Here is a 72,089-nt window from a genome sequence, read left to right as displayed (position 1 = left end):
CTTTCAGAGCCAAACAAGTCAAAAAGTGTTTTCCCCCCTACATTTAGCCTTCCTTTTTTCACCTCCTACTTTCTACTTACTCAGTGTACCATAATCCTTTTTGGGCCCCAATCATGATGAACACAAGTACTCTTGCTAAGGTCACTAGTTACTTATATGTTACTAAACCCTTTGGACATGGTCTTTTCTTAACTTTATTTTTCACAAGCATCTCAAATATATCCTATTATCTACTTCTTAAAATTGTCCCTTTTTGTCCTCTATAACACTGTAGCCTCCTTATCCTGCTCTGGAAGCTCTTTCTTAGTCTGTTTTGTATCATTATTCTTTTCTAAGGCACTGAATAATGGAATCTCTATGACTCATTTCTGGGATTCTCTCTCCTTTTCAGTCCCATTTTTCTCCCTAGCGTATCTTACTGATGGCCAGATCGCTCAGTGCTGATGATTTCTAAATTACCACTCCCTGCACGAACCTCTTTATGACCTAAAAAGATATGTATACAATCTGCTAAAATATTTTCACTTAGACATTTCAAGAATACTTCAAAAGGAAATTTCCCCAAACTGAATTCAGGCTTTCCCCCATGGTTTTCTCCTCCTCTCTGTCCTTCTTTGTAAATGACACCAATGTTCATCCAATTGCCCAAGTTGGAAAGCTGAATTAATCCTTGAAACTTCTTTTCTCCTCCCTGCTCACACACAACTCACAACAAAGCCCTATCAATTCTATCTCATAAGACTATTGTGAATGTGTCCACTTCTCTCTTCCTTCATTGAGACCCTTTTAGATATGGTAATAACCATATTACTACGTTCTCTTACCATCCAGTTCCAGCTCATTAAAATTTTTTGCCCATTTCATAGCAACAAAGGCCATAGAAATTTTATTATAATTATAGAAATTATATTATAGAAATCTTATTATAATTCTCCTACTTAACACTCTTAAATTATTTTCCAAACTTCTAAACAAGGCCTATAATTTTGCCCTGTGAACCTTGGTGATGATGGGGAACTTGTGAGAATTTGTAGGTTCTTGAGTTCATCACCTCTTTATTTGCTTCATTCACTCAATAAACAGTTATTGAATTCCTGAAATAGCACAGTGCTAATAGCATAGCATTAAAACACACAGTGCTATGCACTAAAAAACATTGCTGAAAAAGACAGTATGGAAAATCCCTCATAAAAATTGTGTCCTCAGGTGGGGGAGTGCTTGTGATGGAGACGTCTCATTTGCAACTGTGATAGAAGACACTGCCTAAAAAGTAAAATCACTGTACTTGCTCTCATGGGACATCAGCTCCCAGCACAAGTGTGGTTCCTCAGACGTAGGCATCAACTGTAAATGAGGCCTAGGCTCATGCGCACTTAAGTAACCTAGATAGATCCTCCATTCTGGAACCAGTTTGGCTTTTCCACATAGGAGACATTTCCCAGTGAGACTGAAGTTGCCTTGAGTCCATCTTTACATACCTCTCTCAAAGGTCAATATAAATAACGCAACATAATTTTAAAGAGTGTGAGTTCCAAAAAAATTCTAAATTAATATACGTATACCCTGTAAGCAAAACAATGTTTAAGATTTTTTCCTTTCATGGTCAAACTCTGGCTCATAATACCTAAATTTTTTCTAGTATTTGAATCATGTCAGAGCTACTTCTGGGCAAAGATTGGGTGGTGTGGAGATGTGTAAAATATCTATATTTTATATATAATATATACATTTAAATATTTATATATAGAGAGAGAAGTAAAATAGCATATATAAGAAAGATGGGAAGAGATTCGTAATCAATATGTAGGTAAGCCCACTCATTAAAAATTAAGAGCAGAAACTGAACTGATCTAACTGGAGTAGAGATGAAGAGATTTTGTTAGAAATAAAGATTGACATGTACTTAGGGACCAGTACATAATTATTCTGAGCAGCACATAAAGAAATATGGATTTTATTCAAAAGGCAATTAAGAGGTTTATAGATCTTTTACAAGAGAGTGCAATAAGATAAAACCTAGGAAAACTGTTTAAAACTCAGAAAATTAATATTTGTACTAGAAAGCCAATTGAATACTTTATATTAAAAAAAAACAAAAAACTGTTGGTCCCATTAGGGAAGTCCAGAGGCAAAGTTCCAAATTACAGGATGATTTAGTGAGCAGAATAAATGTAAATAATAATGCATCCTATTGGGCCACACTTGTCACAGTTCCTAAATTTTACAATTTGTTCCCATTTTTCCTTCCCCAAGGAGATCTTGAAATGCATCAGTCTCACCACTCTAACCTCATTTTTCTTCTCACTTTCTGGACATACTCGGGTCATCTCCTTATTTGTATTTTAATCATTGAATTTGCCTCATCCTAATTTTTACTAATCAGTGAGTTTCTTCTATGTCTTATTCAAACCACATTTTTGCACAGAACATATCGGCTAGCTTCATTTTAAATATCACCCTATGAAGTGCTTTTGTGTTTGTTCTTTTGGTTTATACTTCAATTTTATTGTACCTTCTCCTTATTTCCATCTCCCTGTTGCAACTACTATAGTGCTGGGCACAGAAGAGGCATTTGGCATCACATTAAATGAATAAACAAAGTTCTCTCGTTTCCAACTTAATCATTTACTTTAGTGGGTATGAGGTATTGTATGGTATCCAAAAGAATAGAGGTTGTTGCTAGGAACTTTGAGAATTTTAAGGTATAATTGAGTGAATAAATGAATCAGAAAGAAAGAAAAATAAAAACACTGAGGAGTTTATCTCATTGTGTAAGTCTCTTGGTGGTGGTAAATTAGATATTAAGAAATGTTCCTGAAACTATTAATTTTCTGGTTAGTACTATTAAAAAAAAAAAAAAAAAAAAAAAACAGGCTCCTAGTAGGCCTTAGAAGATTGCTGTTTTTTTTTTTTTTAACATTTTACTTTATCAAAGAGATGTTTAATTTCCAACGTATATAATCCCCCAAAAGGCATTGTCTTCTTTAGCTCTGTAAGGTATGTGCCTCCTTTCATCTCAGTTCTCACAGTAATTAATTAAAGCACTGATTTATATTTCAGAAATATATCATTTGCTTATCACCAAGGTGGCTGACTAGAGAAACCTGGCACTCATGCCCCGACCAGAAAGGACCAAGGCAACAAATAAACAGCTAATATTTGAAGAGAGTGTTGAAGGGAGAGTGCAGAGGGGGTGTGGAGACACACCTGTGGTGACTGAAGTCCAGGAGGGCAGCCTGGAGGCATCTGGCTGGTATAGTCCAGTCTCCCCTTCCTGCATCAGATTTGCCTGGAATCAGGAACGACTTCCCACTATGGGGAAAAGGTAAGCAAAAGATCCCCACTATTCTCCACATTGCCACCATAAACACCTATAGTCCTTACAAAAGGAGACTCCCACAGTCCTTGCAAGCCCTGAGCCCAGTGTGGAGTGCTACCAGGAATTCACACAGCTACATTGCCCCAGATTAGGAGCACAAGGTGTGCACTCCCCGCCCACCCCCCACCCCCTGTGAGACAAGCTGCTGCAGCACAGTGCCATCCTGAAACCAGAGCCACCTCTGGTATGTGCCTTCCAATGGGGGAGAGTAGCCACTGGACCCCTCCAGAACTGGGGCTCCATCTTTATCATGCCACGCCCACACAAATGGCTGAATGCCACAACTCCAGTAATGCAGAAAATGGGCTTAGGATGGCTGTGACTATGGTACTGTGCAAGAGGGGGAAAAAAAAAACCCACTGCACTTCCAGCCAAACAAACAGCCTGCCAGTCCTACCCAGGGTGAGCTCACTCTGGAGCCAACCAAACCACTGTGCACCATCCCCCAAATGGGAGAAGGCCCTGAGCCTCTGAGCAGCAGATATACCCCTGGGGCAGCGGAGTGGCTATGTACCCACTCTCAGGACCTGAGAAACATCCCTGAAGTGCTCTTGCTCCCCACAGACAGGCTCCTGACCTGCCCCACAGCCCTGTGCCCCACATAAGGGCCTGAGAAACAGTCCTGCAAGGCATGTCTGGCAGACACACCCCCAGGCCAGCGAAGCAGCCAATGGCCATGAGAAACAGACCTGAGAAACAGCTTCAAACCACCTCCTCCTCCTCCTCAATATTTTTCTTATTTTTATCCCCATTTAAAGCTACCTTATATCTCCTCTCCATTCTTTCTTCCTGCTTCCTTTTCATTTCTCTTTTTATTTCTTCTCTCCGTAGGAGACAGCATCTGCTGGCTACACACTTTCCAGGAACTTAATTCATTTACATATTCAATCATAGATTCAACTTGGAAAACTCACTGATTCATTAAATAAGCATTTGACAGGCATGTACCTACATTCTAGGCTCTGTGAATCAAGTTCAGTAAGAGAGGTTCCTATTAAGTCCTAAACCTTAACTTCAAATGAGAAAAACAAATTAGTAAGAAAACAATTACTTTGCTCTGGCTACATATTGCATTAATGACAAACAATCCCAAAACCTATTCATTTAAAGCAACAATTTTATTTTGTCCATATGATGTAGGTCAGAAATTTCGGAGGAGCTCAGCTGGGCAATTTGTCCCTGGTGCAAGTGGTGTCAGCTGCAGCATCTCAGCTGGAGGATCCACTTCCACAGTGTTTTTTTATTCACATGGATGTTATCTCATTGCTCCTTGGCTTCTCTCTCTCTCCACCTGGCATCTCATTCTCTATGGCCTCACCATGTGGCTTAGATGGACCAGGGCAATCACAATTCTTACATGGAGGCTGATGTCCAAGTGGCAGGAATCATAAGCTGCCACAGGCCTCTTAAAAATGATATTCTCCTAACTGACATAGTGTCAATTATGTCATTTCCTATTAGTCAAGTCAGTTACAAGGGGCATAGACGTAGACTAGGGTGTTCAAGTCACAGTGCAGAGGAGCTTATGGAGTGGGTGACATTGTGGCAGGTGTCTGGGAAGATGCAAACTACCACATACTACATTGTGGAACAAGTACCATACAGATTTTAAAATGAGGGTTTTTCGGAGAACAGAGAACCATCACCTACCCCAGAACCTTGAAGTTAAGTAAAGCCTTCCTGGAAGAGGTAAATTGAATTTACAGGAAGAATGAGTTTATCCTAATGATGAAGATAACAGAGGTGAATACATTTCAGGCCGAGAGGGTGCTGAGGTAAGACCCAGAAGTAAAAATAAACATTTCACTTCCCAAAATTCCCAGTTTCTGCAATTGTTTTTGGTGGGAGAGTAAGTTTTAGTGGCATGGTGAGAGATGAGGATGACAAGGGTAACAGTGTGTATAGTGAGCTTTCTACAAGCCCCTACCACGGGGATCTGCAACTGTGGTCTGCAAAGGGCCAGAGCATAAATATTTAGGGTTTACAGGCCAAGAGACAAGATCAAGGATATCGTGTAGGTAATTATATAACCATTTAAACTATAGCAATTTTTGTTTTTTGTTTTTTTTTTGTTTTTTTTTTTTTGTTTTTTTTTTTTTTTTTTTTTGAGACAGAGTCTCACCCTGTTGCCCAGGCTAGAGTGAGTGCCGTGGCGTCAGCCCAGCTCACAGCAACCTCAAACTCCTGAGCTCAAGCGATCCTCCTGTCTCAGCCTCCCGAGTAGCTGGGACTACAGGCATGCGCCACCATGCCCGGCTAATTTTTTCTATATATATTTTTAGCTGTCCATATAATTTCTTTCTATTTTTAGTAGAGGTGGGGTCTCGCTCTTGCTCAGGCTGGTCTCGAACTCCTGAGCTCAAACGATCCGCCCACCTCGGCCTCCCAGAGTGCTAGGATTACAGGCGTGAGCCACCGCGCCCGGCCTTATAGCAATTTTTGAAATGTAAAAATCATTCTTAGCTTCCAGAGCTTACAACAAAAAGTGGTGGGCTGGATTTGGCCGATGGATCATAATTTGCTAAGCAGAGGTTTTGAACTTTAGCCTACAGGTAAGCACAAAAAATGTTTTATTTAGTTTTTTAAAATTTATTTATTTATTTTGATACATAATAGGTGTACATATTTTCAGGGCACATGCGATAATTTGATACATTCATATAATCAATCTAGGGCATTTAGGAGAATCATATGGTCAGATGTACTCTTTGGGTACCTCACATTTTATGACAAAGTAGAGTCAGAATTACAACAAAGTTATAGTAAATACTTACCACATGATATTGTTGCCATGACTGTGAAGTAGTGCATTCTATTTGCTGTGCTTTTGATAGTCCCTCTAATCCACTTCCCCAGTACAGCGTCAAGATTACAACAGGGGCTGGATAAACTTTTGTGGGATGTGACTTCCTGCAGCCTCCTTAGCAATGGGAAGTGTAATGAAATATTTTTCATATTCACATGCTATTGAAACATAATATAAAATAAAATAGTAAATGGCGTTTCTTTTTCATGACATTTCTTCTATTTTAAATTATTTGTTTTTCTATCTGTTGGAGGTAATGAAAATGATTCTTTGAGGTTTTATCATACTGTGTTATTGTTGGTAAAAAATTATGCAAACTAAAAAAATTGCATGTGAAATTTTTTTGTAGAATTAAAGCAAAATAATTTTTATGAAGCTCACACAGAAGTTTTATGTGTATAAATAAACACTTAGTTTTGTGTATACTTTATAATAATAATTTATGCTATATTTTTGGAATCCAAATGGTTTAGGAGGCAAAAATATCATGGTTACTGCACATGTACTTCTTTAAGCAAATATTTTGACTTTGACACTTCCTCTTTGCTAAATCTGTTTCTTTTTCTGTAATACAGGCCAGAAAAGCTTTAATAATGATTTTTCTTTCCAATTTGCCATTCTCATGGTTTGCCATTCTTTGGTTACTCCAGCACTCAATGTTGTCATTGTTTTACTTGCCATATATGTTCCTGACATTAGGAATGTATTTGTTGTATTTTGTAAGTTTTCTATTTCAAAGAGTTCTTGTAATAAAATGGATAAAATTGTTATAATAAAAGAAGATCAATCTGATATCACCGTGGGAATGGAGGCAAAACTGGTGACGGCATCTAGTTTCCACTAGTGAGGAAGTTGAAGCAATCCAAGGGGACATAATAATGATCTTAACTAAAGTACGACAAACAGGACTTTGTATCTCCTTATGCTATAGGTGGAAGTATAGAAAAGAGTGATTAATTAAGGATAACTTGCCAGTTTTTACATATGAAATTGAACATTATTTATGCATTTAGTGATGCCATTTAAAAAGGAAACAGAGGAGATGTAGGTAGAGATGAAGAGTCATGTTTTAAATACAATTAGTTTGATCTGCCTGTAAATAAACCAGATATGGAGATATATTTTTAGTTGCTTGTTAGTGCATGTTTATGTTTTAGAATAGAGACTTTATGGCCGGGCGCGGTGGCTCACGCCTGTAATCCTAGCACTCTGGGAGGCCGAGGTGGGCGGATCGTTTGAGCTCAGGAGTTCGAGACCAGCCTGAGCAAGAGTGAGACCCCATCTCTACTAAAAATAGAAAGAAGTTATATGGACAGTTAAAAATATATATAGAAAAAATTAGCCGGGCATGGTGGCGCATGCCTGTAGTCCCAGCTACTCGGGAGGCTGAGACAGGAGGATCGCTTGAGCTCAGGAGTTTGAGGTTGCTGTGAGCTAGGCTAACGCCACGGCACTCACTCTAGCCTGGGCAACAGAGTGAGACTCTGTCTCAAAAAAAAAAAAAAAAAAAAAAAAAAAACAAATAGAATAGAGACTTTATTTGGTGATAAAGGTATGGGTGTCATTAACTTATTAATAATAATTGAAACCACAGATAAGACTAGACTTAACCAAACATGAAGATGCAAATTGGAATTTAAGGAGTCAATATCATTCCCGCAAATTGCTAAACTTGTACATTTGTATTTCAGAATTACTTAATTCAGAATGTCTTTTTGTAGTTTACTTGCATTTCCCTGGTGGCAGCTTTATTCTTTAATAGCATTAATTCTTAGATTTCAATTTGCCGTACTTACTTAGACAAGCCTGTCTTTCAGTGATTGATTTAAACTCTTAAAATTTGGTTAGTTGTCTGTTACATTAAGATGTCTACACCCTAGAATAATATTAATAAGAGATCTCATTGTACTTCACATATCTTTGACTTTCTGAAAAGATATTTTAGCTAAATGGTTCAAATAATGATACACAATTAGTTGCAAATTGCAAGGAATTGTCCCCAAATACATTCTAAAAATTATCATATACTCTATGTGACTGAGAATAGCAAAAATCTCAGTGTTGACAGTAGCTGTTCCTCACGGAAAAAAGACAGAAATGAGCATAAAAGAATGCCTCACTTGCCTGATCAAAAACGTCTCCTCGATCCTTACCATGTAAAATTACTCAAGGTCCGGTATCCCTAATGAGCTGCAGTGAGGTCCTATCAAATTAATCTTCTTGTATACATCCATTCTTACAACAAATATTAACAAAGTAACCGCTATATTAGTCTTATACATCTTCCTAAATAATTTCATAGGGTCAAGCTGATATGCTATATTAAGTTTTACCTAATTTGGTTTGATTTTGGCCACATTTTGTAACATGACCCTCACACCATCCTTGAAAGGTACACAAAGTAGGTAGAAATCTACAGTATAGAAGCTATAAATGACTCACCAAAGCCTGTAGGCCCTGGAAGTGTTTTCTCTTTAACCCTCAGACTTGTGTATTGCCTAGATTGAGAACCACGGGTCAGTGATTCCTCCCTTGGCACTGAAATATGTTCTGAGCCTTAAAGATGGAGATCAATACTGACTTACTTGGAAGAAAATGAACTAAATATTATGTATAGAAAATTAACTCTCATCAGGTTTCAAAGTAGATAAATGCAGCTTCCCATTATGAAGTGCTATTTTTTTGGCAACACTTGGAACAATTATTTTCCTTAATAGTTGTTGAGTGGAAGACCACATAACATTAGACCTGTTATTTGGTGCAATGCTAAATAGATTTGACTTTCTTTCTCAATGAAATGAAATGTACATCTAAAAGAGTTGAACTAATTAAACAATTGTTTGAGAACTACTGAGGAAGTAGATAATTTCTTTCTCTTCATAGTCAGGTAAAGTTACGTAGAACCCGAGTAGTATAAGAAATTTTTTTTATAATATTAAGCATACTAGTCTATTAAATTTCTGTTGTAAGAGATATTTATGTATATCAAGAATTGTATCATGTGAGGAATAATGCTTCAGCATTTCATTTATCTTTAAGTCTTCTGTATTGGTGATTCATCATTTTCTAGGTGTCACCAATATCAATATTTGTCTCTTTGTCCTTTGACCATTGCTAATTGACATTTATTGCCTCCTTTCTATCTAGTTGGGATAAAGTAACTAGTTCTTATTAATGAAATAGTCCCCTGGGATGAGAGGATTAGAGCAGATCTACCTTCTCTTCTTTTTTAATTAATTATTTTTAATTGTATATATATACAAATAAAATTGTATATATTTACTGTGTACAAGATGTTTGAAATATGTATACATTGTAGAATGGCTAAATTGAGCTAATAACATATTCATTACTTCATATACTTATTTTTTTTGTGCACTTAAAATCTCAGTGATTTTCAGAAATATAATATATTCTTTTTTTTTTTTTTCTGGAGCATATAGTTGTCACATGTTTAATTTTATAAGAAATTGCCAGAGTCTTTTCCATTTTACATTCCCACCAGCAATGTATGAGCAATTTTTTTTTTTTTTTACATATTATTTATTTCTTTTTTCTTGTTTTTTTTTTAATTTTTTATTTCAGCATATTACTGGAGTACATATGTTTAGGTTATGTATATTGCCTTCGCCCCACCCGAGTCAGAGCTTCAAGTATGTCCATCCCCCAGTTAGTGCACACCTCTCCCATTAGGTGGGCATATACCCATCCCCTCCTCCCCTGTCCCATCTGCCCGATACCCAGTGAATGTTATTACTATATGTGCACTTAAGTATTGATCTGTTGATACCAATTTGATGGTGAGTACATGTGGTGCTTGTTAACTATAGTCACCATGTTGTACATTTGATCTCTTGAAGTTATTCCTCCTATCTAACTGAAATTTTATACCCTTTGACCAACACCTCTCTAACCCCCATATCCCACCACCAGTAACTATCATTCTACTCTCTACTTCTCTGAGTTTAACTTTTTTATATTTTACATAAAAGTGAGATCGTGTGATATTTGTCTTTTTGTACTGGCTTACTTCACTTAACATAATGTCCTCCAGGTTTATTCATGTTGTCACAAATGACAGGATTTCCTTCTATTTTATGGCTTAGTAGTATTTCAGAATATATACCCCATGTCCATTGTGAATAACGTTGCAATAAACATGGGAGTGCAGATATCTCTTTGGCATACTGATTGCATTTCCTTCTAATATATACCTACTAATAGGATTGCTAGATCAATATGATAGTTCCGTTTTTAGTTTTTTGAGAAATGTCCATACTATTTTCCACAATGGCTGCATTAATTTATATTCCCACCAGCAGTGTACAAGGGTTTCCTTTTCTTCAAAATGCAAACACTTGTTATCTTTAGTCTTTTGGATAATAGCTTTCCTAACAGGTATGAGATGATATCTCATTTTGGTCTTAATTTACATTTCTCTGATGATAAGTGCTGTTGTGCATTTTTCATATAGCTGTTGGCCATTTGTATGTCTTCTTTTGATAAATATGTATGTAGTTCTTTTGATCATTTTTTAATCAGCTGATTGTTTTCTTGCTATTGCTTTGTTTGAGTTTCTATATAATTTAGATATTAACCCCTTATCAGATGTATGGTTTGCAAATATTTTCTCCCTTCCTATAGGTTGTCTCTTCACTATATTAATTGTTTGATTGTTCCTCCTGGTGCCAGACTGATGACCAGGGCACTGAGCATCAGCCTGGCCCTGAGGGGGAACCTGCATCTTCAGGGAAAGCCTGGAGTCAGAGTCCATGGTGCCTGGCCTGGTGCTAGGGTGAGCCTAAAGCCCAGGGCCACTGAGGTTGGCCAGGTACTAGGGCTGGTCCAGAGCCTGGGGCCACTGGCGGTGGCCTAACAATGGGGCAGGCCTGGAGCCTGGGGCATGGCATCTGCTCTGATATCAGAGAGGGCCTGGAGTCTGGGGTCATGAGGGCCTGCTTAGCACTGGGTTTTACTGGGGTAGGCCCAGACTTGGGATCTGAAGAGAAGTCCAGTGCTCACTTTCCTCTCCTTCTCCTACATAAGGGGTATCTCTGCATTGTGCTTCCTTTGGTTGGGGGAGGGATGTTATGGGTAATGTAAAACTGTGCCTCCTACCCTCTTCAATGCATCTTTTCTTATTTCTGTGCTACATCCAGGTACTATAATCTCTAACCTAGTTTTGATAGCTCTTGTGAGGTATTTTTGCATGTGCATAGTTGTTCAAACTGATGTTTCTATGGGTATTTAAGCACTGGAGAGTCCTATTCTACTATCTTGCTGATGACCAATCTCTCCCTTTTCTCTTAAGTCTGGATATATAGTATTTACTGAAGGACTGGAGATACTTGAAGCCACCTCGTGAAAGGATACTGTTCCTGAATGACCCATAACAGATTGTAATTTGACTAGAACTAAACTATTATTGACTAAACATTTTAGGGGATTCCTATTTCAGAATTTTCCATTGTTTGCCTAGACTAATGCAGCTTTTCCCTTGCCATTATTACAATAGAAATTGAGTAACCAACATGCTCATTTTCAGACATATATCAGATTTATCTGGAAAACTTTTGAAGAAAATGAACATGTAGCCCAGTTAAATTAGGTTGATGGTCAATGCATAATGGGCATGTGTGTGTCACAAAAAATTACATATACAGTATTCCCCCCTTATCTAAGGGGAATATGTTCCAAGACCCCCAATGGGTGCCTGAAACCTCACTGAATCCTCTATATACTATGTTTTTCCCCATATATACATGCCTATAATAAAATTTAATTTATAAATTAGATACAATAAGAGATTAATAACTGATAATAAAATAAAATGAAATGAAACAATTATAACAAAATGCCAGAATCACTACTCTTGCATTTTAAGGTTATCATTAAGTAAAATATGGGTTACTTGAACACAATGCAAAACCACAACTATCAACCTGATAACTGAGACAGCTACTAGGTAGCATATATATAGCATGGGTATGCTGGACAAAGGGATAATTCACATCCTAAGTGAGATAAAACAGAACAGCATGGAATTTCATCATGTTACCAAGAAAGGCATGTCATTTAAAACTTATGAATTGTTTATTTCTAGAATTTTCTATATAATATTTTTAGTCCATGGTTGATCATGGATAGCTAAAACCACAGAAAATAAAAATGCAAATGAGAGAGGATTACATAATTCTGATGCTTCTGGTTAAGAATCTCTCTATAAGCTTCTTATCTTACCAGAAGTGTATTATCCTTCACAAACATCAGCTTAAATCAATCATTTCAAACACATTATACATATTTCTGTAGCTACCGCTGTATAATTTGGAGATTTGGTATTTTTATAATTTAAAATAATTATGATTGACTTTTAGTTCAAAATTCTATATGACATACGCCATAAGTGTAAAATGTGTAGTATCTATCAAAATCAACCTCTGAATAAATGTTACGGAAAATGCAAGCTAGTATGGTCACCTAGCTGACCACTTTGCTGAAGGTTACTCAGTTTCCCAATATGCAGTTTAGACATATATCTTGCATTTATTTTCATGTTTCAAATGTTTTTACCAAAATTAATGAATAAATTTAATCCCACTTGGTATGACTTAAAGTAAAGCAGTTTTCTTAATCTCATATTTCTTCTCAGAAACTGGCTCTATTTGTTGAGGACACAAAAAAACAAGGCAATATTGAGATGACAAAACTACATAAAATAATTCAGGTGAGTTAGTGGATCCAAAACAATACTTAAATAATATACAAAGATATATTTTTATAAGCCGAGGGGTTAACTGCAGGTTAAATTATCAAAGACATCCTTTATTAATTTACTTGACTATTTATTTGTAATTCACCAAATATATTTTGACTAACTCCTATTTTTCAGGTCTAGAAATTGGTAGGAGAACAATAACTACAGCATCTAATGTCAAAAAACAGGCAAATTTCTTAACGGTAAGAAAAATGGTGTAGCTTCAAGTTTGAAGAAAATGAGTTGTGGCTTCTGAGACACATTTACAGTAGTCCATTCTTTGTACAAGAAAGACAGTATCAAGATAGCAAGACAGGAGCTCAAGCCAGAGAAAAATTGAAAAGAACTAAAATGCATCATATAGTTGTTTTTTTACCATTGTTTGTGCTATTGTTTCATTTCACAAATAATGAAAAGAAAATTCTGCACTAGAAGACCAATAAAAAATTTTGGAAAAGAAGAGAAGTAGTGATTCATTAGTGTAGGTAATTTGCTAAGTGGCTCTAGGGCTGGAAGACAGTGGAAAAAAAGTCTCCATCAGCACCACAACTACAATTTGGGTGCAAAAGAAAAATTAGATGAAATCAAGAAGGAGAAAATTTTATTTTATTTTTTTGTAAGTTCATCTGTATTTTTTAATAAGTCAAAGGGTAGTTTTATGCAAAGGTATATTAAACTTGAGGGGCTTTTATGGTGAGTGGCATATATCAAAGTCATCGGTAGAAACTTTGAAATTTTAAGTATATGACAGAGGACAAAAATTCTCAACCAAAGCCTTTACACAATCACATATATCAACAATAAACCTTGAACAATGCTACAGGTTCTTCACCTGTTTGTATGCAAAATCAGTAGGTATGTGTCACCTTATTATGATAAGTAAAACTTGAGCAGTAATGACAACCTGCTTTACATATTTTGAGGTTGGTCTAGAACACAGTTACTGACTCCACCTGGTTCCTCTCACAGCCCTTGTCTCTGTCAGTTCATCAGGCTGGAATATGTTATGTTCTATGACATAAGATTAAATGGGATAATTCATGTGGAAACTCTCTGAAAGTTATAGACTGAATATTAGTTTTTGTGCTGCATTATTCATGAACAAACACGATGTTTCAGACCAAACAAGCTGGGCAGTCGGTTGCTTGTTATTTTCTTGGCACTGGGAATGAATCCCTGCCTAATATTATTCCAAACAAGTTACTGTGGAAGCCTGTATTTTTAGGTTAGAGATTATTCTTCCAGGGAAAACAAATGTTCTATTTGAAAATCCTCTTGGGAATCTAACACATTATGGTACTGGTCATTTTTATATTAGAATAAAATAGCATATTTTTATTTCCCTTTTATAGGAAGATACTGAAGAATTGATGATGTTGTGGGACAAAATTGAGTAAGTAGCAGTGTAGACTTTTCTAGAGAGAGCAAAAGTACATAAAAGCTCCTAGGCAGCAAGGTAAAACTACAGTGAATGAACCCTGGCCAATGAATCGGGAGAATCCTGTCTGTAACTAGGCTTTGCCACCAACTGTTTTAACCTTAGGCATCTACCATTTATTTTATATATATATATATATATGTATATATATTAATAGCAATATTGCCAAAGTTTGAAAATTTTAGGCATTTTAGAATATATGACGACATTCTTGAGAGCATTTGCTTCCGTGCAAATAATGTGATTATAAATAGATTTAAGGACATTTTTCCCCCTGAAGTTCACATTTCACATCTACTATCTCTAATAGTATACGAATTTGCATGTTGTCTTATTTTCTTTCAAATTCATTATTAATTCTAAATCCTGAACTAGAATTTAGATTAGGCTAATTATTAACATTTCATTGCTTCATATGAAATATAATTTAACCTTATACAGAAAAAAATTCTAGGTAATTAATTGTATTTTTTAAAAAAGTTTCAGACAAACCTTAGTAAATATTATTTCCATGATTAAATATCAATGAGTGGGCTGGGAGCAATGGCTCACACCTGTGATCCTAGCACTCTGGGAGGTCAAGGTGGGTGGATTGCTTGAGGTTAGGAGTTCGAGACGAGCCTGAACAAGAGCAAGACTCCGTCTCTACTAAAAACAGAAAAAGTTAGCCAGGCATGGTAGTGTGCGCCTGTGGTCCCAGCTACTTGGGAGGCTGAGGCAGGAGGATCAGTTGAGTCCAGGAGTTTGAGGTTGCAGTGAGCTATGATAATGCCACTGCACTCTACTTGGGGCAACAGAGCAAGACCTTGTCTCAAAAAAAAAAAAAAAAAGTCAATGAGATGAGTAAGAAATATATAGATTAGGTGACTTTGAAGTGAAATAAATTAAATGAAGTATTGCAAGCAAAAGACTTTTTGGTTGTGCCAAATTTGTATGTAGTTTAAGATGTAGATGACAGTAGATTTGTTCTGGTTAACACATACTTTTCACACTGCTACAAAGAATTTTTTTAGGAAGTGTCCTTTATATGTATCTGTGATGTAAATTATTAGATTACATTAAATCATATTAAATGAATCATTAAATAGTAAATCATAGAAATGTTTTATTAGTAACTACCATCTAATCAAATTATATATCGTATCTTTAATATTTAGTATATTTCTTAAAGTTAATGGCCTGGTAGAGGTAGGAGGCAAGCAGAATCAATTAGAAAATGAAATCTAGAATTGAGAGAGAAATATATGTTTTAAAGTAATTCTTTCGGAAGAAACTCAGCTTATTTTTTTCCTCACAATATCTCCCTGTCTTCTGATGCTCACTTTCTTATGTTTCAGTGTTTCCCACTATACCTCCTTATATTATGCTTATAAGGCAAAAATCAAGTAGTCCAAATTGAATCAAATAGTTAATTGAAACTATTATTTTTTAAAAAGGAAAATAACAAGTGTTGGTGAGAATGTAGAGAAATTAGAATTTCTGTACATTGCTGTGGAGAATGTAAAATGGTTTAGCCTTATGGGGAACAGTTTGGCTGTTCATTAAAAAGTTAAGGAGTTACCATGTGGCCCAGCAATTTCACCCGTAGGTATATGCACAAGAAAATTTAAAGCATATAACTTCAAAACACTTGAATGTTTATAACAGCATTTTTTGTAATAGCCAAAAGTGGCAACAACTAAAATGTCCATGAACTGATAAACAGATAAACAAAATGTGATATATCCATGGAATGAAATGGTATAGTATTAATACTGTTCAGCTATAAAAAGGAATGAAGTACTGGTATGGGCTAAAACATGGCTGAACTTTGAAAATATTATGCTAAGTGAAGGAAGCCAGACACAAAAGACCACATATTGTGCAATTCCATTTATATAAGTTGTCCAGAATAGGCAAATTCACAGAAACAAAAAGTAGATTAGTGGTGTTTCTTGTGACCTGAGAAAAGGGTTGGAAATGACTGCTAACAGTTATTGGGAGGTTTTTATGGAGATTATAAAAATGTCTGATGTTACATAGTGGTAATGGTTGCACAACTGTTTGAATAAACAAAAAAAAAAAAACCAAATTCTATAGTTTATAAGTTGAACTTTATGGCATATGAATTATATTTCAATAAACCTGTTAAGAAAATAATAGTCCGAAAAGAAAATAAAAAGAACAACAATATCACCAATGAAAAAAATTCTTACACTCAACTTCCCCTCACTCCCAACATCACTCTTTTTTCATCTTTATTGAAATATAATTTATATATACAAAATTGCATATATTTAATATCTAAATTTTGATATATGGACATATGTATAGACATGTGTATAAGCACAACTACAATCAAGATACTAAATATGTCCATCAGCTCCAAAAATGTCCTTATGTTCCTTTTCTTTTTCCTGTAGTAAGAGCATTTTAAATAAGATCTATCCTCTTAACATACCTTAAAGTGTACAATGCCATATTATTAACTATAGGCACAATGTTGTTTAGAAAATCTCCAAAACATATTCATCTTGCATAACTACAACTTTATACCCAATGAGCAACCATTTTCCATTTTTCTCTCCCCCAACTTCTGGCAGCAATTTTCTGCTTCTATGAATTTGATTATTTTAGATATCTTGTGTAAGTGGAACCATGCAATATTTGTCCTTCTGTGATTGGTTTATATCACATAACATAGTATCCTCTATATTCATCCATGTTCTCTCACAAATGGTAGGATTTCCTTTATTTTTAAGGCTGAATACTAGGCCATTGTATGCATATACCCCATTTTTTTCCTGTTCATCTTCTGATGGGTATTTGACTGTTTCCATATCTTGGATATTGTGAATAATGTTGCAGTGTACGTGGAGGTGCTGATATTTCTTCAAGATCCTGATTTCAATTATTTGGATATGCACCCAGAAATGAGGTTGTTCATCAAACAACAATAACAACAACAGCAATTTAGGAATAAACTTAGCCAAGGAGTTGAAAAACTTGTTCACTGAAAACTTTAAAACATAGATGACAAAAATTAAAGTAGACACAAATAAATGGGAAGACACTCCATGTTCATGGATTAGAATTAATCTTGTTAAAATGTCCATATGACCCAAAGCAATCTACAGATTCAATGCAATCCAATAAAAATTCCAATAACATTTTTCACAGAAATAGAAAAAAAAAATCCTAAAATTTAAATAGAATTACAAAAGACTCCATATACCAAAGTGATCTTGTGAAAGAAGGACAAAGTTGGGAGCATGACCCTACCTGTTTTCAAAATATTACAAAGGTGTGATAATTAAAACATTATGATATTGGTATAAAGACCAGCATATAGACCAATGAGATGTAATAGAGAACCTAGAAATAAACCCACACACGTATGATCAATTGATCTTTGAGAAGGGTTCCAAGAAAACACAATGAGGAAAGGATATTTTCTCCAACAAGTGGTGTTGAAAAAACTGGATATGCACATGTAAAAGAATGAAATTGGACCCTTATACTACACACAAAAATAAACTCAAAATAGATTGAATACTTAAATATAATAAGAATGGCTAACAAACATATGAAAAAATGCTCAACATCCCTAATCATCAGAGAAATGCAAATCAAAACCACAATGAGATATCACTTAACCCCAGTGAGAATGGCCTTTATCAAAAAAACCCAAAACAACACATGTTGGCGTGGATGTGGAGAGACAGGAACACTCATACACTGCTGGTGGGACTGCAAACTAGTGCAACCCTTGTGGAAAGCATTATGGAGGTATCTTAAACAGATTCAAGTAGACCTGCCATTCGATCCAGCAATCCCATTATTGGGCATATACCCAAAGGAAAAAAGGTCATTCTGTAATAAAGACACATGTACCCGAATGTTTATAGCAGCACAATTCACAATAGCAAAGATGTGGAAACAACCCAAATGCCCATCAATACATGATTGGATTAGTAAGCTGTGGTATATGTATGCCATGGAGTATTACTCAGCTATAAGAAATAATGAAGATACGACATCTCTATGGTTCTCCTGGAGAGAGTTGGAACCCATTATATTAAGTGAAGTATCCCAAGAATGGAAAAACAAGCATCACATGTACTCACCAGAAAATTGGTTTCCCTGATCATCACCTAAATACACATCTGGGAACGACACCAATTGGATATCAGACTGAGGTGGGGGGTGGGGGAGGGGATGGGTGTATGCCTACACAATGAGTGCATTGCGCACCGTTTGGGGAATGGTAACGCTTGAAGGTGCTGACTCGGGAAGGAGGGTGTGGGGAAGGGAGGGATATATACCTACATGATGGGTGCAACGCGCACTATCTGGGGAACAGACACGCCTGGAGCTCTGACTTGGGGGAAAAGGCGGTACATGGGCAACGTATGTAACCTGCAATTCTGTATCCCCCATAACAATAAGATGAAATAAAAAAAAAAAAAAAGATCTGAAACCACAAAACTCTTAGAAAAAAATAAAAACTAGGAAAAAGCTCCTTGACATGGGTTTTGGTAATGATTATTTTTGGATATGACACTAAAATCACAGGGAATGAATGTTAAGCCTAAGAATACTGAGTTATAGAAATGCCCCCTGTATTTCTGGAGACAGGATTTGATTTCAGAAGTCAAATAAGGCTTTGCCTTAAAGAAAAAATCAATGTGTTAGTTCAAAAGCTGCCTCGCCTCAGGAGGGCAGTCTAGTTGGTCAGTAATAGCTGCACTTCAAAGAGACAGCTGTAAACTGGGCCTATGGTTCTCACCTGTTTTGAAAGACAAGGCAGGCCTTTCTTAGAACCAAAAGGTTGCTGGAGCTGACGGCATAGACCCCCAGAGGTGAGAGCTGATCAGATAGATATGCTAATGCCCAAGCCGGGCCCAGAGGGAACCACGCGGTTAAAGTAATTAACACAAAGCACAGCCCATGTAGACTTCTGAGATCATCTCTGTCTCCAAGAACACAATTACCAAAGCCAAGATGTCTCTGTTTTTTGCTAAACTAATAGCCTTATCATAAAACTTAGAAATTTGCCCCAAGAAGATTTTATAACTCATTGTTCCCCTAGTAAGAGTTAGTTAAAGAATCTGTAGTAGCCTTTTAGAAGACTTTGACTCTAAAGCAAACTGCCTGTTAGGCAATGGGAGCCTGTATCTACCTGATAAAATACCTGTGTGGAGTTTCAGTCTGGGATATATTTTATGCTGGAAGAAATATATCCATCCGAATACCCTCCTTATATCTATTTTCATAAACCTTTACTTTATAAACTATATCTTTGACTCTGTGTATTATTATTATCATTATTTTACTTTTATTTCTGTTTCCTACTATTTTTTCATCCTTTGCGATGACCCCTGCCTGAGAGACCTGATTGGAAGAAATAAAACCTCTTTGCAGGGAGCATAGCTAGCTCCCTGCAAACTGGCGTAGTCAACTTAGAGACCTAATCGGAACAAAGAGAAAAAAACCTCTTTGCAGGGAGCGTAGCTAACTCCCCGCAAATAAAAGCAAATATTAACAAGTGGGACTATATCAAATGAAAAATCTTCTGCACAGCAAAAGAAACAATCAACAGAGTAAAAAGGCAACCTATGGAATGGGAGAAAATATTTACAAACCATCCATCTGGTAAGGAGTTAATATGCAAAATACAAAATAATCTCTTACAACTCAATAGCAAAGCAAACAAACAAATACAAATAACTCAATTTAAAAATGGACAAAGACTTGAGTAAGCATTTCTCCAAAGACATACAAATGGCCACCAGGTTTAGGAAAAGGTGTTCAACATTACTAATTATCAGGGAAATGTATATCAAAACTAAAATAAGATATCATTTCATGCCTGTTAAAATGGATATTATCTGCCCCCCCAAAGAAAAAGAAACTAATAAAAATTGGCACAGATGTGAAGAAAAATTATTAATAGAACCCATATACACTGTAGGTGGGAATGAAGAATGCTACAGCCATTATGGAAAACATTATGAAGGTTCCTAAAAAAATAAAAAATAAAACTAATAGCATCACTCTTAAGAAATAGATTTCCTGGTGTTTTCTTATTTATCAACGTATTTCCTTAGCTATAAATGAAAATGTATTTGTTACTTTTCACTTCTGTTGCTTTTCAATCTGCTATTCTTTTCCTAAATGATATCTCCCAAACATATTTTCCTTTCTTTAAATTTAGATCACCTTCTCTGTAATCCTAGGGCCTATTAGGGGCTTTGCAGATAATCAATATTTTGCAAATGTTGAAGTGAATGAATGCAACATGCTTTAGTCCCAACTTGTGTTAACTCATTGATGACCTTGAATGAGCTACATCACCCTGCTCAGACACAGCGTTCACACCTTCAAAATGTGGGTAGCAACAAATCTTTTTCATAGTTTTTTTCTGTTTAGATGAAATGAAATAATGATTAGGGATTTCTATTCTGAATTGTATTTTTTTCTTCTGTGGTATTTCTAAAATATATCCAAATATCAATAATGTGTGGTTAAATCTCATTGCTAATTGTCTCGTTTACATTATTACCTTAATTTTTTTAATTATTTTACACTTATATTGTGCTTATGGTGGGTAGGTGTGATTCTGGGCATTTTATACATTGTAACAAACTTAATCTGCCTAATTGCCTTATGAGTTGGGTCCTATTATCCCTGTTTTATAGATGACAAAATTGAGGCGCAGATAAGTTGCCTAGGTTCATACCATGATTCATAGAGTTTGGATTTAAATGCATCCATGGTTTGTAAATACTCCACTATGCTGCCTCTTGGCTGGAAACTAAATATATTTTCCCAGGATATCCAGCAAATGCTTTCCTAAAAAGTTAAAATGCAAGGGAAAAATAAAGTTGGTATATGCATTTTGAATACATGTTCAAAATCTGTGCCCCCAAAATGTTGCCCAGCCCTACTGTAGACAACTGGACGTCCAGAGCTCTGCTTCTCAACCTGTAATGTGTATGTAAATCATCTGGGGTCTTGTTAAAATGCAGGCACTGCTGCAATAGGTTTAAAGTAGCTTAAATGTCTGCATTTTAATAAGTTTTCAGGTGCTGTTGGTGCTATTGCTGGATGGGCCATACTTTGAACAACAACAAGATTATAAACCCATGGAGGTTACAGGCAAGAAGTATAGTAATGGCAATAGAGTTTTAGGATGATTCTGGTCATAAGTATGCAAGATGGCATGTTCAGGAGAAGATGAGGCTAGAGGAATCTGAACACCCCTAGATCTCTTTTACTTTTTCTCTTAAGGCTCTTATTTCACATTGCCTTGCAGTATCATTACTCTAAGCTTTTCAAGTTTTCTTTGATATAAGACAGAAAAATCAAATTCTTATCTATGTTCAAATTAATTGTCACAGTTTGTAGACATCTTTCAGTCAGAATATGAATTATGTACCTTAGTAGCACACAGGACAACATAAATTCTAATACGCATAGTAAGACAGCAATTATCCCTAGAAAGAATGGAGGGCCAAGGCTCAAGTGATTGGAATTCTACCACAGTGGTAGCGGTGGAAACTGAGGAAATAAGGTATGCAAAAGACTCAGGGAGAGAAGGGAAAATTCAGTGTGGATAATTGTGTATGACTCAGTGAAGGGATCTGGCCAAGATCATTTTGGGCAGTTCCAAGACCCACTTACTGATCCAAAGTATGTGACTTCCTGACAGCAGACAGCTGCTTGAGATGGGACACCTTCAGGAGTGAGTCTGATTGCAGAAGAGGGACATCTGGAAGAAGGGACTCTGGGGTGCGACACCTCCCTTGTGGCATCCAGCATATGTTTCAGAAAACGCAATGTCTCCAGAACTTTTAATACTTCCAAAAATGTATGACTCACGGCTATAGAATGGGGAGAATTTGTCAGTATCACTTTACAACCTCGATTGCCTCATCGATTATAAAGTTCAAGCAATATTTCTCTCTCGATTAATATACACCAGACATGGGAGGAAAAATGGAAAGTGAGGGAGAAAGAAACAAGACACTGTCCCAAACATCAATGTGCTCATTGTCTAGAGGGACTAACAGGCAAGCAATCATGATTCAGCAGGATTACTGCCATAATCAATGTGCTTCCAGAGACAAGGGGACCAAATGCTGGGAAAGTCACTCTGCCTGAATCAACTGAGAAAAAGGACAGTTTGTAGATTATGTGATCTAGGGAGCAACAAGAACTCTATTTCTCCAAATCTTTCACAATAATCTGATAAAAAGCACCTGCTTTACAGTTGTAGATGGGCAAGGTGAAGTCAGTAGCAGAAACAGCCTTTGTTAAAATTTGGCTTGCTTGGGGTGCAATGCCAAAGGTCCTTGAACTAATCTTGTTTAGAATAGCATATTAATGACTTTATAAGAATCAGATTTCATTAAATTTGACAATGCTTGTTTCATTAATTAACACAGTATTCCATCAATATTCATGCATTCATTCTTTTTCCAATTTAAAAAAAAAATTATTCAATAATTTCTATGGGTATGCCAACCTATAATCAAGATTCTACACACCTGAAACTCATCTCAAGTCAAAGCCTGTTACTATATGACTACCTTTAGTTATTTATTTGAAGATGATGAAATATTTATAACAAATAATTTCATAAACTGCTAACACTGCCACCTTTCCTGTTAAATGCTAAAAGTCAAATGCCTTTGTTCAAATCATAAAAAAAAAAAAAAAATCACAGGGCCAATCTTAGAGCCAGTAGAAAAGCAAAACTGAGACCTGTAGAGGGAGAGTGACGTGGTAAAGGTCACACTGCTAATTGGCAGCCATGACATTTAGAATTTAAGTTTTGCTTCAGTGAGTTTCTTTTTCAGAAAATAGATTTTTGCAGAAATCAAGCAAATAACCTGACAGGGTAGAGCTTTCACTGATGGGGAAAAAAGGCTTCATGAAGGAAAGTAGGAGATGCCCTGAGAGAGGCAATAGAAAAAGGAATGGGTGGTATGTGTCACGTTCCCATTAGAGGTTATTTGCACAGAACCTCAGCCCATCAGTGGGGCAGCCGAGCATGGTGCTTGGAAGGACAGATACCCAAGTTGCTTGGCTTTGGATCCCAGCTCAGCCTCTTACAAGCTGTGTGACCTTTACCTGTGTATTTAAAATCTGTGTCTCAGATACTCTATCTGAAAAATGTAGGAAAATACTAGACTATCTTATAAATTATTGTGCAGATTAAATATGGACACATATTTTAGAGGGAGAGCACAGCATACTATAATCCCTGAGTTCTGTTAACTCATTAATTGCAGATGTGGCCTCCAGGAGGATTGTGCCTGTCCTGAACTTTCTGCTCCGATGGAGAATTAGAGTTGTTGAGGAGGAAAGCTTGAATGATGAAGACCTTAGAGACTCACTACTCAACATATAAATTTGGATTTCCGAGGTGAGGGATGAAGTTGTGGAATACATGTTCTTCTGTGTCACTAGAAAATCAGTCTCCTAGATGTGAGTGGGTACAGCAATACAATCTGGAGCTGCAAGGATAAACATTTAAAAAGCATTTATAGCACAACTGGAAGAAAGGTGTAAACACATATTCTCATTTTCTGTGGTAAAATAGTGAAACCTTAAAATATTGGACATGTTAATGATCAGTGTATTAAAAATCCTCTAGTGTAGCAGACTGATTTTACAGATATGGAACCTAATATTCAGGAAAGTAATTTTATCTAGAGATTGGGAAGAGAAACCACACGTCCAGGCTCCCAGTATAATGAACCCAGGCAAACAGAGCTGGCCTTACCCCAAATAGCATGGGCAACATTAGCTTATTTTACTTGTGAATTTCCTATTTCTTTGATATCCACATCCGGACACACAGTCTGAATTTCAGTTTTATAGAATGGATCAAACCAGAAGGCATAAGACACTAGTGACTAGGCGGTGTACGGGAGGCAAAACTCCACCTCTAACTTCCTAGTGTCCCTAGCTGGGCCTGCGAAGTATTACAAATTGACATGTAATAGATAAACAAGAGATAGTCATACAAATTTAATTAAAGTTTTACATGTCTTGGGAGCCCTCATAAGCAAATGAAGACCCAAAGAAGTGACAAAACCTAAATGCTTTTAGATTAGTTGAACACAGGGAGGCAATTGTGAAAAAGTAACTAAATTATGTTGCAATATTAAAGGAAGATAGGAATTTATTTTAACAAGGTCTGTTTGTTCAGAATTGTCTCTGCTGTGACATCCCATTGAAGAATGTTTCCTTTCTCCTGGTACAGAGATGGCATCTTTTACATGAGAGCTTTTAGCTGTTTTCAGGAAGAAAGGGGAGATTAGAATGTCCTTATATTTACTGTTGAAAAACAGTAGTTCTTTAAGCTCAAAATAATCCTCACGCCAAGGTGGCATATTTTGAGGTGACACATTCTACGACCCTTCGGCACTATCCAGCAAAAGGACAGCAGGCAGGAGTCCCAGGAGTTGAGTCTTCTACTTGGAGCAGCAAGTCCATCAAGTACACGAGTTATTGGTACAGCCACTGCAGCCCAGCGTGAGTCTACCAGAGCCCACACTCCAAAGTGACATTGTAGAGGTCTCAAGCACAGCCCCAGAAAAATGTCTGTATTGAACTCTGAGTAAACAGCAAGAGGATTACCTCTTCCTAGAACAGTAGAGTCATGTGAAGTTGAGGAAACAAGAACCCAGTCATTAGAATCAGGCCATGGGATCCTAGTGGGACTAGATAACAGACTGACTTAATATTGAGCTTCAAAGACAGCCTCAGGCTCTTTACATTTCTGCTCACTTTAAGGGCAGATTGCTAAACCTGGGGCATATATGAACTTGCAGTCGGCTTAAGAATCCTCAGCAATGTCAATTTAAGAGTGAGTGGGCAAAAAGTCAGAAGAGTCATTAAAGGTGACCAGCTCCTCTGGTTGGATGTCTTGTGAGTTTATAATCGAGTGCAAGTTAGCTAGTGGTTTGCAAACTGAGTTGCATAATGCTAGAGTTAGAGGTACACCTGGCTCCTCATGTAAAGGCAAAGGGGTCAGGTAGCTGGGGATCCCCTTCCTCATTCTCCTTTCATCTATTTCATATATAGGGTTTCATATAAATTTTATTTACGGGAACATAGTGCTGCCAAACTATAAAAATAAAGCTAGAAAACTATTATTGACTATCATGAGCTTACCCTCTCCTTTCACATCTTTCCTGTTCTGAGTCTCGTTCCTTCAGGATCTTGTTCAAAAAGGAGCGAATTTTATAAACTTACTTGAACTCAGATATTTGCATGTGCTGATAGCTTTAGTCATTCATCTATTTATCCATTATCCACCTATTCACCTTCTCAGAAAACACTGAGAGGATATAAAGCACATCATAGTGGCAATCCTGTGTGGAAACAGACATCCCAATAGAGCATTGTACGAGAAAGTACAGATACAGATTTCTCACTAAAAACAAAAATAATCATGCCCCGCCGGGGTCGGGTAGGATTGAGGGCAGTTAGGGGCTCCTGCATATATATCATTGAAAATAAAAAGATGTTGATATCAATCACACAAGGGTAAGTAGCTTATAGTCTAGGAGAGCAACATCTTCAAGGACACATTGGAATTTAATAGCAATCAATATATGATCTCTGCTGGTTACCATGTTAACATTGTAACAGGCTCCTTCTGACTCAAAGGTACGTTTTGAGAGTCTTTGTGGCAGACAGGTTGGGAGCCTGTCTTGGGTGTGGCTCTCAGCCCACCTCCTTTGTCTATGTTATAGCTACCCCTGCACAGTACAAACTCTTGGCTTTCTGGTACTGGTGGATTTTTTTCCTTATTTTTACCTTAATCATATGAACTATCACCTAATGAAATTGTTACAAAACAATTTGTTAGTAAACTATCAGCCCAAGTGAATAGGAATCTTCATGGAAAAGGCAAGAGAATATGATCCTTTAACAATGGAACAAGGGAATTCTTATGAGAATATTTGATATATTCTGACATTGGTGTGACCATATCCCTAACTCAGATCATTGTTGGGGCATTATTTTCTTGGCAATATTCTTGGGTCCCAGCCTCAGGGGGGACTCATTTGACAAGTTCATATCCCTTATCACTCACACTTGGAGATATTGTGATATTTTAATCTTTTCCGAAAATAACAGGAATGTCCATTAAAAGCTTAACTCAGGAAAGGATGACTCCATTTATAGATACAAAATAAAGATTGAAGAAGTTCCTAACTAGGGACTTCCAGGACGAGGAAGAAAATCAAAAGTATTGGGAGGAAAATGGATTTTAACACATTAATTGCCATGTGAGTTGTATTTAACTCATGCCAATTCTGAGTCCTGGGCCTCATGAACCATATGCAACTCGCACATCTCTTCATCACCTGGGAGCTGAGAGTATTTTTCAAATTGCATATAACTCATACACAGAAAACAATAAAAAATAACAAATTTTTCATTAAATTAGAAAGGATTGTTTTTTATTCTATTTTCATAATAAAATTCTGTGGCCCCCAGGAAATTTTTTTTTTCTAGTGTGGCAGTCAATGTGTTAAGAAACAAAAATATGGAGTCTAGCTTTTATAAACAAAATGGTAAAGGAAAAAAATAAAAATACAGAGCAGTTTTGTGCCTTGGGACCATCCTGTCACAAACAAGTTAAGTGATCCGGAGTGCGTGTACCTGTCCCTTTAGCTTCTCCTTCTCTCAGGAGCCTACCTAGCATTTGTAAGAGAAATCCATGGATGGGCTTCACTTTATCATCTATACAGCGACTTGGGTTTCTGATGAACACCATGAGCAAAGGGATCTCAGCAGAAGGACACAATATGCCAGCGGTGACAGCCACGGAGTAAGATGAGAGAAGTGCACACCTGTGATTTATGACTCAGAGGCTTTAGGGATAGGCGGTTTTCTGAGTGTTGCTTTGTTTTTGCGTTTTGGTTTATTTTTTCCTTATTCCCTCCCCTGTAGTCTAAATCATATTCAGGGTACAATCAATGCCTTTTTAGTCTATGACTGCTAAGCTCAGATAACTAAAGCAATTCTTAAGTTCTAATGGTACTCATTTCATGGGGTCAGGCCTCTATTAAATGGGCTCTGTTGCATTATACTATTTCCCTGGTCCTTGCCCCTGTTTTTATATAGTCAGGAAGGTGACTAGTCTAGGTGACAAAAAAATAAAATAAAAAATAAAAACAAAAGTAACTACCAGAAGACATACACTAAGATAACTTCATTTTTCTTTCCTTTTTTGGTAAACAAATGAGTTTATGAATGACATCTGTGGCAAGAGCAATGCAATGAATATCTTTAGCCTACCTGGTGCTGTAAAGAGGCAACAGACATCTAGCAAGAGGCTTGTCTACTAAGTTCTCAACTGTTCTGTGCTTTACCCTCAGTGACTGGAAGTCAACGAAAAATTCAACATTGATTTTTTTTTTTATTTTATTCTCAAAAAATTCAATCAGATTATGGAAAGAGACCCAAATAAACGGCAACAGCAATAACTAAAAAAATGAAAATTTAAAACAAGACTTACTGTGACACTACTGAATATAAACAAGTCACAACAGTGGTTTGGACATCAAAATAACATCGGATTTCTAACTATACCTCAGAATGGGTGTGATGCCTTCAACATGGTAGAAAATTATACTGGATCCTAAAATTTATATCCAGTTAAGCAATAAAACACGAGGGAAAAGAAAGATGTTAGTAAACATGCAAATACTAAACAAAAACAAAACAGACCTTGAACTTTTTTTCTCAGCAACCTAGGAAGCTAGGATATAGTCCTTCAAAATCAAGGAAATAACCTAAAGAACAAAGAACTTGTGTGATCTACAAAACAGAGACCCAAATGCAGAAATGAAGTCAGCTGAATTTTCAGGCCCACTGCTCTAGAAAGGCCACCAGTATGAACTGGTGCTGGAAAACTTGGGGTCCACAACAAAGAACAATAGCAAAATGGAGATGATTAGCCAACTTATGTGTTTGTACATGTGGATAGTTAACTTAGAATGCTGTCAAAGAGGGTGGGCATGCAGTAGTGAAAAATATATAGCAATTTCATAAAGAAAGTAAGTGACAATTATTAATTACACATGAAACATTCTTTAAAAAAGTAAGCTTATTTCATAACATAATTCAGCAGGGAATAGCAGTTCACACTTATGGCAGACTGTTGATTTAATCAAACGTGAAACTCATTCAAGGATGAAAAGAGGGCAGTGCATTTACATGAATGCAGTGTGTTTGTGTGTGTGTGTTATTTTTGGGGTGAGCTGTATTTGGGCTTAGAGTGGACCTTGTGAAAGAATTAATATGCTTCATTTTAAGCCTTATTCTAAGATTTTATGTTATAAATTATACAGTACATCTACTTTGATTGAAACATAGAGTAAGATATTGAATATTTTTTTTCAGAAGTTGTTGATTCAAACTTTGGTGTGCTGCAGTTGAGGTTTGGAGGGAGTTATATGCTCTTTCTCATGATGCTAATGTTGCTAAAGAAACCTAAGAAAAGTTGTGGAAATACCAGAGATGGGAAAAAGGGGAAAGAGAACACTGATTTTACGTCTCTCTTCATAATCAGTCTGTGTATCATTCTAGCATGCATGCTACAAATTGATCATCACAAATTCTCAAGTATGGTGCAATTCAATTGGGTCATTTTCCTTCTCTCTCTCTCTCTCTGTTGCTGCCCAATAATTTACCATTTCACAAGTGATTTTTAGAAAACTGTTCATCTACTTGAAGGACAGTTTTGGTGTATTATGTAATAATTTCTTTTCTATATAATTTCATTTTATTTCAATATGAGTATATTGATAACTTTTTTATAAAACAAATTCCAACAGTTTTGGCAGGGTTTTGTCACTTGGGATTTGTAGCTGAATGGGCTTTGTGCTTCACAACAAACAGTTTTCCTCTTGGGAAATAAATTGTGCTAGCAGAATTAGGATTAGCCTGTGTGTTTGAGGCTATTTCTGCCCCACAGGTAGACTTTTCAAATTGCATTCTTTTCCTCTGAGAAATAATAATGTTAAAAATTTGGCCATGTATCTCTTTTGAATGTTAAAAAACCCAGACAGACCAAGCTGTGATTTACCAGTTGATTCCTATAGACTGTTTTCAGGGCTTTATTTTAGGCATCTAGCTTCACTGATTCACTGGCTTTACATTCACTGAATGTGTCACTATAGTAACAATTCATCTGATTTGTTACAGAAGTGTGTGACCCTCATTGTCATTAACTCAATTTGCAATACACGGATTTGTGAGGATTCAATATATTGAGGAATTAATGTCTGTGGCACAATCTATTGTAAGAAAATTTGATGAACAGCTCCATTTGTAAATGAGATTCTGTAGAGAATGTTTAGCTTACTTAAGAGAACAAAAATATATAATGGCTCTAACATATTAACTATCTCTATGCAGATAGATTCTGTTACTGATGTAGCTAGTAGATACATTAAAAGGCTCATTCCTTGAAAACAGCTCCTAAACAATATATTCTGATTACCATGTGATTTTGAAAGTAGAGTTGTCTTTTATCTACAAAGACTTTTCCTTTAGCTGGAAATGATCTGCTCTTCTTTTATCTGTCAATTTATTCATGTATTTATCCAACACAAATTTATTTAGTGTTAGGGTTTCAAAGATGAATGAGACATGCTCTGTTCTCAAAGTTTATATAGTTCATTAGAAAACAGATATGTCAGGATAAATGTTTTAACCTTGAGTGGCTAGTGCCTGCAAGGTGAGATGAGGAATTTTTGAATGGTAGTCATATTCTGTTTCTTAATGTAGGTGCTAGTCATATCTGTGTTCACTGAAATTCATCAAAGCTGTACACTTATAATTTTTACACTTTTCTTCATAGAGTTTTGCAGTAGGAAAAGAAGGAAAATAGAAAAATAAAACAATAGATTTCTATTTGATAAGTTTCTTTTTGTGTGTGTTTTTTGGAATTAAACTACATTAATTCAAATCTTGGCCCAGCCCGGTAACAGCCATAGGACATGGACATCACATGTCAAATATCAGTGCCTCAGTTGCTGGAACTGTAAGGCTGAAGAATATGTATTTCTATAAAGCCTGCTTCACTAATTAAAATAGACAATGCATGTATTTTCTGCCACATAATAAACACCTAGTAAATGTTGCTTCCCTTTTTCTCTATCTACCATATTTATGGTAATGTAAGGCTGAAGTTATCATTTTTGGCAGTTAAAGATGATGAAATTAATCTGGCATGGTGGCTCATGCTTGTAATCCCAACAACTCAGGATGCTGAGCCAGGGGAATTGCTTGAGGCCAGGAGTTTGAGACCAGCCCAGGAAATATAGCTAGACCCCATCTCTTAAAAAAAAAAAAAAAAAAAAAAGGAAAAAATATGTTAGCAGTAAATTCAGGTAATCCATCTTTCTTGAATTTTCTCCTGTCAGAATAGCTAAAAATAGTAAATATTAATTTTTAATTGAGATATTTATATGGGTCTGTTAATTATCATAAACTATAACTTAAGGAAGAAAAGATATTTCTGAGCATTTATTGGTGGTCAGCCCTAGTTATGGGTTTCCCATTTTAGAACACAAAAGAACTTTTTAAGCTCATTAACTATACAGGTATTTAAATCATACTCAACTATTCCTGAGGTTCTGAATTAGGACTCATGATTTCTATCCCAGAAATCTACATTTTCAATAATTGTTAGGTGATTGCAATGGTTACTCTGTGGATCACATTTTGAAAAATCTCATTGTTGTTCTGGTTTTGCTACTACTTTATCTCAATTCCTTGCCCTGTTCTGCTCAGTACTGCAGACACTGGAAGATTAAAAACTGAGAGAGAAAATTCAACGAGTCTCCCTCCCTCGCCCAGGCTGGGTCTCTAGCAGTGCTGGTGGATTTTGGAGGCAGTGTCTCCTCCAGGGCTTCTACTTGAAAGCCCCACCTGGGTTCCACATTTCACCAGTTGACCTTTGGTCCCTGGGATCCAGGAATATCACATCCTCCATTTGTCTCTGCATCCTTAGGAGTGAAAGTGCTTTCCTGCTTTTGCTAATGTTCGCTTTGCCACATCCTCCTCTTTTTGGTTTCCTAGCTATTCCCTCACATTTTTAGCCAACTCCCTGTGCTAAATTCCATCTATTTTAAATATTTAGGTTGAGCTTCTCTTTTCCAGTTTTGGCCATGACTGATACAACTCCCCTAGTTTATTGTCCTAATGACATTAGATTCATGATTGCAAATGTCACCTGAGTCAATTAATTCTAAATCCAGGCTTCACCTAATGCCTGCCAACTGGAGCACAGGAATTTAATTGGTCACATGGAGCCAAGGGTAAGAGTTAGAGGGTTAAAAAGAAACATTCCTATGACAAGTCCTATTGAATTAGCAATAAGGGATTTCATTTGTTCATTTAATTATGTATGTATTGAAGCACAGAAGGTAGCACAAAAATGAATAGGCCAAAAATATGGTGAAAGTACTGGTTGTCTTGTTTTACTCATTAAGGTTGCTATGCAACATTAAGTTAATAAAATATGATCCAAAGACTATAGGAACTTAGTTCATTAATTCTTTTAGGAGTCCACCATGATGCTTTGCCTTGAGACTCCAAAGGAAAGAAATGACTCCAGTGCTATTTTTTAAGTCACATTGGCATTTTTAAAATTTGTTTTTTAATTGATAAATAAAAATTATATCTGTAAGGCATATAACATGAATTTTGATAAATGTATGTATTGTGGAATGACTAAATCAAACTAATTAACTATGGATTACCTCACATGCTTATCATTTTTTGTTGTGAGAACAATTAAAATCTATTCTTATCAATTTTAAATTATATAATACATTGTTATTAATTATAGTTACCATGAAGTACAAAAGAAACCCTGAACTTATTCTTCCAATGCCTTTTTTGTCCAGCATATTATGGGGGTATAAACACTTTGGTCACATAAATGGCCTTTGCACCGCCCAAGTCAAAGCTACAAGTGTGCCCATCTCCCAGACAGTGCACACCACACACATTAGGTGTGAATTTACCTATCCTTTCCTCCCCCCTCCCACCTGCCCAATCCCTGATAAATGTTACTTTTTTAATTGATAAATAAAAATTATATTTGTAAGGCATATAACATGATATTTTGATAAATGTATGTATTGTGGAATGGCTAAATCAAGCTAATTAACTTATGAATTACCTCACATGCTTATCATTTTGTGTTGTGAGAACACTTCAAATCTATTCTTAGCAATTTTCAATTATACAATAAAATGTTATATTGTCCATATGTGCACACAAGTGTTGATCAATTAGTACCAATTTAATGGTGAGTACCTGTGGTGTTTGTTTTTCTATTCTTGTGAAACTTCACTTAGTAGAATGGGCTCCAGCTCCATCCAGGATAATACAAGAGGTATTAGTTCACCGTTTTTTTTTTTTGTTTTTTTTTTTTAATGGCTAACCAGAACTCCATGGTATACATATACCACATTTTATTAATCCACTCATGTATTGATGGGCACTTGGGTTGTTTCCACATCTTTGCAATTGTGAATTGCGCTGCTACAAACGTTCGAGTGCAGATTTTTTTTTATAGTGTCTTTTTTTCCTTTGGGTAAATACCAAATAGTGGGATTGTTGGATCAAATGGTAAGTCTACTTTTAGTTCTTTGAGGTATCTCTGGACTCTTTTCCTTAGATATTGAACTATGTACATAGTTTTCTCTGTCGAGGCCTTTCTCCTCCTTAGTTAAATATCATGCTGCGTAGATACTAGACTAGGACTGTGAAACCTTGGGCTCTTGTCTCAGTTTTGTCACAACTTATTAAGTGACTTGGGGCCTCACTGTGCCTATATATAAAATGAGGAAGGTCTAGGGAAACCTCCACCTGTAATATACTATGATTCTGGGTCATATAATTTTGGTTGTCTATTTGTTTATTTTTCTTCTTGAGCAGCAAGAAATATCTGAAATTAGATTAATCAATGTTTGTGAAATGTGTGAGTACCTGTAATCCCACCAGAAATAAATTACTCAGCTAAATATCTAACTGCAGATATGCTCTTTACATTCGGAGATTGGAGATTGTGTATTGCAATCACCCCTCCCCCTCCTTCATTACCCAGGGCAATTGAATTGGGCAGACTTGCAATGCAAACTTGCTTACCTTGTCACAAGATAATTGTACTACATTTGCACCCAAGATGTTTTACTCTGTAGCAAAAAAGACTTATGTCAGTTCATCTTTGCAATATATTCTTAGGAAATATACTCAAAGCAAAACTTGAGGAATCTAAAATTTCCCTTCAAAGATCATTTATTTGTAGTGATACACAACATATATCTAACTGTAGTGAGTTTCCCACTAATTATTTTTGTCAACTTAAAAGTCTTTTCAAAATAAATTCTCAAAGTTACTAAGGAAGAAAGGACTAAAGAACAAGTGAAATATTTTTCTGTTTAGGAAGAAATCTTATACACAGTCACCTATTCATATAATTTCTCTAATCTGATGTTTTTCCTAGTTGTGGTCTCTAGAATTTTTAGAGGTTCTGAACCATTACATCTTTGTACATTTTTTCTTATTAAACTATCAATTTCCTTTAGCTTTTCCTAAACTTGCCTTCGAAGATTAATTCTATCATTAAGTTTTGTTCATATAAATAGTTTTGCCATTTTCTAATGCTTATTGGACCTTTTTCATCAGCAAATTAGTGGCACTTAATTTGTCTGCAACAGAATTTACTATCAATCTTATAATTCACATTCCATTTCTGACCCAATTTTCCCATTTCTTTATTTCTCTCAATGATACCATATCTAAACAAATTCCTTAAAGTTAAAAACAGCAACAGAAATAACATAAAAAAAACTTGGTCTGGCTGACAGACACACTTTTAACCCTGACTTGAGCATTACAAAGGCAATCCATGTAACCAAAAACATTTGTACCCCAATAATACTTTGAAATTAAAAAAAAATTGGTGCACACCTATATGTCTCAACTTTATGCAAATTAGTCCCTATAGTCTGTCAATATAATTTTGATGTATCTTTAAATCTGATCTTTCTTTCTATCCATGATGCCTCTCATTTATCCAGGGGTCCTCATTATCCTTTGTTTGAACTTCTTAACTGCTGTCCAGCCCAATGTGATCATGACCACTATAGTCTAATACCATATTGCTGTCACTATTTTCTAAAACAAGGGCAGATTATATCGGTCTTCTGCTTAAATAGAAAATCAAGGAACAAATGAACACATCTCTCTGGCTTTTCACTTCCCATAGCCATGGGGTAAAATATTTATGCCTTACTCCTTTATAAAATTTCTCACTACTAGTGTAATACTGAATTTCTATTATGTTAGATAAATCAGACCAAATTTCAGCTCTATAATTTTGCATTTGCAATGATATTTGCCCTAAATGTCATTCCTCTCACTTATATGTTTGACACAGTGATACCCACTTTTTCAAGATTTAAAAAAATGTATACTGTTAATAAATTCTCCCATAGCAACTGAGGGTGAGCTAACAGAGGGTGAGCTAGTATCTCACATATCACATTTAACTAATATCATGTTAATAACATATATTCATTTAAAATTTTTTCTCTTAGAATTTAGGTGTACTGACACCAAATCTTCAACTCATCTATACATCCTTGAATTTATCCAGTAATATAGAATGTTTATTAATAATCTGTGCTAGATAATGAATATACAGAGGAAAAGAGATTCATACTCTATGCCCAAAAGGAATTTTCTCCAATCACAGAAGACACAAATAAATAAACTGTAAAAGAGTATATACATGAAATGTAGAAACATATACATGATATCAAGATAGCTCAAGGGAGAAAGTGATTACCTGTTTTCGGGTATGGCCAGAGAAAGATTTCTTTCAGAGGGGATATCTAATATGAAATTTAAAGGATGAATTGGCATGGTCCAGATTTACTAGGAAGGTGATGGAGAGGACATTTCAAAGAGAGAGGATGACACATACTAAAGTAATGTCTCATTTATAATTCTTCCTTTGAAAAAATCTTGGCAGAAAATTAGTTATTTATCCATACTTATTCTAGGAAATTTTATGAAAAAAAATGTGACTTTTGAAAACCTGAATCTGGTGCCTACATTCTTTATCACAACCAAGCACCAAGTGTTCTCTCTCTCTTTCTCTCTCAAGCTCATTCTCTTACATGTAGGAAAAGGTATGGAAGAGAGATTTGTGGAAGAATGAATTGACAGTGAAACTTCTTCAGGTCCCTAAAAATTTAGCCCATACCCAAAAATGGGATTGGCATTGATCCTAACCTTCAATAGGTAGGATTTTGATGTTCCGTTCAATCATTCAACCAATATTTCTGATAAATATTATGTGTAAGGAACATGTTATGTTAAGGACTCAGATGTATCCTTGCATTTAGAATCCACAGGCTAGTTTTGTTGCCCAGTACTCAAATGATAGATAGAATTCAGTAATGCCCAAATGGTAGGGACCAGCTCTCTGACCCACCAATGCTTGGCACAGTTTAACAATGAAGCACCAAACACATTGCAAACAATTCGGGATGCAATTGTCTCTCACATTAGCTAAGATAAAATTATCAGAGAAAGCCCTGAAAAACTCAAAATTTGCCAAACTACCAAAATAAGAAAGCAATGTTTTAGTAGTTGGAACTCCCAAAAGGTTTATTTTCTCCGAGCATGAAGATGGATGGGCTTTCTGATTTTTATCCCAGCACCTGTTCATTCTATTCACCAAGCTGCTTAATCATGTGCTACTGCCAAAAGAGTGACAGGCCATATTTCCTAATATGTTTTAATAGTTAAAATTACAAAATAGTAGATATGATTTATTTGACATAACAACTACAATTTGGGACATTCCCAAATGTTCTCCTGGGTTATTATAGGCAAAGATTGTCTTCTGGAAAAGGGAAATATTTTGCCTAAAGGCAGTCAAATCTTGAATGGATACACTAAAATTTAGGAAGCAGAAATGGTAGAAAATAAAAGAACAGTTTGCTTTTTAGTATATGCATGCATTTTCTCTGTCTAACACAGAAACCCATTTCTCTTTAGTTATTTTTTTTATTATTGGACATTTAATCTGCTTTACAATCTCTGGACAAGTACCTACTGACTCAAAACTCCCATTTAAAATGTTTGAGCTGTTCTCCCATCTAGCAAAAAATAAATAATAAAATAAAGTATAATAAAATAAAATTTTTGAGGAAGGTCAGTGTGGCCTGGCAGGAATTAGAACACATGTTCAGGATTTATATATTTCACTCTCTAGTAGAGCTGAGAGTGTGGAATTTCTCTCAAAGGACATGAGAGTGCCTATATGAGACCTGAGGTGGTCTAGCAAAGAGAACACCAGAGATCACAGGCAAGACTTTGATGATGGGGGGCAAGTACTTTCCCTTTCCAAGAATAGCATACTGGGGGTATTTAAAGAATGGGAAATAAACAAACAAATAAGCAAAAGACATTCAACTAGCCAAGCAGACTCAGGTGAGTTAGGTCCACTCTAATTGTCCAAACATAGTTTTAACAAACTTTTATCTAAGCCCAACAAATAAAATATTCCCATTGCCTTGTCAGATTAGTGGTAATTCAGAGGAAAAGCCTCAGTGGTCTTGAGCATGTAAAAACAACAAAGGAAAGCAAAAAGCAAAAACCAAACCAAAACAATAAAAACCCCTGTCAATCTTTTGAATCATCTTTCTTGCTATATTACAATACTCTGGAAGTTCACTGTACCTTCCAGGTGACCCTCCTATAAATTAATCATTGTTTGTCTAACTGTTTAACCTCATTAAAATCCTGAAAGCTCTGTTGTATCAAAATTTTGATAATGCCACATAGACTGCTCTAGAGGTCAGAAGCAGTTTTGATTGTTCTTTTATGGGAGGCAGTTAAGAATAAATGTCATAGACTCACAAAATCATTGTAAGTTTTAAGTACATTCACAAGCTCGAAATTTACTTACAAATGCATACACACACACACACACACACACAAACACACACGTATTAGAGTGGCTATTGTTACTTTTGATTTAGTTTTGTTTTGTCAGATGAGAAAATGCCAACGTATTATAACATAACCTACAAGCCTGAGCTATGAGCTCCTCAAACTTAACAATAATATTCATCTGATAAATAACACATCATAGTTGATTATTTTATAAAGGGTAGTGACTCCCAGGAGGCTAATCTAAAAACTGTCTTCTCGTCTTTCTAGAGGATGAAGCCAATAGAATTAGTGTCATGTTTTTCCCTCTCAGGCGATGAGGGAAAGCTGTCATTTCGGTTACTGCTTTTCCTAGGTGTAATTTGGCTTGTTACTTCTAACAGGGCAGTCAGCTAATTCTCAGTGGTTTCACAGCATGAATGAAGCAATGGGTTTCTGGGCAACCTCTGCAACCAAGTGATTAAAAACTTTATAAAGATTTTGGCTGCCTTGCTACCCAAATAGACCGATTTATTTTTGTCTCATTTATAATTCTTCGTTTGAAAAAAATCTTGGCAGAGAAATTAGTTATTTATCCATACTTATTCTAGGAAATTTTATGAAAAAAAATATGTGACTTTTGAGAACCTGAATCTGGTGCCTATATTCTTTATCACAAGGAAGTACCAAGTGTTCTCTCTCTTTCTCTCTCTCATGCTCATTGTCTTACACGTAGGAGAAGGTATGGAAGAGAGATTTGTGGAAGAATGGATTGGTAGTGAAATCTCTCTAGGTCCCTAAAAATGTACCCCATACCTAAAAATGGGATTGGCATTGACCCTAACCTTCAATAGGCAGAGTCAAGACCACAGACACTGAGCCCCTTCTTGCTTATCAGTGCATTCGGAAGCCTGCTCATGAACTGGCCAGTGCTAGGATGCAGCTAGATGATTCCCTAATTGATTAGTGTCATGACCTTGGACACATCATTTCATCTTTCTGAGGCTCATTTTCTTCATTAGTAAAATCCAAATATTGCCCTAGCTCTCTTCTGCTTTCAATTCACCATATTTATATAGTTATGTAAGCAAGTTTTTAGATGGATTTAAAATTCATGTATTATGCCTTCATTATTATATGTTAACTCATAAATAAAGGGCTGTGATAAAGTGTTATTCATTAATAAAACAAAGCTTTGAGGGGTTTTGCCCTCCCTCCACCCTGAAAACATGCTTATATCCTCTACCGTAGTGAAATGGGCTTGGCCATGTGACTTTCTTTAGCCAGAGAAATGTGAGCAGAGATGATATTTGTGCTTTCCACATGGAAGATTTTTTAAAAAAAGCTTTATGAGCAAACACACAGTGTGTCCTGTAGGCTTTTCCTCTGCCAACGGATCAGTCACATTCCAGAGAAAGGATGTTCTATCAGCCTCCGGCTGCAGGGAACGTGACATGGAGCAAAGGCACAATCTGACCTGCAATGTGCATATGATAAAAAACAATGAATAAGCCTTTGTCATGGTAAGCCACTGGATTTTGGTGTCATTTTTTCCCCATTACATAATCTAACAAAAGCCCACTAGTCTATGGGGATATATTTCTAAACATTATTGTCCTGCATATTCTACTTGCCTCAGATTACAAAATCATATCAGTATTTCTGTAAATGTCTTATTCATATGTCAAAGTTAATCATTTTTATTATGGTTAGAAATATATATGGTATCTTTTATGGAATTTTTAAAATCTATCCTTTCTTGTCTTAGTACATTTGTGCCACTATAATAAAACGTCTGAGACTGGGTTATTTATAAATAACAGACATTTATTTTCTTACAGTTCTGGAGACTGGGAATTCTAAGATCAAGGTGAGTGACAGCAGGGCTGCATCCTCCGGAAAATAGGAACCCTGTGTCTTCACGTGGTGGAAGGAAAAAGGGAAATTGAGCCAAAAGGTGTGAAGCCTCTTTTATATGGGCCTTAATCCCATTTATCAAGGAGGAGTTTCCTTAATTACTCTTAAATGTTCACCTGTTAATATTATCACATTAGCAACACCAGGATTTGAGAGAGGCTGTAGTTCAACCATTGTATTTCTTGTTCATGCTTTTTGGTATGACCTACGACCCACTCACTCCTGCTCTGTGGCTACTTGTTGAGTTCCAACAGTGGGTGGCAGTGGCAGGAGCCAGGAATAAGGGGTGGGGGCAGGAGAAGGGGGAAAGAGGTCAAGTAGGTGTCACTTCCTCTAGCCCTCCTCCCCACCATTCTGACAGTGGCTGGGCTCCACAGCATTAATCTTCCTGGGTGGCCATCTCTCTTCCAAGACAATGAACTCTCTCTAGGCTCCACTGACCCAGTTCCTCTCTTGTCCTTTTAGGCCTAGGGATGGTAAGGGATTTTCTATTGTTGCCAGTCCCAGGGGCCTCCACTATCCTATGTTGACACCCTTAACCCTGCCTACACCTCTGAAATAGCCCCTTTATCTTTATATTCTGTTTGCCCTTCAGGCTTGGCAACTGTTTCGTATGGGGCACTCAATGCTACTGACACCAGAAAAGAAGGCAAACTCTGTAAAATAATTTAAAGAGGTTAATTTTGAGCCAAATTTGAGGACCATGGCCTGGAACCACATCCAAGCAGCCTTGAGCAAGTGGACTCACAGTGGTTGGGTTACAGTTTGGTTTTTATACATTTCAGGGAGACAGGAATTACAGTAAAATCATAAATCAATACATGGAAATCATACATTGTTTTGGCCCGAAAAGGCAGGACATCTTGAATTGGTGGCTTACAAGCCATAGGTGGATTTAGGGATTCTTTAGTTAACAATTGGCTGATAGAGTTAGGCTTTGCCCAAAAGACCAGGAATCAGTGGAAAGGAATGATTGAGTTAAGGTAAGGGTCTTTTATCTTCCATGTGATATTATATGGGAATAAGTTTGGGAAGTAAACCACATCATAAAAACCTGTTTACTGAGATTTTATCATTGGTAGGTGTGACTCACCAGCCCCTGTTGGAAAGGAATTTGGGCAAAAGAAAAAGATCAGAGTTCAGTCCTCACTACAGTATCCTGCATATCCTCTTTTGATAATTCTTTCCGATGAACCATAAATTATATTTGTCTTATTCTAGTATAAAATTAATTTTAGCTGGTATTATAATTTTATTAAACACAAATGAATGCATTTGAAGAAAATCCATATTTAAACTCTTTACTCAATCCATTCGAGTACAAAGCACCTGTATGGTTCTCCTTTTATTCAAATATGCATGTTCTCTCTCAACGGAAATTTTCTGCCCACATTTCACTGGGATAATGTTTTAGTTATTTTTATATATCTCTATATTTCTTATTGCTCTTGAGAATAGGATTTCATTAAATTTTATTTTCTAACTTGTGATTTCTGGCACAGAGTCATGCTGCTTTGTATCAGTCTATCGTATGAAGTCACTTCCAATCACTTTACACAATCATTTTATGTAAAATAATTATAATTTTATTTCTATTCTTATTTCTATATTGCATACACATGCTCTCCAATTTCGACAACAATAATGTTTAATGTAGATGCTTCACAGTGCTTGAAAGAACCTTAATCTCATCATATTAGTGCTTCACTAGAAGTGGGAGCTTCTGTTTTCTACAAAATCGAGATCTTTCTGTACTATGCTTATTGCTTTTCATGAGAGTAATAACTTGGAAGCTGGAAAAAAAACAAACAAACAAACAGTAAGACCTTCATATGCACTGAGCTGTGTTTCCCAGAGGACAGGGTCACTGTGTTGAGAAGATTGCCAGCCCTGCCCTGAGAGAGCCTGGGTCTGTAAAGCAGAGGGTGATCTCTGTGCAGCTGGCTGGGAAGGACATTCAGACTCTGCATTATGACCTCCACCTCTCCATAGGTAACTAACTGTCAAATTGGATTCAAGATGAGACAATAAAATGCCCTTACTTTGACATTGGGCCTGAGGCACATTCTCTAATCTAGATTAAATTCGACAACCTATTCTTTAGGCATCTTTATTTAAAGATCTGCTACCCAATCCACGTCTTATTCATTGTATTTATTTTCTTCTTAAAAACTAACTCAATCATAGAGTAGTGACTAATTTATTCCAACACACAGCTGCATTACTGTGTGTCTGATTTTAATAGAACAGATTTTAGCATTTCACTGTTTAGCACAAAAATGACTGTAGTATAGCCCGAATTCAATGCCCTTTAGTGTATTTCCCATAGCAAAAATCTCATACTAATATTCCCTATTCTGTCTCACCAAATCTGTGATCTCTCCAATTTGAAAGCTTCATCATTTTGTACATCTACAGTTTTTTTTTTACACATTCCAACTGCATCTGTGTAGCAAGCCATCTCTGATATTTCTGAACTCATTTTCTTTCAGGGTTCTGTCTTAAAGCATTCACTAATTCTTCTGGTAAGATAACATAATGGGCCATGCTGAAATTCCAATGAAACTTTGTCTAAACTAATATCAACACATAATAATAACAAAAAATTTTTTACTATATCTAAAATATATTAAATGCTTAGTATGATACAAATACTAGGCTAAGCAATGTGTATGCATGTATATGTAGGCACAAACACATGTATGTGCACACATGTGTATTCATATGCAAACACATAGTTTATATATTTACAGTATATTTATAAGATAAATACTTTATCATTTCTATGAAAAACAGAAACTTAGATCAAGATATAAAAATTAAATCATTTGTTGGTCAATACGAAGTGTAAGAGATTTTTTTCCTCTTCTTTTTAATCCTAAAGAATTAAATTTTACTTTATATGCAAATGGTGACATTCAAATGCATTTTTTACTGCACCCGACACAATCTGGCAAATATTTGTCAGAACAATGTGCAATATCCTACTTAAGGAATTTGAAATGATTGGTGATATGTGAATTGGACTGGGGAGGTAAGAATAGAGTTGAGGATATCTCTAGCGACAGCAAGCACAGGTGCAATAAAATGTAATCTGTGTGTTGATGTATAAAATATTTAAAAACTTTTATCTGTTACTTTGTGAAAGGGTTTAAGGAGGCAGAGGGAGTGAACCTTGCCGACTGCATGACAGGGAGGGAAAAATGGACAGAGGGTGTACTCATTGTCTCCAGAGACTAATTGAGCAAACATGCTCAGTCTTAACCATTTGAAAAAAGAGCTCCAATGGAAGACAAACAATTAGCTAAAAGTTATAAAAAACAAAGCACTCATTGATGGTGGCATCTTCTCCTCTGGAATTCTGTGGACAGGAGATATTATTTCAACATAGAGACTACCCTACTGTCCCTGCAATCAAATATACAGGGAAATTTCTATGGGACTGAATGCAAATAAAGTTAGGGATGAATTAAACAGCCACATGCCCAGAGAATTTTAGGGTGATCCTGGCTGGAAGGTCTCTCTGAAGCTGGCTGGGCAGATTCCCAGGTTGCCAGTATGTGAAACAGTTTTTATTATTAACATTTAACATCACATCCTCTTTGCTGTTCTTGAAACTCCAAAGGTCACTGGCCAAATGAAAGATGCTTTATCAAAATGATTCTTTGGCTTCCACTCTTATCTCAGTTTTGTTTCCACAGACATTGAACTCCAGTATTCTCTAAAATTTATCATTATGGCAATTTTTTCAAACTTTTTTTGAAAATTACAAATCAGACAAACATGAAATAGTCAATCACCTTAAACTCTAAATAGAAACTCAAAAACAAATATTCATAAAGACAAAAATACTTCCCTCCTGATATAACATTGATGATCATAATTAAAAGCATTGCAGTTTGGCACACTAAAATGTTTGAGGTGAGGAATCAAAATATTTGCTTTTGCATTTATGAAGTGAGCAGAAATATTGATCCTTAACTGGTTGTATAGGCATTGTCATTTGTTTAGATAGTTTGTCATGATGGTAATTGCTTTAGCTGCATAACTTCACCAGTGAGATGGTGATTAAGATGGCCTTAATGCCCTATTGAACTTGAATAAACTTTACATAGGTTTCTTCCTGACTACAGGCCCTTTTCTTACAGCATTTACTTAAGAACACTTGTTAATCGCAAATTCTTTCTCTGCTCTTTAGGGATTTCAATCTTAAAAGTCTCTTGGCCAGTTTTAAGACCCAGGAATATCTTTCTTAAAGACCCTTGAAATGTAATTGTCAAGGAAGATGGAGTCTTTACCCTCCAGTCTCTATGGGAGGGCAGAAGCCTAACTTCTAACTTCCATAAGCAACAAGTAATGAACACAGATGGCCTAATCACATTGACCAACCAGCTCCCTAACTTCCTCCAGAACTTTTTTCACTAGCTTACCCCAACATCTAAAAATCCTTCAGTCTTTTGTTTGGGTGGATTTGATTTCAGTCTCTCTCTCCTATTGTAGTAGTCTTGAATAAAGTTTCCTGGCTTATCTGGTGAATTTTTCTTTGACAAATGAACCTGTTTCAAGCGTTAAGAGAAGAAAGTTTATTCTGGCAACTGTGACTTCAACATGTGCTTTCCAATCTCCAAGCATCTAGTTACAAATATTTTCCTGTCTTCCTACTCATACATTGACAGCATAAAGATTGAGAACTCAACAGTTGATAATTGTAAAGCAAATTTTATAGTTGACTTGGCTGTCATGGCCAGGGATAATCTTAGCAATCTAGCCAAGCATAATGTAGCCTTGATACTTGTAGGAGTGAATACAGTTCATGCCTACATCATTTCTTCTACAATTAAGAAAAAACATTGTGATTTAACTATTGTTCTTATTCACATATTGACTATTCTTCTAATAGTGATATTTAAAAAATTCAGGATACATATTTCAGTTTATGTTTCAAATAAGTTTTTCCTTTCTCTGTAGCCCCAGTGAAATATGGTGGCAGAAGGAAAAAGAATTTTAAAAGTGACATTCTGGGCCTAAGATAGATTAATGCATAACATTCTCTTATCCAAAGTGGGTGCCAAGAAGACTTAAGGGCCACAATTCCAACACACAGTCCACCCAGGGCTGACTTTTCTTGACTGTCATGTTTACTAATAGAGGTGACAACAAAATGCATGAATTCAGAAAGTCTCAGTTAAAATTACAGCTGGAATCTAAGGAGAGTTCTCCAGACACTTTCCACCAGCTTGAGAGCATGGGAGAGAGTTGATCTGAGTGGGAGATCGGAGGATGAAAAGAATAATATTAGAATGTGAAGAGAAGGGTAAATTAGCTGATCCTGAGCAGTGTGGTTCCAAATGGTTCCTGGCCATTACCAGTCCTTGTATAGACTATTAAAATTTTAAATGTAGCCAATTCAAATCATAAACATAAAAGTTGATAAATTATTGAATAGTCCTTAATTTTGAATTTTCTACCTGGGTTCACTAACAATACAGTTTCTATGTTTTTAATTTAAAAGACAGCAGATAGACTCAGCACTCATAAGAACAGCTATTGCTTGAGTTTATCTCATTAATGAATAATTTACTCACTTTGAAGAGAAAACAAAGAATAGGTCCTTTCCACTGATCCAGTGAGATCTTCTATGTAGAATACAGATTCGCCATACACAAGCAAATTCAAAGGAAGCTTTACTGCCACCTCCTCTTCCAAGAGGGGAGAATAGGAGGGTCCTTAGCTCAAAAAGGAGTTGTAGCCCCTACCACCCAATAGAGAGGGCAAGCCCATAGCAGGGAGGGAAGTGAGCATCCTCCTATAGGTTTTCCAGACCATAGGTAATGCTGGGTGCACAGAGACCAGTTAGAGGGAAGATAGCAATCTCACAGGTGAATCCCAGCAAGTGCAAGCAAATGGAAGTGACCATGCTATACTTTATTATTACTGAGATGTACTACTTCAGATTGCACTGGGAAGAGGACTAAAGAACTTCACTTATATGAAATTGACTGAGTGTTGTATTAACCCTTATCTACAGCAGCCAATCCACAGGCCTGCCTGCTCAAGCACAGACCACTCTTCACATCTCTCCAAGCAGTCATTAAAGAAACATTCATACTCCTATTTTAATACTCCATTTGCCTCTAAATTTAAAAATAATGGCAAAAACATCATGACCAATAGCATTTATCAAATTTAGGAGAAAATTTGGCAACCAAAGATGCAAAAAATTATTACCAAACAAAGTTTGCTTGGAGGGAGCAGGTGCATCTCAGGGCGAGCTATGGATGCAGATCTCTGATGGCAGTGATCATCAGTGGTCAAGCCCGGGCCCTAATATTTCCAGGCGAGTGCTGCAGATGAATTCTATGCCTCATTTCCCTTGTCCTTACAGATGACATCCTAGCCACCAAATGCTGTAGCCAACTCTTGATTTTTTTCATCCTGCTTAATGACTTCAAACCTTGAAATTAAAAGAGTCAGTGCCACTGGCTTTCTAATATTTTATGGGCGATAGATTCCGAAGGCAGTATGATTTAACATACCTCTTACCGTTCGTTGTTAGCCAAGAATCATCAGTTTGCAGCCAAACCTGGACATATGTAGCTGGTGTTGACTGGAATATAGAAGTTTTGCCTGAGGTCATGCTAAGGGCAACAGTACTTCTAACCTTGTTTCTAAAACTCAACCCAGGTGGCTAGGGAAGACCTTGCCAACTTCAATCTTACTGCTTCAAAATGGAGATTTGGCCTTCATAAGTAGCACTGGATCTAACTAACCCTCAAAGTAGGTTTCTATTTTCCTATAATGTTGTTGGCAAATAGTTGTTAGATTTGTTTTGGGCAATAACAGTAAATCATTTTTCTTTGCTTAAAAAACACTTAAGTTCTCAAAACTTTTGTTCAGGAAGAGAACATTTAGGAAAACCTTCTGGCTTAAGTTAATATGTTTCTGAATCAAAGATCCATGAAAACAAACATATTAAGTTTTTTTTGTTTTTATAGCATATTTGTTTTTAAATTTTTTACAAAATGTAAATGAATGGAAATGTGTACTGACCTTTCAGTTGAAATTTGAAATTTTGGTTTTTGAATTTCTAATTTAACTCAGGGAATTCGTGGGAGTGGCCAAAACATATACCCACCAGTGTTCTACATGAAATAAAAATACCCTCAGATGGAAACTATATATAATAATAATAGCTCCTTATTATTACTACTTTGAAGCAATGGGCCAGCTGCTTTAGGTCCATTTCTCAGGATAAAAACTCATAATTCCTCTATGGGTAATAGGTTCAAGCACATGAAATCGTAATATTTCAACATTTTGATTAGTCAAGGACAGTAATTTTGCAAGATGCAACCTAACTATTCCATACTGCTAAAGAGAAAATTAAGACCAGGAGGTTATGTAACATGCTCCAAAAAATACAATGCCTGCAATTAGCACAAATGGTATTGAACACAGTCTCTCTTGTGTACAAACTTCACTAACTTGAGGGTCTACTGACTTGAGACTCAAATCTGAGAGTCTGTTTATTTCAGGCCCCTCAAGCTGTCATTGTTTTCCCAATTAATTCAGTTTGGTAAGCTGCCTGGAGAGAGTAAGAGTCGTAAATGAAATTCAGGTTCTTTTTTTTTTTTTTTTAACTCTGTACACTGCATATACTCAGGCTTTTTGAGGTTAGCTTTGAGTACAGGGCAACTACTTTAGGACCAGAGAAGGGAAAATCTGCTTTATCAGAGAAATCAGGCAGACGGCTGCTTCTACTTGTGTCATTTTGAGCTGGATTTTGAAAACAAGATAGGCATTTGCAATGCTGGAGAAGGGGATTTCTGCTTGGTGCACCTGCAGGTGTGCAAGTTTTATTGTGATCTGATCTGAGTAGCATTTCCATTAGCTTCTGTGGTGCAGTGGTGCAGGCCTTTGGTTTTTCATGTTTGCCTCTTCCTCTCTTGTTCCTGACAGTTTCATCTCCTGGCCCCACTGCTGGCTCCCTTTTGGCATGTTCCTGTATCATTACAGTTAAATGTGATCAAATCTGAAAATTTTCAGTCAAACAAGTCATGTGGTGAACTAGGTATTGAATAGTACAAAAGGAAAATGTATGGATAATCCAAGCTTTAATAATAACTTTAGACATTTTTAGTTTTTTAAACAGAGGTTAAAACAAATAAGATCAGCTAAGTCTGTACCTTTTTATAAAACTTCATTGCACTTAAGATGATTTTGATTTTATGACCACAAAATGTATAATTATTTGTGGTCCATGAGAACCAAAAGGTGTATCACTAAAAAGGAGATTGACATGTGGCTTAATATATACCTTGGGAGCTGAAAAAGTTAAATCTATTCATTTCAGCTGTGATCTCCGAGGCAACTCCAATGAACGGAGAGAAGATTTCCCAAATAGTGTTTGTAACATGATATTGTTTAGCAAGACATTAAAAGTGTTCTAGGTAGGGGAAAGTGGGATCCATATGTTTGGGAAATACCAAATAACTCACACCCTTTGGCAGATCGACACTGTATCGCATGTTAAAGTCTAACTTTTCTGGAGTGGAGATAACCCATGTAACATTTTTAACTCATTGTACTACAATCCTGTTACCAAATCCCCTCTGACCTTGGAATTGTTGTTTCCTCCTTCATAGAAGATCTATTAAAATCTGCCACAATACTAGTATTTTGTAGACCTTATTAGGGGTGACACTGACTCAGAAGACGAAGATTTGAATCAGGATCAATCAGAATACTTATTAAGCAATTATTATGTTTAAAGCATTCTGCTACACACTCTCTGTGAAACACACATTTGAGAAAAAAAAGTCTTATCCTAAAAGTGTTAGTGGGACTTTGGAAGGAACTTAAACCTGGCTAATCTTAGCTATACGGGACACCTGGAGCGATTCCCAACCCCTCCACTGGAGGGCGCACTGTAGAGGAAGGCCAAGCCGTGCTGAGATGGAGATGAAGGAAGCAACATATGATCAAACTGTTAATGGACCAGATAGAACCCTGTTTACAGTGGAAATTAAAGGATAATTTGACTCGGTCCAAGAGAATGGTATGGGGCTTTGGTGGCATTGCTAAGCTCCCTTATAGGAAATGACATCTTCCATATAGGCAAGGCATTGACAGACTTGGGAAGAATTAGGAATAAAGACTGATTCAGGAACGTAATGAAAGGAAAAAAAGGGAGAAACAGCCAGTAGTCACACTACCAAACCAAATCATACAGGAACCCAGAGGGGACCGACTTGGGTAAACAGTAAACAAATGTGGGTGGATGTATTAAAAGCTGGAACCCCTAAGGATAAAATTGGCAAACAACTTAATGCGATATGAGTGGGACTTTCGAAGGAACTTAAACCTGATTGGTGGTTTACAGAGCTAGATATTCGGAAAGTTGCAGTGAGGTTGTGGTGGTGTCCAGCGCCCTGCTGGAGTGGTCCCTGCCCAAACTTCTCTTATGAAGGGAAGGTCAAGTTTGCCTACACGTAAGAGTTCTGCAGGCAATTGGAGGCCCCATGTGGAGCTATTTACTGGATTTCAAAAAATGTACAAAGAAACTGGGCTTTAGTGGACACAGGGCAGAGTGAACTCTCATATACCATAACCTGCAGAAGTATCTGGATGCTTGGACTGCTGTGGACAGATATGGAGACAGGATGATATGGATTAAGCACATCACTCTGCCACTGGGGATCAGAAACTATCCCCCTAAGCAGATGAGGTGCATATCTCCTCCTTTCAAGAGAACATAATGAGAATTGATGTGTTAACATGTCACACCTTCCATATTACAATTGGGGAATTTTGTCTATTTACTAGACTGGTGAAAACAGTCTTAAGGGGGAGGGCTAAATGGGCACTGTACACTTCCCCATCCCCAGATGGGAAGTGAATACAAAACAATACCACCTGCCAGGGGGACATTCTGAACTCACCCAAACCAGGGGTGGGGAATGTTTTCATGTTGGAAGGCCACATTAATTTAGCTGTAATCAAATAAGGCTGCATTCAACAAGCAGGCCCCACAAACTCTCAGATTTACTTCTGAGACCCTGAGCCAGGCCCTGATGTAAACTCCCAAACTCTGCTCCTGAGAACACAGCAGGCCTGATAGGTGGCAATGGCCACATGGACCTAAAATTGAGTTGGAAGGTGCCTCCACACTGGATCAGTTTTATGGTGCCTGAGGGTGCTATGAGAATGGCCGAAGGTGAGGTAGACCCAACCGTGCTCCTTGGTGGAGTTCCAAAAGCCTTGCGATACCATCCTGTGAAGACATTATTACCAACCGGAGCATTATAGTGCGAGTGGCAGCGGCAAAGCCAGAAACTTATCAATTGGCCATTATGTCCACTCCTAGGGAGGGAAGCCATATGTGATACTGTAAACCAGGCTCTAATCCTGTAGCAGCCTCCCTAATAGGGGCTGTGGGAGAAACTGCATTAGTAATAATGTTACAAAGAGTGGATTTGCCTCTAAGAGTCCCTTCTAAACGTCTGTGTTTACGTTCATGGGCTGTGCTATCTGTGGCTAATGACAATGTCTTTTTAGATTGGGCAGGAACCATCACAACAGTAAGCACCCAATCCAATTGCTGGGTATGTGGATACCTACCCTCATCCAGTGCAGTGGGATGCCACAGAATGTACTACCCCTAACGTCACTGAATTGGAGTACCTGGATGGAATGACTCCAGGAGGACAACTCAACTAGACAACGTTGGCATCTACCTACACCTCAGAATTCTTCCCACCTGCCAACTGTAAGGGAAACTAAAAGAAATGTCTTTGCATTAATAAGACAACGCATAAACATCACCCGCAGCCAACATATATCAATTTGAGATGGCTTAACCTGGATGATAGCTAAATATGGGATGTTACATTAGAAGGCCCCTCTATGCATAGAAAGACACAATTGTACCACAAACTCCTCTGCTGATCCCTGGCTAATGGGATGGCTACCTCCTTCAGCATGTGCCTGTACCGTCCGAGTATGAGTATGAGAGTCCAAATGGACAGGGAGATAAAATTGCTCCCTAAAAACTGGAGCTTATCTCACACCTTTAAGGGCTGGTTGGTTATGTGGTGCACACTTGTGGCCATACCTCCTCTAAAATTGGAGTGGAAGATATATAATGGAGTAGAGTTTCCTGCCAGAGATTGTACATAAAACCCTGCCCCATGCTACCTGATAACATAAGGGCCATGAAAGCCCATTTCCCCAGGTCTTTAGCCTGGAGGGAATGGGCCTTAAGCATTTTAGTTCCTGGGGCAGCAGCATTAGATGCTCTTATTCAAATCACAGTTCTTGCTCCATTTACAGCCAAAGCATGAAATTATACAAAGGGAAGTGTGTCTTTACTAAATCAGGAAACATCGCAGATGAGAAAAGTGGTCTTACAAAATAGGATGGCCTTCACCCTCATTGAAACTCAGGGTGGAACTTGGACTTTAATAGAAGTCACCTGTTGCACATATATTGCAGATGAAGAAGATAATGTTATTGAGGCATTAAATCATTTAAGTGCCCAAATCAATAATGTAGAAAAATTAGGAGTCTTCAATTTTTTTCCGAATGGTTACATTCTTTGCCTGTGCATTGGAATTATGTTTTATTAATTAGTATAGTAATTATAATTAGCATTGCTTTTGTTGTTGTTGCATATATTGTGGGTGTGGATTATATGCACAAGCTACTGCCATGAGATTTAAGCTAATGTAAGAATCAGAGCTGTTGTATCCCCTTGATTTCCACCCAGGGATCATTGAGGAAGTTGAGTGGAAAGTTTGTAAGAGCTAGGGAATGGGGTGTACTGAGCAAATAACACAAGTTCCCCACCACTGGCTTTTAACATTTCAAAGAACTCATGCAGATTTCTTTTGATCTCAGAGATATAGATCAAAACAAGGAAACTGAAAGAAATACAAAGCACAAAGGGTATTCTTAAGTAGCTCCTCTAGCGTAGATGGTCATCTTTCCTGTAAACATGTGACGAGGTGGAGAGAATTCTGCATTGCTTGCCAGAAAGAAATTTAAGGCTCCACAAACAGGCAGGCAGTGAGGATTTTACTCTCTAGGGAACTCCTGCCACCATTCAGGAGTGAGAGCCCTGTGTAAGTAACCTCTAATAAACCCATCTAACCCACCAAGCTAGATTTGTCTGGGTCATTCTTTGGTCTTTCAGCATCCTCTCAGTCTGGGGGACAGTTTTCTATATCATCCTGGGATTTTGCCAAAACAAAGGGTAAAGCAGTAAATTGTGTGTCTTGTGAGAACTCTGAACATGGAGGGAAATGAGCCAAAATATTATCCTTCATGCAAAGGATGAGAACTTGTCATGGGATACAAAACCACACTAAGTTTGGTATGTGATTATCTTATCTCAATTTTTAAGTGAGAGACACTTCAAATTCTTTAAGGTTATTTTAAAGGAAACACATAGGTAATTTGTAAGATAAAGATAAGTTTCATGTTTTTTAAGAAACTGGTTTCACCTCTTCTCTATAGATAGTACACGATGTTGATAAATGTATAGAAACATAGGGATTGCATGTTTTGTTATCAGTTTTATGATATAAATTTAGGGCTCTTTCCTAGTAAATATTCAAAATAAATTCTTCCCTAATGGCCTCAACAGAAAAAAATGAGCACAGATATCTTTACAGTATCACATTTCTAGTATTATAACTAAAGGTCAGTTGTCATATTTACTATCATCTCTGATATTTCAAGGTTTTATAGCATGCCAAATCACATCTGGCAGAAACTTGCTATATAGCTTTTCAGCTTGGTTTAAGAATGCTTTTATTCTGTGCAAAATGTATTACAGTAAATTTTATGAAGAGAATAATTTCTTCAGAAATTTAGAGAATTTTGGACATAACCCTCCCTTTTTTATACAAACTTAGAAGGGGCATTTTGCACAAATACTTAATTCATTTTAGAAATTGGCATTGCAAAATTAGATTTGCATATTTACAATTAATTCTTGGGAGATCAACTGATAATGTCATTAGTATGTAATATTAGCAAAACTTGGGATGTTGTCATTTACATTACTTCAAAGGAAACATTGTATATGGATAATGAAGTTGATAATTGATACTCAGATAATGTGAACTGTGATCCAATATTTTTGGAATAAGATCCCTTGTTATTGTGTTCTTCAATTTTCAGATGATACAGAGTAAGAGGGAGGTGGCCTGCTGAACCAAAAGGACAGGATAGAAGAGCTAGATTAGTCATCCAGCATAAACCAATGCATATAGTAAATGTAATCTAACCTAGGTAACAGGTTTGCAAATATACATGAATGGTTAAGTGCTTGAAAACTTAAATTTGACATGAAGAATTGAAACACATAGCACATACACCGAAGGAGGGCAAGCACCCCGATAGCATAGTACAAAAGTAAGGCAGGGTTACAGGGGAAACTTACAAGTGGAGAATTAACAAAATTCCCATGGTCTCTTGAGCCCTCATCCTCCTACTAAGTAGAGTGACCCAGGAGAATGTCCCCATTCCCAGGCTATTTCACAAATTAAGCAGGAAGTTGAAAGGCAACAAGGTCACCCAAACATTATTGTAGAAATTTAAATTAGAAGGCCTGTGTTCACATGGCTAAGCATATTGCCTCATTGACCAAATGAACATACTGATTGCAGAGGTCAAGTGCCTTAGGTATTTCACATTTCAGGGCTGATGTCAACTGGAGACTTGCCAGTTTATTTCTAGACTCTCTGAGAAATGAGAGTGGTCTATTAGCCAACAATAATTTGGTCTCTCCTGACATAACAGACTCTGGGAATAGTATCCATTAAAAAAAGTCTCATATCTCCCTTACCTTTATTTCTTTGTTCCTACTATGATATCTAATGGAAAACAATTCCTGATTAAATTTTAATAGAAAAAACAAGCATATTATAACAAACTTTGATATGTACAAATTTAGAGAAATTATTATCTAGATATAAGATTGGCTCCACACTTAGGTCCTTTGGAAAGTAAAAAAGAGGAAATGCTTCCCCCATTCTTGGTTGGCTCTTCAAAGATAACATTTAGGTTGGTGCAAAAGTAATTGTGGCACAGACCTTCAATTTTAAATCATTATAACTAGGCTCAAACACATCTTTATTAATCAAAATAGGAACCATTACAATCAACACAATTTTGCCAATGAGAAATAAGTTTGTTTATTCCTGTGCTGCAAATCCTGAACTTGTTCTTAGAGTTCCCACAAAGCTACTTTTGCTTGTTATGTTCTTGTTTATTTGGTATTTTCACTGGAGAGAGAGTCTGGACTTTCCTATTCTGCCATCCTGCTCCACTGAATTCCAGACCATTCATTTTAAAAATCTGTTTCATCTCTATTCTTAAAATGGAATAATTTCTATTTCTGTCATCACTTTTACTGACTCTTACCCCATATACAAACTGCTATTCAGCCTAGCTAACATATATTCAAGTTTTGTAAATTTAATTTGTTTCTATTTTTTTTAAATTGTTTACAGTTTTCTGCTGATGTATTTCATCTTTTTAAGTCTCTGAACATATTTATAAAAGCTGCTTTAAAATTCTAATTTGGTAGCTGCAACATCTGGGTCACATCAATATTTATGTCTATAGATTGTTTTTTTTTTTCATTAACTATAAGTCACATTTTCCTATTTCTTTCTGTTGTGGACCTTAAAGATAATATTTTGTAGAGAATCTAGATTCTCTTATCTTCTTATGAAGAATTTTAGTTTTTATTCTAGCCAGTAGGTAAATTTCCAACTAATCACCTTGAAACCGTAGAGGCTTAGTTTCATGCTTTGTTAGATTTCTCTCTTTCAGTTGTGCCTCTAATCACAGTGTAAATCTTATAGCTCAGAAATACAGTTTTTACTCCAAAGATGTGGCTCTTCTGGAGTTTCTATATTTATTTCAACGTGCTAGTTGAGCCACTGTAACTTGGTGGGACTCAAATTCTAAATTCTAATTCTCTAGGATAAGTAGGAGTTGAAATCTCTCCTCAGCACTTGCAGCCTTGTAGCTGTTGCTTCCTATTGGGCTACTTGGAGTCTCCTCTGTACATGGGTAACTTTTCAATCAGTAATAAATTTTGTAAAGTTTAAATTAAGATTTTAATTCTTCTCCTTCAGTGGCTTCCTCCTTTTTGGAAACTACCGTCCTCCCCAACTCCCTTTCAACAACTCTGGCAGCCCTGAAAAACACTCTCTGACATCTTAAGACAATAAGACTCTAGATTTCTGAGTTCTCACCATTGGTTAACATGGAACTGAGGAATATTCTCAGGGGAAAAGCTGAGTATACATGCAATTCATGCAGGGAAGTGTCCTCCGCAAAAGTGGTAAACCCACTTCAATTTCAGTATGGTTTCAGCCACTTCCCAGTGTCTTTAAACAATGTGTTCTTTTAAAAATATTTGTCTTAAGTTTATAATTGCTATCTACAAAATAATTGGTCTGATGCTAGCTTCTCCACCATTAATTGGATAGTAGCCCATTAAATATGAATCTGACATTGTTAAAGTAAATAAAAATGGAGATCAGGCCTGAAAAATTCCTGAGAAGACAAAGCCAGTTAAGCCTCATAAGTGACGTTAGTCTTGCTTGATTTGAAAACATAAGCAAAACTTAACTTGAGCTATTTCTTGTAAATTCCTATTAAAAGAAAAACAAAAAAAACTAAAACTTAAGCTCAATTAATCAAAAAAAAAACCTAACTTTGCCGGGCGTGGTGGCTCACGCCTGTAATCCTAGCACTCTGGGAGGCCGAGGTGGGCGGATCGTTTGAGCTCAGGAGTTCGAGACCAGCCTGAGCAAGAGCGAGACCCCACCTCTACTAAAAATAGAAAGAAATTATATGGACAGCTAAAAATATATATAGAAAAAATTAGCCGGGCATAGTGGCGCATGCCTGTAGTCCCAGCTACTCGGGAGGCTGAGACAGGAGGATCGCTTGAGCTCAGGAGTTTGAGGTTGCTGTGAGCTAGGCAGACGCCACGGCACTCACTCTAGCCTGGGCAACAGAGTGAGACTCTGTCTCAAAAAAAAAAAAAAAAAACCTAACTTATAATTTTATAACTAGGAACTTTCTGGTGAGATAGAAGATATACCAAAGAAGGTATAACAGTAAACAATCAAATACTTTCTTTGCTTTACTACAATGTCTGCAATGTCTGTCCTACAAAAGTCTTTCTTTTCCCTTGGTGGAGCTCCCAAACCACTTCTGGTTTGGAGCTGCCCAATTCAAGAATCATTGTTTGCTTAAATATATGCTTTAAAATTTTATTGTGCCTCATGTACTTTTTGAACAACACTATATGGAATTTCCCAAATAGGAACAGCAAGAAGGTATGGAAGTGCAGGGAATATTCTGAAAAATACGGTAAGTTTAATGTGCCTAATGTATATAATTGTTATTAAGCACATTAGTTGCAATGAAGGGATGGTTTAATTTGTTGATGTTTTCCAAATTATTTGATGCTAGATGACAAAATATTCTTGATGTATACACAATCATGATAGGAGGAGAAAGTTATAATGATATGATTTGATTTTGAAGTCAGTATAATTTAAGAGGAATTTATAATTACCATAAAATATCCTTGAAAATATATTTGTGAACATAATTCCTTAATATTAGCGCAATCATATGGCTAGAATGTTTTCAATAACCTGAAAGTGCTGTAATGATATGGTGTTTACATGGCATCAAAATAAACATTTTTCAAGTAGTATAATAATAACTATGTTTGAACTTTACATTCATGGTTTGTGTCAGCAGTGCATTTTACACACTGCCCTATATTAAAATTCAGCTGTCAGACTGTAAGTGAGCTGAATTCAGTGTCAATTTGTGATTTGTAAGGGTAACCAGCAGTTGACATAAAAACTAAAATTCATTGACTATCTTTAGTACAGCTCTAAAGTGTCACTAATAATTACACCACCACACAGTCATGGGTCTGACTTGAATTCTCAATTCTTGCTGATTTTTTTCATATGTGAGAAATAATTTCTTATTATTAGTCTAAATGGAGTAACTATTTGTTTCACTCTATTACCTCTCTATCACCATTTTTTTTTCTGTGTGGATTTACAGAACAAGCCGTTTTCTCTTATTTTTTTCTGCCTTGTAAAAGACTTTTATTCTATAAATGATGATCAACTTTACCAGGTCCATTAAGGCATAGTTACCAAAATATGCCATTTTTGATACCTGACTAAAATATAAGGATTGCTTTGTGGCTATACCCACATACAATTATCCTAAATTGCTCATAAACTGAGATTACATGAATAAATATGATGGGCAGATGAAAATCATTCACAGACTACTTCCCAGTCACCTGCAAAATATTAACACCAGAAACAAGCTCAGTCAGGAGTGTTCATTGATGGGTAGATATTATGAATTAAAAACTACTAAAGCATCCATAATTTTTAAGTCTACTGTGGAAGATAAAGTAGTTATAATTTTTAGTATGTACATTAAAGAAATCAAAAAAGCAGGTGAAATAGAGAATAGTAAGATTATTCTTTCCTTGGACTACTTTAAATAGTATAATTAGGGAAAGCATCTGTGATAGATGATAAAGTTTTAACATCTATATTATTTATTTTGTTATGAAATAGAACATGAGGTTTCTGGAGCAGAGGCAAAATTATTATTCCTTACAGCAATAAATGCATTGGTTTCTCACGCCTCATTTTTTTTTTTTCAATTCAGGTCATAAGATGAGGGCCGATGTCACTCTTCCTGTGAAAAAGGAGGTTCTTGCACCACAAGAAAAAAACAGAAACTATTAATCTGGAAGCTTATATAGAGCATCGCTATTTGCCCCTTCCCCTCTGGAAAAAGGGAAAGAAAGTTTATCTCTCAAATGTTTTACAACTATTTGGAGGAAAAATATATGACTTTGGGTTTCATCACTCTGTGAAATATAAGTGAATATCTTTGGGGAGATAAATATATTTCTAGAAATAATATCACTATCTCATGGTTGCATACTATTTAGTCATTCTCTCACTTCCAAGGCTTTTCCTTTTTTCCATATTGCTATCAAATTTTGCTGAGAAATCCCTATAAAGAAACTTAAATATATTCATACTGCTTCCTCTCAAGAGGTAATAATATAACATTGAAAGAATTATAAGGGCCTAATAACAAGAAGGTTAGAAATTAAGGCTTTCCTGGAAGTCAGTAGGTTTAAAAAATTATTGGAATAAAACAAAAACAAACAGACAAAAAATTTAGGTTGTGTTTGAGGAATTTAAAGAAAAACTAGTTTAGTTAAAGCAGGGAAGATAAGACTATTGAAGTGATCCAGATGAGAACTAAGTAACTAATTTACTAAGTGGCCCAGAGGTGGTGTGTATGAACAGAATGTGATGGATACATGATAAAATATCTTACAAATACTTACAGGGTATCTCCTTATGTATGAACCAATGGAGATACCAATTAAATATGTCAAAAAATAAATATATATATTTTTCTTCTCCAAAACTCTAATTTAGTTAGTAGCTTGCCTATTCCTTCCACACTACTGCATAAACCTAGAATAGTCTATAAGTTCTGCAGAATTTCCACTAAAAATTATAAAATCCATTCCCTTCTCCCAATGTGTGACATAATCATATACGTTGATGTTGTTATCAATTCACTATTTTATTATTGTAATGGCCTCCTGTCTCTTCCCCTCTATCTAAGCCTTGTCACTGTTAATAGATACTCCAAACTAACTCATTAGTGATCTTTCTTAAGCTACCTGAGAATGTGAGCCACCTACCTGAAATCCCTTAAGGGTACACAGTTTTCACATTTTCCTTCCTTATCTGACTGCTGTCTATCTCACTTACCTTATCTGCTTATCTTCTTCCAACCAGTAACGTGTATTTATTCTTCAAGGGATGTAGGCCACCAAGTGTATTTATTCTTTAAGTGACACGAATTAGCTAAAAATAATTATAATTTAAACCTGTGCTTGGAACACAGTTTTCCCCTCCTCAGAACATCTTCCACTCATTAATCTCACCAATTCCCTAACTCCTTTAAAACTTAGATCAATCACTACATTCTTTAGGAAGTTTTATCTTCCTTCCATTTATGGTTTAAAAGGGTTAACTTGTGGTTTCTCATCATCCCAGACATGATCCTATTGTATGACATACAAAAGTGATTGCTTTATTTTCTGAATGTTTAACTAGACATGACTCCTCAAAATATAATCTTATTTTTTAATCTCGGGGCCATTTGCATTTTTGGACACAAAGTACTCAAGGAATGATTGTTGAATGAGAGGCTAAATTAGTGACTAAATAAGTTGCTCACCTGGATAAAGAATGCATTTATTGGATACCTACTATATGCCATCAACATATAAAGTGCAGATTTTTCTTTCTCTGAAAAATTAACAGTATGAAACACTTTTTGCTAATAGCTTTGGTCAAAATATATTTGCTAAATAAATTCAGAATTTCTTTAAATTTAAATTCTGAATTCTTCAGAATAAAATATTAATCAATTAATTTAGCTATTTCCACACTTTTTATAAACATATATGAGCTGGCATTGTCCTTTGTACAAATACACTACATTTATTCATCTAACCATTGATGCACTTATGGATTACTTCTACTTGAGGCTATTAAAAATAACATTTTTTATGAACAAAGCTGTGTATATTATGGTGAATGTAAGTATACATTTCTGTTAGCTGTATCCTTTGGAGTGGCAATGCAAACTCATAGAGTATCAATATGGCCAACCTTGGCATTTACAAAAGAGTTTGCCAAGATGCTGTACATGCTTATGTTCCTATCGGCAGTATAGGGAAACTCTTATTTCTCCACATCCTTACTAATGCCTGTGCTATAGTGTTTTAATTCTCAAGAATTAGTAATTAGGATTAATTACCAATAATATTGAGCAGATTTTTATATATTTCTTGAATATTTGAATATCTACATGTATGAACTACATATCCAATTTTACATTTTTTGCTTATCTTTATCTAATGGATTTTTGGAAATATGTATATATTCTGGATTATTTTCCTCTTCAAAATTTTTCTTAACAACAATGCCTGCTATTTATTTCTTCAAAACTTTTGGCTTTCAAATAATGATAGATTTGCAGTAAAAGACTAGTATAGAAAGAGGTCCTGTGTACCTTTCACCTAGTTTTCTCCAATGGTTACCTCTTACATAATTGCGGTACATTATCAAACACAACAATTTGACATTGGCACAATGTTTGTACGTAATAAAGATTATGTCATTTAATCACATCTAGATTCACGTAACTACCACCAAAATTAAGATGCGGAACTATTTCATCACAAGATCAGCCTCATTAGGGCTGAGCAGTGGTAAGTCTTGATCCTCTAAAAGGCCTCTTCTCATTTCCCCCACCAAGGGGTGGAGGCTGCCACCCTTCCACTAGGTGGGGGTGGAAGTCCAAACTCCCCATCTGGTCTCCACTGACACTACGGGGAGGAACCCTTTTTACTGCCATTGTGAATGAAATTCCATCTCCCTACTTGAACACCTCTGACACACCCTTGTGGGGAACTTGTGTTGCCTCATTACAGCCTGGCAAAGGGAGAAGTCTATACTCTCCACTCAGACTTTGCTGTCAGGAGTGGAGGTGGCATCACACTTTTTGTGATGGAGTAGAACAGTTATTGTCCAAACTTTCCTTTCTTGCTGGGCTGCCCTGTTCCTGTTCTTTTTATTTGCTTGTTTGTTTGGTTTGGTTTGGTTTTTGTTTCTTGGATAGAAAGAATATTTATCTAAAAAACCATTATTTTTCCATTACTCTGAAGTGCCAGCTCTTACATAAATCAGATCTCCCTTATTCTGAACTCTGTTTCATTTCATTGTTCTACTTATCTATCTTATTATATATGCATATCTCACTTTATTAATTATATGATATGTCTTAATTTCAGGCAGTGAATATCTGCTACTCTTCCACTTCTGTTAATTTTGGTTTTCTTATTGCCTTTCAAAAATATTTTAATTTTTGAGCTTTGATGTCTATGTCTGGTGTCTTTTTGTTGGAATGATTCTTAGTCTATTTGATGCCCCTTTTCTTTGCTTATATGCCATCATTGAAATTATTGACAATATGATAAATCATATTTATGGAATGAAAACTCAATATTGTAAATATCTCTGTTATCTCTGAATCAATTAGTATGTTCAAGAAGATTTTAATACATTATTCTGTGCCAAGATAGATTTTAGGAGAAAAAGAAGGTTGACAATTGGATATGTACATTTTTTGCTTAATGTTATAAAAGTATTAAGCATCATTGAAAACTGATCTTACCATATTTCAAATCATCTTTCTTAAACATCCCTGTATTGATTGGCATTTTGAATATTTTTCAGTTTTTTTTAAAGGTATACATTGACAGGGTTGAGGGAATTTTAATTTTCTTATGAGATAATTTATGTTCTCTTATTCCAACAAATGACATTCATGTAATGATGCAAAAAGTAAGGCTTTATGAAGAGGAGATGTTACATTTTGGAAGACAAGACTCCTTCCTACTCCGATCCTACTTACTGATGGGAATAAGGGAAATCATGCTTTTCTGGGCTTTTAGGGCCAGCTGATGTACTGTGAAGGGGCACTCTGATGGATGAGAGTTTTGAGACTACAGATGAGAGTAGCTGGAGAGGGCAGTGCTTGACAAGAATCTGCTTGAGTGGAGAGCCACCGCTGCATCTCAGAAAAATAATGATTCTTCTTAAATCCAATCTGATGTTCATTCTGTAACAAGGGAAGAGATTCTCCATAGAAACTGGTAAGATATAACCTCATCTTTTCAGCTTTTCTTTTATTTCACAATTTTTATTTGTCTAGTATAAATGATTTCCTTCTTCACATTTGTATTTATAGTAATGGGGAATCCACTACTTAAACCTAGATAAGCACATGAATGCATTATTGAAAAAAATATTTGCTATAACAAACACCACTGGAATGTAAGTCTGGTTAACAGGGTTTCAGTGTCACCATAATATGAATTGAACTGTTTACACCAACATACAATCTGTACAAACCATGTTGAATGGATTTGGTATAATCATTTAATATCCACGATACTCACTTTTTCAATTTAGAACATGTGAACTTGGTTATCTAAAGAATAAGGCTTCTTCTGATTGAGGACATCTATCTATTAACTTCTTTCTGAATACTTTATTGTGTCATTTCTTAAACTATTTATTCTTAGTTTAAAACATACTGCTCTAGGGCCAGGAACAAGCGATGCATTCTTTTATTCTTTTAATGAATGTTAAAATAAAAAAATTATAATCAATGGAGCACAGTTGTAGTATAAATAATGCAGAATCAAAATTATAATAAAGGTAGAATTTTAACAAATTTATATGGATAATTGAGAGAAGCATGACTATTTCTTCTTTCTCATTGTTAGTGTCATTTTAACCCTCTTAACTTCTTATAATACTGTGCACACATTTTACAATCTAGATGTTTATTAATGTTTTCACTTGACAAATATTTAATATAATTTTAATTATATATATTATATTTATAAATATATAATATATTTAGTTAAATATAATATAAGATTTATTATAATGGGGATTTTTATCAAATCACCTGGAAGCAGTTTGTTTTGAGTCAACTGATACATTATTCATTTTAATAGTCATAGTATATTCATAGAGTTTCTTGTAATTCTAAAGAAAATTAAAATCCAATACTGTGTGTTTATGTGTGTATGTGTGTGTTTGAAAGAGAAGGATGTGAGGGCAAGCTACAGGTATTTAGGGGCGAAAAAAGAAAAGCCTTACTCCTATGAAATTGATCTCATTTATCTTCCTTCCCATTCTATCCTAGCTTCTTCATGTTTCTTCCACCAAAATATAATGCTGGTACAGTTTGGTGTTTCACAGTAGGAAGAACGGTAGTTGTGCATTTAAATTCTTCAAAACAAAAAGCAATCAATACATTATGGCAGGTATGTTGCTCCAGAAGAAAATTGTTTTTTCGCTTCTTAAAGGAAGAGCAATGAGCATCTGGAAGAAGAAAAATCCAGCCTAGAAGTAACCACATCTATCTCTCTTCAAGAGAGAAATTATTTTTTTAAAAAAGTTAACTTTAAAACAACGATTAACTTAAATCTTTTTCATAGGCTTATATATGACTCTACTGACGGAAAAATATGTCAGTACCCTACAGAGAAAGTAAACAAAAGGTCTTGTTAAGCTTGAGGAAGTTGTGGAGATTTAGTGCATTTAAAGTGCACACCCAAGTTGATATTCAGCTTTTTTAGAGGTGCCTGTATTTCTTTGTTTATGGTTGTTAAATATGCAGTAGGATAAGTAATGATAGAAATCTAAAATTGAGATAAAATATTTTCCTGTCTGTTAACACTAGACTCTATAAACCTTTTAAGATAAGATGAGGTGGAACTTAATGCTTCAGGGAAAGAGCATCATTAGACTTATGGAAGACTCTCCAACACTTCTACCTATGCCTATATCTGAAAGATGAATAGATAAATTTGCATATGGGTAAATGACTTTTGGGATAAACAACATTTTTAGAAACTATCTGATGGGTTGAGATAGTCACAATTGAAGTTGAATTTGGAGTGAAGAGTCATCCCTCAAACTAATCAAAGAGATTTTATGACCAGTTACATAGGTTTTACTGAGTTCAGAATTATTAGTGATATTGTGTGCTAAGTAACCTAGTTCTGTTTCATAGTTCAACATATGATCAGGACTAGAGTGAGGTGACAGGCGCTTCTCCTGAGTGTAAAATTTAATAAGGTACCAAAACACTCAGCAATGAATATAAATAGTATTTTAACACAATATTTTACAAAAATGAAATTAATGCAAAAAGACCATGTTGAACAAAAGATTGAAATCTTAATTAAAGATTGGATCAACACATGCTTATGTGTGCATTCCAGAGTGCTACACCTGCTTGGTTAATTAGCCTGCAGACCAATGATCAAGCCCTCACCCAAAACCATTTTATAACTTTAGAACACAAAAACATAATTTCAAATTTGACATAATTTCACGATTTTCTTAGCAGATGTATGTTCTTAGCATAGCATACCCAATCCTCCTCAGTTCCACAGAGCCCATTGGTTGGTGACTGCAATTTTAAGGCAACTTCATGGAAAACCAAGGTACCTAAGCAGCTTCCCTTTCTACCCTTTCCTAACATGTGCAGCATAAGTAATACTTATTTCTAACAGTATTAAGCTGTGTCTCTATTACAAAAGCAGCCAAAGAAGATACCTACTTTTCCCAGAATTGTACTATGTGTATATATGTGATTGTGACTTGCCGAGATATTTTATAACCATAACAGCAGAACCTTGATCTGCCAGGTAAAATAGACATAGGGATTGAGGATGAAAACCTTACTCTGGGTGGACCAGTGGAGAGATGGAGAAGAAATGGATTTCAGTACAGTCCTCAGACTGTTGAATTAAAAGTCTTCCAAATGTAAATGATCTTCCTACTTTAAAACATTAGACAATGCATTATTTGGATTGTTAAAGTCAATTTGAATTGTATTACTACCACACCAGAAAATGTACTGATACTAGCAATTTATTTAACATCATTGTTTTGATATTAAAACATAAGATTGTTCTTCATGATTGTGTGCTAATATTATTTTATCTTTATTTTTAATGTAATGGTTGACACGTGCAAATAATATATCTAATATACATTATATTTATACAGCATGATAATACATGGACAATCATGAAAATACCATTTGACTACCCTAAATGAAATGCATGTACCTGACCTATTTTTTATTTATAGATTCTATCATAATTTCCCAACTTTTAATAAATTAGTTTAGCACAGTTAAGTTTATTGTGATTTACATTAAAGTTGGGTTCACTTTTTTCATGCTTTACTTTTATCTTGATTGCTACCTTTTTATTGATTAATATTTGTTCTATTATTTTTAATATTTTGTAAGGTTTTTTATTCCATATTTTACATCTACAGGGATTTCTAGTTAACAATTTCAGATTCTATTTATCAGCTAATATATCATTTTCACCCTCTTCTCATAGTTTTAAATTTCCATTCTTCTCTTTTAATTCATATTTTAATTTTATTTTTCTTTTTTCTGGTTTAAGTTGTGAAACCAGCTGTTAAAAAGTATTCATCACTCTAATTGATTTTCCTTTATAAGGGAAAATAAAATCAAGTAGGTGATCTATTTTTATTTCTGACAACTGTTATGATATTATTTTTGCCTTTTGTGCTCTGCAGTTTTATGAATATACATCTAGATTAGGATTGTTTTATTTATCCTGCTTATATTGTTCTCACTGGATTTGAAGATTCATGCTTTGCAAGTGTTCTGGGCACTTCCTAGTTATTTCATCAATAATTGCTTCTTTTTATTCTTTTTATTCTTCTCTTCATGGTATACAAACACATAGACACCATACACACTGATTTTTTATCCCATCATCTATATCTCTTTACTTTTCATTTGTACTTTTCTTATTTTCCTGTGTTCTATGTCGGTCATTCACAACTTATATTTTAAGCTCTGTATAATCTGTTCTTAATAAATACATTCAGGTTTGATTTTTAACAATTCAAATTTTCATTTTTATGAGTTTCATAGTACATCAGATTTGTCTGTTCATTCCTGACAGTCTCTTACTTTTTATTTATTTCTCTAATTTTATAATTTATTTAAATATTTCAGAAATACCCCCACTATACTCTCTATCAAACTCTATGTATCTAAACCTGTTGATTGTTTTTCCTATCAATTCTTTCTCTCATGGAGCTTTCCATGTGCTGATGATTTTCGACTGTGAACTTATTCTTGTTTTGTTGTTTTATTGTGTTGTGTTTTTTAATCTGTGGGGCTTCTGTGTATCTATATTGGGAGGGGAAAGATAACTTTCTTCTTCCAGTAACTATACAGGACCATCAGCCAGAAGGTTCTCTGCAGAGTTTCTAGGCCTAATGTCAAAGCCCAAATTCAGTTGTTCTTTGATACAAACCCAAGACTGCATGACAAAACTTTGTAGGGTTAGCTGTCCTATATCCAATCCATCTCTTTCATCTGCCCACAGCTTGAGGCTCAGAGCCCTGGATGTTAAATATGATTTTTTTTAGGGTGTGAGTCTTTGGAGATCTCCTTTGATACTTCTGGGCTTATCAATGCTACGACAAATGTGTCTTATTCATAACAGACTTTCAATTGGCAGAAGTGACCTTAGGACACCTGTCATACCATGAACACATAACTGAAAGTTTGTTACTGTTATTTTTATCAGCTGTGGCTATGTTGAATTCGTTTTGTTTGGTTTACACCTTTCTATTGATTAATTTTAATATATTTGAATTCCAATATTTCTCAAGAGATTGAGGTACTAAAATCACCTGCTGTTGCACTTTGTTCAAATAATAGTTCTTCAATAAAATTATTTTTATTTAATATATGTAATATTGTGAAATGAGTACCACAATCAAGTTAGTTAATACACCTATGACTCCACCTAGGTACCACTCTGTATGTGTTTGTGCAGAGAACATTTAAGATCTATTCCCTTAGCAAATTTCAAGTATACAATTCGGTATTGTTAACTAAAGTCACCATTTCATATATTAGATCCTTGGCACTTATTCTTCTTATAACTGAATAAAAGGAACAAGTACCCTTGACCACCATCTCCCAATTTCTCCTATCCCCAGCTCCTGGCAACCACCATTCTATTCTGTTTCAGGAAATTCTAATTCCTGCAAAATGAATTGGTATATTTCTATTTATACTATCTTCTGAGTTCAATCTAAATAGTTTAAATTAAGTAAATCATACATGTCATTGAGATCTTTAATGCAATTTGATGTCTTTGATAAAATCATTATCAATGTTTCTAAATTACTATTGTATATGTAGATTTCTCATCTATAATTATACTTTTATGGGATTTTTGTGATTTTTGTATTTTTTGATTGCTTTGGCTAGAATTTATGTATTTATGTATTACCTGAATTAATGATGAGTTTTGTTTATTAGCTCTACTTTTCCCCTCTTCTTTTTAAGTTAATCTATATTTTCTTTAGTTATTTCTTCTTCTATCTACAGACACATTTTGTTTACCTTTAATACTTGTTTTAGAGAGCTAAATTGTTTCTCCTGAGTATTAAGATTTAATAGTATCATATTGTCTTAGCAGCAGTACAAATCTTGGCTCCTCTCTTCCACCGACTGCCTCTGTGAGCTCCAGTCTGTTTCCTCACCCGGTGCCAGTTTACTCTTCTCTAAGATAGAATTGATAGTAATGACATAACTATCTCACGGGGAGGTTGTTAGGATAAATGAGGTAATAAATGCAAATAGTACCTACCAAGCAATAAGATTTATATAAATATTAAATTTTATTGTTTTTATTGTAGTTGTTATTATCATAGACAATTTTTGTCCACATGTTATGAGAATCTTAAATAAAGTCTATAATTTAGCCTTAATGTTTTTTATTTTTACTAGTAATTGCTATGTTTATTTGCTGTGTTTATTGCTGTAATTAGATAATGCATTCTATTCTATTCATTTTGGCTGTTATTTTTATTTTCAAATTGGCCTTATACAGTGCTTTTAAAGATACTACTTTCATGTGAACTACAAAAAGTGTGCACTGTGTATATGTGTGTAAACTTTTTCTTTGCATTATTTAGATATTGTCTATTATGATGTACTTTTGTGAAAATCTTTATGCTCACAGACATCCTGTCTCTTCGGATTTCAGGTTCATGTGGACATTAGATTTCTTAACCTCTTGGCAGTTAGGAGTGGAGTTTATGTGACAATTTCTGGTCAATAAGCTCTAAACTGTATGTGAGTAGTTGTTATGTGGTTTATGTCAGGATTTGAGCATTTAACAGTCACCCAAATTCCGTAGTCTCGTCTGTTCTTTGGTGACAAAAATGAAGGAAGTCTTGTGTTAAAATATCAAGTCCAGGTATCAAACAACCTGAATCACTGAGCCAGTCTACAAGGGACTTTGAATGTATGAGAAACAACCATTGTTTTACTAAGCCACAAAGATTTTGGGATTCTTTGTTAACTAAAATAGTTAGAATGTCATCATTACAATAAGATAAAATAATAAAATAAAATAAAATAAAATATAAAACTAAACCTGAATTGGAACTTGAGGGTAGAATGTGTTTGAATTACTAAAAAGAAAGGGCAGTGTGTCAGGCTGGAGGGAACAGGTAAAAGTGCTGAGAGATGGTACAGAGACCAGCCTTGCAGCATCCAGAGAGTAAGAGTTTGGACTGGCCAAAGATGGCAGGAGAACTGGCCTGCACAAGAGGACCTGCTTCCAGGGTTCTCAGCTGACTAAGTCTGCAGGACAGAGAAAACAGTGAAACTCAGCTGCAGGAGATGAGCACAGAAGCAATATAGAGGATGGACAGGTTTCCAATTTTTGCTCTGATCTAAGGATGTGATTTTAGGTGTTTGATGAGAATCTTCCAAGGATTACTACTCTTCAGAAAAAGGAAAAACTATCCAGGTTACCAGTAACTGTTTTTTTTTGTACACCAATTAGCAAGAGAGATTATCAACCAACTACTCATCAAAGTCAGAAGGAACTATTACAAGCATATCACATATTAAAAGTTGTGAAATAAAAATGGATATGTCCATGATTTATTCTAATAGCCAGTGCCAGTTGACTTGTCTCAGGACCTTACTGCCTCACAGAAAGCAATCTTACAAGAAGTCAATCAAAACCCAGGTGTCTAGGATACTGGGGAGAGAGAGTCTAGAGTCACTGTAATTGTTTTACTCAACAGACTCAAAGGAGTAAAACTGTAAAAAAAAGAAAAAATAAATAATAAATTAGAACTATCTAATAGGTCTTTGGGTAAATTATCATCTTGCATTTAGGTGGTCTGACATTGTGCTGGGAGGTTAAATTTGTCAAATACACCATGAAACTGCCAAGAAAACTCCAGTAAGACATAATCATATGGGAGGATGTAAAAAAAAAATGTCATTTAAAAAGACAATGTAGATATAAGAGTCTATTAATAAGAAAAGGCTCTTAATCCTAGAAACATGAGCAGGAAGAATGTAACCTAAAACTTTGAACAATAATAAAGGAAAAAAATAATAAATTGCAAGTTATTGATTTATATTTGTTCTTCTTACCTTTAAATACAGTATCTATTTTTAAAAGATGGAAGGGAAAAGCAAGAATTTTCCATCAAAGAGTATTTATTATTTTTTTTCTAAGTGTTAGACACTATGAAAAGTGCAGTAGATGGATATAAGGGTGAATAAGATGGATAAAGTCTTTGCTGTCAGGGTGATGATAAAAAGAATACTTTGAGTATAGCATTCTCTGCAACCTGAGCATTCTGCTGCACTTTTAAAACACACAGAAATATATATCCAGGGTTCGTTATTACACTTCAGGGAAACTCCATCATGAATCTGCTTAGGATTTTTTCATTTATCAGATCCCATTCCCTTTGTTCTAATATTGGCCAGATTCTAAATCTTTATTTAGTCTTTCTTCATATATGAAGTGTCTCCTTACTTATTTAAGACTATTCTTTGATTATCCATCCTAGCCTTTAGTTGATGTTCATCAAATAAGGCCTGTTAAACTAGTTCAGAAGTGATAGCTCATGGTAAATAGCTCCATGATTTTGCACAACAAAGGAAACATAGATTTTCATCAGCTGATTTAATTAAAGTCCATTTCTTTCTTTTTTTTTTTTTTTTATGCTTTCTGGTATTTCTTGTGAAATAGCTTGTTTTCAAGGTTTGTTATTCTTATCCTGTTTTGATTTATTCTTATGTATCCTAAGCTATTTCTGTCTGCTTGATTGTAACAGACTTTCTGCTAGCTCTGTTAACAAAACACAGAAAGAATCCATTAAAATGAAGGAAACGTTTTAAACAAAAATATAAAAATAACTAAAAGTAGTTAGTCTTTAAATGTTTCAGATTTAAAAAATGAATCAAGAAGTAAAATGCCTCAAAGGAAAGGAATTTTGTTAATCAAAAACATTATCATTTTTGAGACATATCCTAGTCTTATAGATAAAATATCAAAGAGCAAAGCTTAGCACCACTTCTTACTTTCTGTATGATCTGGAGCAAGTCATTTAATTGCTCAAAGATGGTCATCTCATAAAATTGCCTTTGAGATTGCACACAATAGCTGAATAGATTTTTAAAACATTATTTTTGAAGGAAAAAACAAGAAAGAAAATGTTAAGAAAAACAATCTTTTATATGCCATATAAATACCCAACTCAGTTATCTTGAAATGTAATTCCAAAAAGAAATTAGCAATATTCTACTGTAATTTCATTGTGTTATAAATTTATTATTATGGTACTCTTCATTTTTTCTGTGTTCAGAATGGCCTCTTAAGGAAAATGTTTGATTTTTATAACTTGATACTTAGGGCTTTTTTTTTTTAAGCCTCTTCCCAAAAGAAAGGGCTTTTTTATTTTCACATTATGTATAGAACTATAAGAAAGGGTTTTGTGAATATATATTAGAAGCCTGTGTAGATGGAGTATTTGAGATCATTATTCACAGAGGAAAGCCTTGAAACAGAAATAAGGATACTTTGGTTTAATGCCTCACTTTTTAGCTGTGTGAAGAAAATGGCCTGGCAACAAGAGATTTAATGTGCGTGTCTCTTGTTTGAAGTCGCCAAGCAACATGTCATATCAGTGAGCTGTTGCTACTGAAGACTCCTATAAAGAGGAGGAGCACATTGGGTATATGAATTATTGTTTTCAAATATAGTTATAAATTATGCAGAAGTTGAAAATAAATATGTTTTTAGGGAGGGGAGTGCAATGTTGGAGAATTTGGAGCAGAGTATTGAGAGCTGGCAATAATATTTTATATGACTTACAAAAAGGCATTCCTTGATTGAGGAGTCATTATAGAACTCTGGAAAATATGTATACAAATTTAATCTTAGCAGTGCATTTTTTAATGAGAATTTGTATACACATTCCTCAGTGGAACCCTAAAAGATAAATGCATTGTGTTAAGCTTTACTTATTGATATGCTTTCTTGGTATTAGTGCTACTTGGACAGAAACACTGTTGATTGTTAATCCTGTGTCTAATGTGATTGCTTTCTAGTTAAAACAGCATATGCAAGTCTTGTCACAACATTGTGATGGTCTCATCTACGATGTGGAATTTAAATTGGTACCAATTTGTTACATGCCAATTCTACTGTCAAATAAATTAATTGTATTTTCTCTCCATTGAAACTAAGAAAGTTGAAATATTGGACCTATCATAATTTCTGATATGCTTAGAAAAACAAAAAGAAGATATTTTCTAAAACATGCTCTACTGATATGTCAACTGAAGTGTTTTTATAATAGATAAAAAATTTAATATGCAAAAGATCCCAAAATAGTGCAACATTTGAACTCTGGCATGCTCAATGGAATAGTATACAAATATTAACAAAATGATAACATCATAATCCTTAATGAAAAAGTATCATGGAATATGATTAAAGTATGACTACACATACTTAAGAAAAATGCATACATTTTAGAAAAATAAATCAAAGAAAAGCAGATCTTAAAAATTTGATTAAAAAATAAAAAAAAAATACATAAAAAAATTGATTGACCTATTTAATCACCATAGCCTATTAGACTTGATATAGCTATTAGTACTATGAATTAAGATAATTTATGTCAACACTACTTAGTTTTTGGTCCAGGGAAACTTTTCCTAGGAAAAATAAATCTGCAAAACAATAAATAACCTCACTGTTTGTATTATGAATTTCCTGCAGATAGATTATTTGATACAATGGCCTCCTGACCTTGGAAAACAATCCATTTAAGAAGCAAGGTATTACTTTTCAAGACTAACTTCAAGACCTTCACCTTGCTATGGCCACCAATGATGAAGTGTTACATCAGGGACTTTGTCCAGTCCCTAGCAGTTCCCCTTCTTGGAAGACTTATCATAAAATGTTAAGTCCAGATCCCAAATGCTATATTTATTTTGACTTTTCATTTTTTAGACACTACTAGGTGTCCTTACTCTATCAGGTGGTGTTCTCCCTTATTGTGAGTTCTAGCAAATTTAGCTCTGCTTTATTAATATGCTGTATGTTTGGGGGAGCTCAATGGAAAGATGAAAGTCAAGGTCCACCAACTATTTGAAACTTGAAGCAATTGATCAGAGTATTAATCAATTTACTAATACTTTCCAAAATGTCCTGACATGATTTCAGAAGATTTTGTGTCTTTTGGTCCCAAATCTTAACTCTACATCAAAAGTCAATCTCTGATTATAGTCTTAACTATATTTGATGGTCAGTTTGATTATTTACCTATCTTATACAATATTCTTCCTTCACATATACTTTGTTTCAATGCTCATTCCTTTGAAATTGTCATTGTCTTTGATGAACTCTAACTTCATAATCACAGTTTTAGATCCAAAAAATTTCATTATAAAATTATTTTTCTTGTAGTCTGTCTATGCAAGACTTGCTATTTGAAATAAATATTACAAAGCATTTTCAAGAAAGTGAATATTGGCAAAGTATCAATATCTTTCAAATAATTAAGCCTGTACTTTCTTAAAATTAACTACTCAATAGTTTAAGGAATTCTTTCACACCTTCTGTGTTTTCACTTACAACTGTATAATTATCCCTGTAGTATATGATAGAGCAAGTTTCTGTATCGGATAGATAATAAATTCAGTTCTATGA

The sequence above is a fragment of the Eulemur rufifrons genome, chromosome 19 (assembly GCF_041146395.1).
Source record: "Eulemur rufifrons isolate Redbay chromosome 19, OSU_ERuf_1, whole genome shotgun sequence".
In the NCBI taxonomy this organism is placed as follows: Eukaryota; Metazoa; Chordata; class Mammalia; order Primates; family Lemuridae; genus Eulemur; species Eulemur rufifrons.
Note: the sequence above shows the minus strand (reverse complement) of the source record.